General features: G+C 41.5%; 2 protein-coding genes and 1 long non-coding RNA gene across 7 annotated transcripts; 2 read left to right on the forward strand and 1 right to left on the reverse strand.

The window, feature by feature from the left end:
- Nucleotides 1–3,924: 3,924 nt before the first annotated feature.
- On the reverse strand, nucleotides 3,925–10,911 carry LOC124010058. 4 transcript variants are annotated; one of them, XR_006834354.1, is made up of 8 exons: nucleotides 10,588–10,911; nucleotides 7,074–7,205; nucleotides 6,840–6,936; nucleotides 6,581–6,636; nucleotides 6,003–6,128; nucleotides 5,872–5,926; nucleotides 5,648–5,746; nucleotides 3,925–5,188 (listed from the first exon to the last, which is right to left on the reverse strand). It is a non-coding gene; the product is annotated as an uncharacterized LOC124010058 (long non-coding RNA). The 4 variants fall into 4 exon arrangements; XR_006834353.1 differs by having other exon boundaries at nucleotides 3,925–4,662; nucleotides 4,972–5,188; nucleotides 5,872–6,128; XR_006834355.1 differs by having other exon boundaries at nucleotides 3,925–4,662; nucleotides 5,872–6,128.
- A 10,787-nt stretch (nucleotides 10,912–21,698) lies between these two features.
- dnajc1 (DnaJ (Hsp40) homolog, subfamily C, member 1) lies at nucleotides 21,699–30,643 on the forward strand. The gene is made up of 12 exons (XM_046322168.1): nucleotides 21,699–22,012; nucleotides 22,772–22,873; nucleotides 24,305–24,351; nucleotides 24,657–24,822; nucleotides 25,270–25,367; nucleotides 25,616–25,709; nucleotides 26,301–26,400; nucleotides 26,794–26,966; nucleotides 27,347–27,466; nucleotides 27,652–27,700; nucleotides 29,173–29,657; nucleotides 30,141–30,643. Exons 1-12 carry the CDS (start codon nucleotides 21,857–21,859, stop codon nucleotides 30,207–30,209), a joined length of 1,659 nt encoding a protein of 552 aa, XP_046178124.1. The 5' UTR covers nucleotides 21,699–21,856; the 3' UTR covers nucleotides 30,210–30,643.
- Nucleotides 30,644–30,786: 143 nt separating this feature from the next.
- On the forward strand, nucleotides 30,787–42,114 carry nebl (nebulette). Of its 2 annotated transcripts, XM_046322169.1 has the most exons (7): nucleotides 30,787–31,158; nucleotides 31,288–31,382; nucleotides 31,888–31,972; nucleotides 37,613–37,720; nucleotides 40,248–40,410; nucleotides 40,854–40,948; nucleotides 41,411–42,114. In XM_046322169.1, the coding sequence occupies exons 1-7, from the start codon at nucleotides 31,090–31,092 to the stop codon at nucleotides 41,585–41,587; spliced, it is 792 nt and encodes a 263-aa protein (XP_046178125.1). In that variant the 5' UTR covers nucleotides 30,787–31,089; the 3' UTR covers nucleotides 41,588–42,114. The 2 variants fall into 2 exon arrangements, with proteins under 2 accessions (XP_046178125.1, XP_046178126.1); XM_046322170.1 differs by lacking the exon at nucleotides 37,613–37,720.
- The last annotated feature ends 10,865 nt before the right edge of the window (nucleotides 42,115–52,979 follow it).

The raw sequence follows: 52,979 nt of genomic DNA on the forward strand, positions 1-52,979 counted from the left end.
AATCAGGGGACAGGAGGGACAAGGATTTAGCAGAAGGGATAGATGATAGGATGAGAGAGTAGTAGGAAAGAGAGTGCAAAGATTGCGACGGCAGTTGACAATCTGGGTAGGAACTGCGTGGTTAGGGTTGGAGGACGGGGAAACAGAAAAGGAACAGTCTCCAGTAATGATGAGGTCATGCATGAGCCTTCCTTGTGAGTGGGAGGGGACTGGGAAAGGATGAGGTCAAAGGAGGCAAGGAGGAGAAAGAGAGAGTTGGAAAGAAATTAATCGAAGACAGATGTCAGAAGGTTGAAGTCGCCAAGTACAAAGATCGGTGAGCCATCGACAGGAAATTAGCTTATCAGTGTGTCAAGCTCATTGAGGAACTCTCTAAGGCAGCGTTTCCAAAATGTGGTTTATGCCCTAACACTACACAGCTGGTTCAAATGACCAATGATGATTAGTTGATTATTTGAATCAGTTGTGTAGTACTAGGGCATAAACCAAAACGTGCACCCCTTGGGGTCCTGAGGACCGTGTTTGGTAAACCCTGCTCTAAAAGGCACCTGGTGGGCAATAGATGACAACAATGTAAAGCTTGAGTGGACAAATGAAGGTGACAGCATGGAATTCAAATAAGATGGACAGGTGAGAGGGAGAAAAGAGAAAATCTCCATTTAGGAGAAATGAGTAGCCCTTTACCACCACCGAGGCGACCAGATGCTAACAAACTATGAGAGAAAACATACTCAGATTAAGCGAGACCAGCTGGAGTAGCAGTATTCTCTGGGGTGACCCATGTCTCCGTCACGGCTAAAAAGTCAAGAGACTGAAGGGCAGCGTAGTTTAAGATGAACTCAGCTTTCTTGACCGCAGATTGGCAGTTCCAAAGGCTGACAGACCAGGAATACATGGGTTGTACATGCAGGGCACACTAAATTAGAAGGGCTGCAGCCAAGGGGTGAGAAGCGTCTGTAAAGCCTAAAGGGAGAGGAGCGAACATAGAGGAGCGAACTAGAAAATAGAAAACACAGTTGCCAAAGCAGCAAAAGAGCCAAATGAGATCATCTGAAAATAACTAGGTAAAATGTGAGAGTGAGAGAGTGGTGTGTAGCCTTCCTCTCTTCATAACAGTAACACCTTATTCATGAGACTGAGTGTTGCAGTACCATTCATTAACCTCTCATTCAAAAAATATATTCAACATCAGTGAAGAATAGTTTTCAAATGAAAATGTGTGTATAATGTGCAAATACACTATCCACAGTTTTAATGGTGCTCTAATCTGGATTGTAGCCTACCTGTTTACAAATGTATCCCTGGGATATTTGAGATGTTTTAAAAGCTCCTTGTCGGCTTTGAGGTATATTTTTAGCTTGAAATGCACTAAGGCCTAACTGAAAAAAAACCCAGGGTTGAGCGTTGGGTTGAAATCTTGATTCACATCGGCTTGTTAATGAATGAAATAAACAAGATGCCACACTATGGGACACATATCAAAGTATACAGGCTATTAGATGCATTGTTGCCTACTATGATCTATTCTATAGCCTAGTTTAACAGTCAATTTTGGGCAATTCACTTTCAAATGACTGCATGAATAGGCATCATAGCCAATGTGAACTACGCCAATCATAGCCGCAGGAAGTAGTGTGTGTGTGTGTGTGTGGGGGGGCACCCCTACTTCCTACGGCTATGATGCCTATTCATGCAGCCATTATTTCAAAGTGAAATTAGGTGTAATTGCAGGAATTAATGTGCAAAAGCTCTCAAAGCAGTCTAGTCTGGCCTTCTGTTTTTGCATTTGACAATTCATGTCACTAAATTAGTTAGAGCTTTCAAAATCCTAATCCAAATCATGATCATTATGAATTAATTTTTCTCCCATAATTCATGAATTAGCCTAATTCATTAATGCACAATAAATGTAGGCTAATCTTTGACCATTCTAATTCATTAGTCTAAAATGTTATAAGGACTTGCAGTTGCATTCATGTTTGAAGGTGTTTTTTTTGCAACAGTGAATTGTGAAACAGGCATGTTTTTCCCGAACACATGATGTCTGTAGAAAATTAAGCCTATTATTATCCATTATCTTAACTTCATTTGGTTTTGGAGAACTTTTTGTAGGCATTTCTAAACCATGTCAATTGAATTGATGTCCTATCAATAGCCTACGTCTCTCTCTACTGATATTGTAATGCCTTTCAACTTTTACATTTGCAGCAATGCCTTGTGCTAAAATAAGAATATATTCTAATAATACTGTATGTAGGCCTACGAGTGCACATTTTATGTATGTGTTTTTATACTGAAGCTATGCTACAATAAGCCACACTCCATCCCTTTTTTTGCTATTACACTGAGGGATTGGGTTGAGGAGGAATACGTAACCACTCTCGAATTCATAGATGGAGCTCCAAAAGTGCTGACAGTGAATGAGCTCAACATGATCATTTTTAGACATAGGCCTGTATAAGACACAACCTTTTGGGTTATGATGGAGCAGTTGTAGGCCTACTAAGATTAAAGGAATAGCAATTAAGCCCTTTTTCTACTTACCCAGAATTCATGGATACCATTTTTATGTCTCTGCGTAGTTTGAAGGAAGTTGCTAACTAGCGTTAGACTTCCAGTTATTGCACTAAGGCTAGTTAGGCTCGCAAACTAGCTTCAACTTCCTTCAAACTGCACGCAGAAACATAACAATGGTATCCATGAATTCATCTGACTCTGGATAAGTAGAAAAGGGCTAAATTGCCAAAATCTCACACTATCCCGTTAAATATTCAAGAATCGGGTATTGGGTAGCCTATATACACTACATGACCAAAAGTACGTAGACACCTGGTCGTTGGACATCTCATTCCAAAATCATGGGCATTAATACGGAGTTGGTCCCCTTTTGCTGCTATAACAGCCTCCAGCCTTCTGGGAAGGCTTTCCACTAGATGTAGGAACATTGCTGCAGGGACTTGCTTCCATTCAGCCACAAGAGCATTAGTTGGTTGGGCACCGATGTTGGGTGATTAGGCCTGGCTCTCAGTCGGCATTCCAATTCATCCCAAAGGTGTTCAATGGGGTTGAGGTCATGGCTCTGTGCACAGAATCGTCTAGACTGTCATTGTATGCTGTAGCGTTAAGATTTACCTTCAGAGGAACTAAGGAGCCTAGCCCGAACCATGAAAAACAGCCCCAGACCATTATTCTTCCTCCACCAAACTTTACAGGTGGCACTATGCATTGGGGAAGGTAGAGTTCTCCTGGCATCCGCCAAACCCAGATTCATCTGTCGGACTGCCAGATGGTGAAGCTTCACTAATCACTCCTGAGAACACGTTTCCATTGCTTCAGAGTCCAATGGCGGCGAGTTTTACACCACTCCAGCCGACGCTTGGGATTGAGCATGGTGATCTTAGGCTTGTGTGCGACTGCTCGGCCATTAAAACACATTTCATGAAGCTCCCAACAAACAGTTATTGTGCTGACGTTGCTTTCAGAGGCCGTTTGGAACTCGGGAGTGAGTATTGCAACCGAGAACATTCGATTTTTTACACGCTACGTGCTTCAGTGGTCCCATTCGATGACCTTGTGTGGCCTACCACTTCACAGCTGAGCCGTTGTTGCTCCTAGACATTTCCACTTCATAATAACAGCACTTACAGTTGACAGGGAAAGCACTAGCAGGGAAGAAATTTGACGAACTGACTTGTTGGAAAGGTGGCATCCTATGACGGTGCCACGTTGAATGTTACTGAGCTCTTCAGTAAGGCCATTCTATGGCCAATGTTCGTCTATGGAGATTGCATGGCTGTGTAGTCGATTTTATACAATGGGTGTGGCTGAAATAGCCGAATCCACTAATTTGAACGGGTGTCAACATAGTTTTATATAGTGTATATCGTTAATTGAAGTGACCATTTAACAGCAGTACCTACTGCAGATTGCACACTTAAAGCCAAAACAATCAGGTTGTGTTTATTAAATTCCCCATTACATGTATGCAGAGGGCAATAGTCAACTATTTTTGTCAACTATTGTTGTGTGTTGACAAATGAAGTTGACGAAGCCAAAACCACATTTCCATTTCAATCAACTACAGTATTGGCAATTCAGTTCTAGGAATCATTGGAATGTCCAGGTTTGAAGTAAACGTGATATTTTTTTTCACATTCCAAACCACATGGCACATTACTGGGCTAGCCATTTCAAATCCGATCTGCAGGTGCCATTGAGCAAATTCAATAAGTCTTTCCACAGTGTTTCTTAGACAAATGAACAAATATCTGGTCCACATAGGATTATATCAAAACGGCAAATGTTTGAAACAATAATAAAAGTATCCACAGTCTATGTTGGCGTCCGGGAAAGTTGATTTGGAACCACTTTTGTTAAGATACCGTTTGTTGAGGTGCCAATGCTGGAGAGGTGGGGGAAGTGGGGAAGCGATGATGATGATGATGATGATGAGTGGACAATTCTGTGGCTCGGACTGGGCCGAGAGGAGGATGAGGTGGAGGGAGCTTCGGGGTCATTGTTCAGATGCTTGTCACCCCCAGTCCCAGAGTCATAGCATACTCCTCCAGCATGTTGTGTGGTTTTGGCCCCGTTTCTTGGGCTGCTCATCTTCATCTTCTTGCAGCCTGTTCGTACCCGGTATTTCAATGGCAAGGGACCATTCTAAAACAAGTGAAGATTTTCTTAAGTGTATGTGTGCAGGAGACTTTTCTGTGACTTATAACCATATTCTCAGATGAGCATGTATTTTAAGAATGACATGAGCTTTAGACAAGCAATAGAGATTTTTTTAATAAATGTGTAATCTCTCCAAAATACATGTGAACATATTGCTTGGTAGAGAATCGAATTCATGAATGGATGCACCACTTCACAACCTTATAAATAAGGAAAACAACACAGCATATTATTTAAAGGTCTTATTAGAAAAGATGACATTTCATGTGTTGAAGTGCAAGGGTAAATGCTTACCCTTCTCCAGGTGTAGATGTGTGCAATGTCCATTAATGTGTATCAATCTGTCAATGGTTCATCTTCATACACAACTTCTATCTGTCAATGGTTCATCTTCATACACAACTTCTATCTGTCAATGGTTCATCTTCATACACAACTTCTATCTGTCAATGGTTCATCTTCATACACAACTTCTATCTGTCAATGGTTCATCTTCATACACAACTTCTATCTGTCAATCTTCATACACAACTTCTATCTGTCAATGGTTCATCTTCATACATTGTGTCAATGAGAAAAAGATTAGTATTAATCAAACAGTGTGAAACTAGTAAAAATCTAACCATTTTTTTTTTTTTTTTTACTAGGCAAGTCAGTTAAGAACAAATTCTTATTTTCAATGACGGCCTAGGAACAGTGGGTTTAACTGCCTGTTCAGGGGCAGAACAACAGATTTGTACCTTGTCAGCTCGGGGATTCGAACTTGCAAACTTTCAGTTACTAGTCCAACGCTCTAACCACTAGGCTACCCTGCCACCCCCAAAAAAATCATTTTTTTTAAAGAAACAAAGTCAATTCTAAGTTTAACAAATCTACACAATGTCTATACAAACGCACAACATTTCAGATCATTGTTCACTGAATTTCAAATAATTACATGAATAATCATTGATTAAATATCCGTAGTCACCTGACAGGTGCATGGAATATCCATTTTACTTCGAAGGAATTTCCTCAGATGCATTATGGTCATGGCTGCTGGACATTGCAAGTATCGCTTGTCAATCATCTTCAGACAACAAAAAAGGTAAGTTGAGTTGAGACATGATAAACACTGCGTTACTTTACAGCCATCTGGATTGACCCTGTATTTAAAAGACACCAATATGATTGTCTTAGGGTTAAAACAATCACCTCTGTCTTCATATCCTTGACTTCACCATCCTCCTTTCCCAGCCTAAGAGAAAAGCTAAATTTACAATTGGAAAAAAGAGCAAAGAAATCATTGAACAAGCATGGGGGTTGGCTGCATTTTTTAAGCATACTTTTTGCCGGTTTGAAAGCAGCTCTGATGAAAAAATTCGATGGACAGGCTTATAATCTCATCGTCGGCTATTATTCTCTTTTCTTCATCTCCACCTCCCCTCGCTCTTCATTTGATCCATTTCCAGCTACAAAATAAGAAAACAACCTGGTATTCAAGTGTGCCAATCCTCCTCTTTCTAATGATAAAGCAACATGAACATTGAACATGCAATGATATGCGTGAGGTTCTTCGCCATTGATTCAACTTGTTTACCATCAAGAGAAGGATGTGCAACATAGAAATCCCTCCTTCGTTTCATTTCATCATTTCATCTTCATCATATCAAAATAATAAATAATTTTTCATGAATTATGATGCACTTGACATTTTTACAAACCAACTTGAGGGGATGAAGGGGAAAATGTAATAATAATAATAATATATGCCATTTAGCAGACGCTTTTATCCAAAGCGACTTACAGTCATGTGTGCATACATTCTACGTATGGGTGGTCCCGGGAATCGAACCCACTACCCTGGCGTTACAAGCGCCATGCTCTACCAACTGAGCTACAGAAGGACCACCAATGTACTGACCTTTGAAAACCCCAGGTACCAACCGGTAAACAATGTCTTGAAGGGTCTTGTCAGACCTGAAATAGAATATTTTTAAAAATTATTTCAGCAAATTGTATGATTCATTTCTGAGCCAGGGTTTACTTGGAAAAAGAGATGTCAATATTGTAATGTGGTTTCGATTTATTGAGCCCCAAGTCTCCACACTCATATTCAAGTTAAAAAATATTATAGAACTTTAATTTATTGCCTTACAAAATGACATACATAGGCTACTCACCTAATATTCAAAAGGGGTTTCGTTTTGTGAATCTGGAGATCACAAATTGGACAGAATTTGCTGGTCTCCAGATAACAAACAATGCACATTTTACAGACTGAAAAGACAAAATAAATCAAAACAATTTGACAACACTGCATACTTTAAGCCAAACGAATCAGTCAAAACTGTGGGCATAGACAGCAACTTGCATTGTGTGGTATTTTGAATGAAAACCAACTGACGACAACTTACATGAGTGTAAACACTCCACAATGGTGGTTGCGTCGATAAAATATCCACCGCACAAGACACACATCAAATGTGGATTCAGCTCAGTAATCTTGATTTTTGTTGTTCTGTGCATTGTCCTAAAATTGTGAAATCCTATAAGAGAGGATAAACAAATTAATGAATGGATACAGCGTAGTTTCGCAATCTGTTCAGAACACAAACGGGCGGGGATGTGCCTTGAGAATGTAAAGCATTTATGTTACTGTTTTAATGTCTACCCTGCGAAAAACGAACCTGGAGATTATTTTGGTGAATTTAAATAGGTTAAACCAATATTTATCTCGTAGGCCTATTTATTATACAATTTTATGTAGCCCAATAACAAGTTACCCTTTTGTAATTGCTACCATGAATTTTGTTTCCAGCTTCCATTTCGATTTTCAGAAGTCTTCACTTCAAGCCAAGCGTTTGATTTATCTAGAATAGCCTAACAATTCCAGAAGCACGTCACAGAAATGTTGATTTCGATGCGAGGTTTTTTTTAAATTGCAAACTGACAGCACATGCATATAAGGCTACTTTTTCAAGTCCGGAATGTGTGCGAGTTTATTTGTTATAGGGCGATTTGGCCGATGAATGATGATCAACTTTTTCCAAAGCTCAATTCATTAAGAACATTGCTAGGTCTATAACGCAAATTGGCAATATATTTAATTGACTTAAACACAGTAAACAACCATTATTTGCCCTATTATTGGCATACATTATGCAGCCTAAATTCGGAGTATAACCTACAGCCACAGAACAATAGGTTCTGGATAGAACCCCAATTACCCACATTTTTTAAGTGTAGACTAAGCGTGCAATCCCGCGCCCGGTTTCTTGACGGATTTAGAGGACCGTTTCCAACTAAATGTTAATATCTTGTGCTCATTTTATAATGGATCAATATGTTTATTATCAATATCTTCGTAGGTAGCCTATGTAGGATACATTTCAAAGTCTGGGCCTATAGTTTACATTGCATTGATAATGACCTAATTGCCCGAGAGAAGGACTTTCGATTATTTTCAGTATTATGCGATCATGCGACGTCAATGTGGCGCGTGGTCATTATGGGCTGTATAAGATTGTAAGTAAAGTGTGTCCCGCGACTGCATGCAGAAGCAAACAGTGAAGTGTGAAGTACTGGCTATGCCTACAAACCGCAAGCTTGACCTGATACAAGACGCAATAAGCTCTTTCATCCCTCTTATGCATGGCCATTCTAAAAGAAGCACACCATAGCGTATCTGACGAGCGCACAACTTGTGTTGGAATATTGAGTTAAATGTATACATTCCTACACCTGTCGAGAAACTGGGAGCGCGCATTATGCATCTCCATATGTGCACATCATGCGTTCCAAGACAATAACTCACTGTAGGCTATTTGTCAAATTAAATGTTGGACTAACCAATCATAATTGTTAAATCATAGGCTTACATACGTATGTACGAAAAGTAGGCTATTGTAATGACCTCCTTGGCTGTAGCATCTACCATGGGCAGCTGATAATCAATCATGTTGATTTATTTAAAAAACCTAGCCTATTCATCACAAATGCCAATGGATCAATGCGGTGGATACAGCGATGAAGAATGGTTGTGCAACAGAGTAGACTCGACAGAATATGCAGCACACTCGAAAATTGTGATTATTTCAACTATTTGACCAAGCAAGAATTAAGACGCATGTGTCACACTGTGTTGGCGCAAGTTCACGCAAACATGGCAGTGTGAACTCCAGACCTACAAAAATCGCATGTTTCATTCTACTCAGCTATGTGTGTTAACTAAACAGCGCGCAATGGCTCAGCCCTCTTATCATCAACTCTAACAGAAGTTAATTCCTAAAATATTTGAACATTTAGTTGGACAAATCTCTGACCCGTCATACCTGTCAATAAACGGGGAGCTCACATTAGACACGTATAATCTCCGAATGTACCCACTGTCACGCGCCTCAAGACAATAGCTAGTTAGTTCACTGTGATGTGAAAACGTTTAAAGCAATGCTTGTCCTGTGCTGTTGAACTACGCATCCCATTGTCTGATGAGACGTATCATTGTAACAACGAAATTGTAGCCATAAACGAAAGAAATAATCCATCAAGCCCCAAATTACGCAAAAGTTAACTTTCTTTCTCGAATGTATCCATTTTCAAATATTATTATGGGTCAATCCCATTGTTAGGCATATAGACATGACTGATCGAGTGCAGAACATTTCACATAGCAGAAAATTATAGTCTGTTTTTAACGCATTTATGAAAGTTGACCAACAAGAAACGCGACTGACCTTATTGTGGGCGGGGAGAAATAGGTATAATTTAAAGATGTAATCAAATGTGAAACATTTAGTTATTTATATGTTTTTGACCTACATGTGAGTTTTTGCCTCAGCCTATTGTGTCAAACTATAATGTCATCACAAGAATAGGCCTACATTATTGATTGTGTTTACATAGTTTATATGGGCAGGCCTAATAACAGTAGCCTCGAACCGGCCTATATTCCAATGTCCACATCCGAATGAGCATAAAAACACGATCAGGTTCTAACCCAAACAAATATAATTAGCTGACTGTTATTTCAGAACTAGATGATGAGCAGCACCCCAGTAGGCTAAGGCATTTATCTTGATTTCAAATGAGATTCGAGTGGTGCTCTGAATCGTGATTGTGGTAATTGTGTTAACAGCATTGTAAATGATCCCATGAGGTCATTTCATCAAATCTATTTATCATCAAATGATCCACGGCAATGAACCATACATTTTTTTTTAACTTTTCAACACTTTTCAAGTGACTGAATAACATAACAAAACATAGTCTAGGTCTGTTCTTGCGATAAGACATCAAATCAGTGTGTGAGAAAGCCATCTCTGTTCAACATAACGGAATTAAATACATTGAATAGGCTATAGCCAGCCTATTAACTATTTACTGCCTAAACAAAGTAGTATATTCGCAAGAGCCTAAAACTTCACAACAGCGAAATCCTGTCAACGTAATTACTTATCTACAACGAAGCCCATGTATTTTCAATGAAAGACAGAATAAACGTATCTATATTGGAAACAAACGAGGCAATTTTGCTACAACGACAAAATCATATTTGATACCACTTTCATGAAAACAACAGCCTAATGAGCCTGTTGAGGACACCTGTTTGAAATCAGCTTGGTAGATAGAATACATACGAATGTGGATGCTTCTCTGCAGACCTGTTAACATTGGCTGCTATGAACAGATCTGCGACCATGTTTCAATTTTGTAAGTTACGCGCTCCAGAAAGAACACAAACATAACCATTGAAATAATATAACATTCTACAATCGTGTGTGCTTTGAGTGTCCATATGCCCGTGTGGTCCACTGCCGGTGTTCACTATTAATCCGATAGCCTGCTGTGGTCTTGCATTTGCAATGCTATAACATTTAATATAAACTTGTATTTTTGCAAGTTAAAACTAAAAGTTCTGTAAATACATACCTAACGGGTTATATCCCGTATGTGATGGACAATGAAAGTTACAAGTCGATCAGAAAAAAATGAATGCAACCCAAGCGGCCATCTTGGAACGAGCTACAAATGCTGTTCAATGGCAGTGGCGAAATTCTCAACAAATAGAAAAAGATCAACGCGCGGAGAGTCAGAAACTTTACACGGATTCTGAACCGTGCCGGTCCAAATAGGTTATCGGTTTGCTCCGTGCTCGAGCCCTATGAAGCAGTAGGCTATGCATAGAGCGGCACTTGATAGCAGTAGAAACTGACACTGTTCCCAAAATGGCTTGCAGGCTAGTTCGACCGCCCCGCTATATCACGTGGTCTCGTTCCTCAAGCGTAACTTTGATATATTGATATGTGGTCACACACATTTCATGCACTGGCTGGGTCTTTAGTCCACAACTCGTGGTCTACGTGGTTTAGATTGTTTCTCTCTCACTCAAACATATGTAGGTGATGGTTTAAGATTTGTAATCAAATCAAATCAAATATATAATAATAATAATATAACCGGCTTAGCTCATTTAGAATTCAGACGCTTTTATCCAAAGCGACTTTACATTCATGTGTGCATACATTCTACGTATGGGTGGTCCCATGATGAATTGAACCCACAAATTGTTACCCTGGCGTTAAACAAGGCCATGCTCTACCAACTGAGCTTCCTGACAGAAGGACCAGAAGGATTTATGCTGCCATCACAGTTATTTAGAATTGGACTGGGGAGTTATTATTATTGCTATTATTATCCTCCGAGAGAGAGAAAGAAAGAGAGAAGGAGATAATTTTAACCGGCTTAGGCTCACTTCATTTGAATTCTAACACAACTCTTTGGGCCTTTTCCCTACATCTCTAATTATAGAGCCATTTAACACCATAAGAGTGTAGGCTAAGGAAAAACGTTTCTCCCCGTGGCTACTGCTCTGATTTTGGGAGTCTTTCCATGATGATACAGGCGATTACACTGAAGGGCACCGGTTCAAATTGTTACCATGTTAAATGTGTATGCCGTTAAACATTCGTGAGGACCATTTAGGCATAGGAGGGCCCAAATACATTTGCTCAATACATTGAATACGCCGATTCCTGATTCTACTGAATCATTTTGGCCCACTCATGATTAGTGTTTGATGAACTTCGCCTATAGTGGAATCTGCCATCAAGCAGAACAGTTGAAACTGGAGCAGCAGCACGGTCAGGTGGACTGGGGACAGCAAGGAGTCATCATGTCAGGTAGTCCTGGGGTATGGTCCTAGGGCTCAGGTCCTCCGAGAGGCTCTGAGGCCCTAAAGAAAGAGCAGAAGGAGATAATTAGAGAAAACTGTTCGCACACTTAGATTCACACAGGACACCAATCACCAATAGGACAGGAGAAGTACCTTCCAGATATAACAAACTGACCACTAGCCATAAGGTGAATGCCCAATTTGTAAGTCGCTCTGACAAATGACTTAAATAAAAATGTAAACTACTGCAGCATAAATACTGGAGGCTGAGACAGGAGGGGTCAGGAGACACTGTGGCCCCATCCGAGGACACCCCCGGACAGGGCCAAACAGGAAGGATATAACCCCACCCACTTTCCCAAAGCACAGCCCCCACACCTCTAGAGGGATATCTTCAACCACCAACTTACCATCCTGAGACAAGGCTGAGTATAGCCCACAAAGATCTCCACCATGGCACAACCCAAGGGGGGCGCCAACCCAGACAGGATGACCACATCAGTGAATCAACCAACTCAGGTGACGCACCCCTTGTGTGTAGATTGATGAAAAAAGCAACAATTTAATCAATTTTAGAATAAGGCTGTAACGTAACAAAATGTGGAAAAAGTCTAGGGGTCTGAATAGTTTCCAAATGCACTGTAAAGGAACAAGATCATCCACATGTATTGATTACATTTTTACTAATACTGTAGATCTTTGTTCTAAAGCTGTATTCGTACCCATTAGATGGAGTGATCACAATGAAGTGGCTATATCAAACGTTCCAAAAGCTGGGCCTAAAATAGTGTATAGGTGTGCTGTGACCTTGTTTTAGTGTTGGTCAGGACGTGAGCTGGGTGGGCATTCTATGTTGTGTGTCTGGTTTGTCTATTTCTATGTTTGGCCTGATATGGCCTGATATGGTTCTAATAATAATATAATATATGCCATTTAGCAGACGCTTTTATCCAAAGGTGATTGAACCCACTACCCTGGCGTTACAAGCGCCATGCTCTACCAACTGAGCTACAGAAGGACCAATCAGAGGCAGGTATTAGTCATTGTCTCTGATTGGGAACCATATTTAGGTAGCCTGTTGTGTGTTGGGTTTTGTGGGTGATTGTTCCTGTCTTTGTGTTTGTGGCACCAGATAGGACTGTTTCGTTTTTTTCACGTTTATTGTTTTGTAGATTGTTGTACTTTCATCTTTATTAAAGATGTACAAAACTAACCACGCTGCATTTTGGTCCGCCTCTCTTTCACCAGAAGAAAACCGTTACAATATTTGTTGGTCTGATGTGATTAAAAAATCCAGACGCTGCACTGATGAATTTATAAAATTAATTCTTCACATTTTTGATAAACTTGCACCTGTTAAGAAACTGACTGTTGGAACTGTTAAGGCTCCAAGGATTGATGTGGAATTGAAAAACTATATGGTTGAAAGAGACGGGGCAAAAGTAGTGGCTAATAAGTAATAATAATACATCTGTCTGACTTACTGCAAATTGAGAAATGATGTGACTAAACAAAAACAACAAAAAGAAGAAGAAACTTTATTATGAAGATAAGATCGATGATATAAAGAACGATGGAAAAACAACTTTGGATTACTTTAAATTAAATTATGGGCAGAAAGACAAATTAAACTCACAAAGCCATTTGATGTTGCCAAATATTTGAATGATTACTTTATTGGCAAAATGGGCAAACTTACGCAGGAAATGCCAACAACTCAAAACTAATAATGAATGAAAAGCATTGCAAGTTAGTGAGGTGGAAAATGTATTGTTATTGATCAATAATGACAAACCTGGCATTGACTCCTGAGATGGAAAGATTCTGAGGACGATAGCTGACTCAAGAGCAACTCGTATCTGTCATATCTTTAATCTGAGCCTAGAGGAAAGTCCTTGTCCTTCGGCCTGGAGGGAAGCCAAAGTCATCCCGGTGCCCAAGAGTGGTAAAGCAGCATTTACTGGTTCTAACAGCAGACCTACTGCCAGCTCTCAGCAAACTGTTGGGAAAAAAATTGTGTTTGACCAAATACAATACTATTTCTTTGTGAACAAATTAACAACAGACTTTGAGCATGCTTGTTGAGAAGGGCACTCAACATGTACTGTACTGACACAAATGACTGATGATTTGTTGAAAGAAAATGATAAGAAACAGATTAGATTTCAGTGCAGCATTTTACAATATTGACCTGTTGTTTAGAAAACGAAAGTGTTATGGCCTTTCATGGCCTTTCAGAGCTATCTATCTAATATAACTTTCTTTAATGGAAGCTTCTCTAATGTCAAACATGGAAAGTGGGGTGTACCGCAGAGCTGCCCCTTACTCTTTTCTATGTTTACCAATGACCTGCCTGCCACTGGCATTAAACAAAGCACGTGTGTCCATGTATGCTGATGATTCAACCATATATGCATTAGCAACCACAGCTAATGGAGTCATTTAAACCCTTAACAAAGAGTTGCAGTCTGTTTTTGGCATTCAGGTCAAATAATTCAATATTAGTTTCATCAGACCAGAGAATCTTGTAATAAACTGGTCCTGAACATCTCTAAAACTAAGAGTATTTGGTAAAAAATAATTCCCGAAAGAATCTGGTAATGAATGGTGTGGCTGTTGAACAAGTTGAGGAGACAAAATTACTTGGTGTTACCTTAGATTGTAACCTGTCATGGTCAAAACACATAGATTCAAAGGTTGTAAATATGGGGAGAGATCTGTCCGTAATAAAGAGATGCAGGTTCCAGTTTTGTTTTATCTTGATTATTTATCCAGTCATGACTAGTTAAGCTGCTGCTGGCCCAGAACAGAGCGACACTGATTACAATGAAAAGCAAGCAAGAGGGCTAATACAAATACTACGCATGCCAGTCTCCCTTGGCTAAGAGTTGAGGAGAGAGTGAGTGCATCACTTTTTATAAGAAAAGTGTTGAAAATTCAGAATTTTTGTATAGTCAACTTACACACAGCTCTGACGCACACATTTACCCCACCAGACATGCCACCAGGGGTCTTTTCACAGTCCCCATGTCCAGCACAAATTCAAGAAAGCGTACAGTATTATATAGAGCCATTATTGCATGGAACTCCCTTCCCTCTCATATTTCTCAAATGAACAGCAAATCTGGTTTTTAAAAAAACATATAAAGCAACACCTTGCCGCACAACACCTCTCCCCTATTTGATTGAGATGTGTGCGTATTAATACGTAAGCTACGTGTGTCTTTTTTAAATGTATGTAGAGTTGTTCTGTCCTTGAGATGTTCTTGTCTATTAATGTTCTGTGCGATGTTATGTTTCATGTTATGTTTGGACCCCAGGAAGAGTAACTGCTGCTTTCGCAACAGCTAATGGGGATGCTAATACAATACCAAATAGTTAGCGTCAATTAATGGGCTACTAGTTCATTAGCTAGCTAGTTCTATTGAATCTTACAGATAGCTGCAGACAGTGTGCTAGCAGTAGGCATGTTCTGGCTGAACTATCTCTGCATGGGCATAGGGAACTGTATTCTATACTTTTTTTTAAACATTCAAATATGTCAAATATTTCTGGAGATATATTGCAATATTTCCTGTTTGTTTTCCTTTCAGACCCCCAGCAACTCACTCTCCCTGTGTCTAAAAAGGATGTTCCCTCTGAGCAGCACGGTGAGCAGGAATGTAGTCTTAGTCTGAGGCAGGAGGACCCAGAGAGCACACAGATTAAAGAGGAATATGAGGAGTTCAGGACCAGTAAGGGGAAAGAGCAGCTTCAAGGGCTGGAGCCTGATACTTGAGACTCCACATTTACTCAAAGTGACTGCAATGATCAGGACCCACCTCATCTCTCACATCCTTACCACACACATACTGTGGAGAACAGAGAGTGGGACTGTCTACCCACAAACACAACTGAAGAGGTCAAAACAGAACATGATGGACAGGGCTATAGAGTAACAGAACAAACTAATGACTCTATTTCCCTATCTGCGGTAAATCTGCGCTGTTCTGCAGCTCAATGTGGTGGAAAGTGGAGTACTATTTCCAGGATCTACACTACTTAAATCAAAGTCATGGGGGGGGGGGGATCCCATACCAGGTGTGTGGAAAGACTTGTTTGTATGGGGCATTTTGTTTCATCCATCATGTGCAAGAAGTGTGGAGAAGACTTTGAGTCCACAGAACACATGATCAATCACCTGCAATGTCACACCACAGAAATATATTCTTGTAATGTTTGTAGTAAACACTTCTCCTTTGAGTCTCATCTAAAACAACAGAGGCGATATCAATGCAAAGAATGAGGCAAATGCTTCATTCATAAGGGACACCTGAATACGCATATGATAATTCACACAGGGGAGAAATCATATCAATGCAAAGAATGAGGCAAATGCTTCATCCATATGGGACACCTGAATACACATATGAAGATTCACACAGGGGAGAAATCGTACCAGTGCAAAGAATGCGAGAAATGTTTCCCCAGTAAGCATAACCTGGACAGACATATAGCGATTCAGACATATTCTAATTTGAAAATACATAAGACTCACACAGGGGAGAAACGATATCAATGAAAAGAATTTGGGAAATGCTTCATTCATAAGGGACACCTGAATACGCATATGATGATTCACACAGGGGAGAAATCGTACCAGTGCAAAGAATGTGAGGAATGCTTCAGCTGGAAGGAAAACCTAACCTCACATATGAGGGTTCACACAGGGGTGGAATCATACACGTACCCAGTATGTATAAAATGCTATAACACTGCTCAGGTCCTAAAATTGCACACATTTCCCAGTCACCGTAAGGAATGTTCACAATAGTAAGAAGTAGGCCTACACATAAAAATTCCTTTTGAGTAAAATGCGTTAGTCCCAGAAGATGACTATCGTAAACCATCACGCTCTACAGGCCTTTTGTTTGGTGGGGCTTCTAAAATAGAATCTAAAATAGAATCTAAAATAGAATCTAAAATAGAATCTAAAATAGAATCTAAAATAGAATCTAAAATAGAATCTAAATAGAATCTAAAATAGAATCTAAAATAGAATCTAAATAGAATCTAAAATAGAATCTAAAATAGAATCTAAATAGAATCTAAAATAGAATCTAAATAGAATCTAAAATAGAATCTAAATAGAATCTAAATAGAATCTAAAATCCAAAGATGATATTACTATTGGGGTACTGCATTTATTCGTTTGTGTTTCTTTGTAGCAATTAGTGACCTGCCCAAATGTTTCAACATGGTCCATTCTTAACATCCTCCTCATGGTTTTCTCCAAAGTGGACATCTTGAGGAGATACAAATGAAAAAGCCACGAAGATCAGAATCACAGAAGTTCAAATTCCAAAAATGTGATTGTTGAAGTGTCATATGCTTTTCTCTTTCAATTTTCAAAATTCCCTGTAATTTAGCAAAGTTGCAAGGATTTTCAGAAACTGGTATTTAACACCCACTTTTGGGAACATATGTAAACTTTGGGAATTTAAACTTACTTAGTTATTTGTCAGATTATTTATATCTGTGTCAAATGTTGTCCATGAGTTTCTATTGGATAGACCATATGGTTCAGGAGAAAATAGCCTATTAATGTAAAGAATAAACACCTAATCAAGAAAATGTTCAAATCGGGGACAAGCTGTATTTGGCGCTTTTATTTTGAAGGCAACAAACCTCTAAAAACCGGTGTGATGTATATGGAAATGGGAGGAGGCGCTTGTCGATTAAGCAGTAACGCTGTCAAAACAAAGTTGTGGAATCAAAAGTGCAAACACAGGATGGGTGTGCGAACTAAGTTGACGCTCATTGACAGGCAACAGAATTGGAACGTGTAGAGTGGACGATGGGGGGGTTTCCAGAATGGATGCCTATGGAAGGTGGATGGACGCTAGGACGATGGCACCCGATGAAGACAAAGATGATTCTGATCCAATGGGAGTGACATTTTTGGAGAGAATGGATCCTTGCCTTCTGGCTGATCTATATGTGGTGTACGGCTGGGCGGAGAAGAGGTTGAGGACTGTAGAATCAGTGAAAGTAACTCGAAGTGGACTAGTGATGATTTTTTGTGTGTTTCAGCCATTCAGAAATAGAGGATGCTCCACACCACATGCCTCGGGACAAGAATTGTGATTTTCTTTGCTCTCCGGAGCAGGGCGCCATTGAAATGAGTGACAACTGGGAACATGTTGAAACAGAAAAGACATTGTGTGTCCTGCTGAGTTTTAATGCAGACTTTACCCGACAAAGTCCCGTTAGGATGTGTCAGTTATCCCATGAGAACTTTTGTCCGGATCCATTATGGTGTTTAGGTGCCAAGCTGATGGTCATGTTGCAGCGGTGTGTAGGAGGGAGATTTCTTAGATGAGAGAAGTGTGCAGGAGGACATGAGAGTATGTGTAGTATCTGTGGAAAAAGCTGTGTGTGTTAACTGTAGGGGTACCCATGGTGTTGGAGATCAGAAGTGTCCGGTGAGAGAAAGGCAGTTTGAGGTTGCGAGGGTCAGAGTAGTACAGATGGTGTTGTCTGAGGCAGTGAAGACAGAGTACTGGAAGATGGGTCCGGGGCAAGGGATCCTAAGAGGCTCCCTTGTGAGTACGCCAAGGCCAATAGAGAATGATAGGAATAACATGTGCTTCAGTAAGGGTTCGTTCAGAAGTGGAACATAAATCACAGAAAATATATGTTGTGGTGGCAGCTACAGAGAAGTACTTGGGTGTACGATATTTTACTGCAGAAGAGTTACAAGTTGTGTTGAATGATAATGTCCCGCCCTCCCTGGCTTCCGGCTTGGTGTAGGATCAGATAGGGCCAAGTAGTGGACTAGTGGTGAGGTTTTAATGGGTGTAGCGCAGTGTTTCCCAAACTCGGTCCTGGGGACCCCAAGGGACGTTTAGTTTTTTTTCCTAGCACTACATCGCTAATTCAAATCATCGAAGCATGATGATGAGTTCATTCTTTGAATCAGCTGTGTAGTGGTAAGGCAAAAAACAAAACGTTACGCAATTGGGGTCCCCAATGAGTTGGTATTGGGGACCCCAATGAGTTGGTATTGGGGACCCCAATGAGTTGGTATTGGGGTCCCCAATGAGTTGGTATTGGGGACCCCAATGAGTTGGTATTGGGGTCCCCAATGAGTTGGTATTGGGGTCCCCAATGAGTTGGTATTGGGGTCCCCAATGAGTTGGGGACCCCAATGAGTTTGGGGTCCCCAATGAGTTGGTATTGGGGTCCCCAATGAGTTGGTATTGGGGTCCCCAATGAGTTGGTATTGGGGTCCCCAATGAGTTGGTATTGGGGTCCCCAATGAGTTGGTATTGGGGCAATTTCTTTCACTTTCAACGTCCTTCTTTTATTGCTTTTTATTTTATTGAATATATAAAACATACAATCTACTTGCAGTGAAGCCGCTCAACATCTACATCACATTAGTCATCTAACAGATTCCCATCCACTCAGCATCACTCAGAAGCAACCAGGGTCATCGCAACGCTCAAGGGCATGTTGACAGATCTCCCACAAGGTCAAAAACGGGTAATCGAACCAGCGACCCATCAGCCACCAGCCCCCAACCGCCAGGCCACCAGCCCTCTAAGACCCCCCCCCCCTCCCCCACACAGTTCCCCAAGAGCTGCCCCTCAACCATCTGATAATTACATTTAATCTGTAGCCTAATAAACTGCATGCTTTCCCTAGTCATAGTGGGAGGACCACACAACATATTCTATTTAACTAGGCAAGTCAGTTAAGAACAAATTCAGATTTACAATGATGCCTACACCGGCCTAACCCGACGCTGGGCCAATTGTGCACCACCCTATGGGACTCCCGATCACGGCCGGTTGTGATAAAGCCCGGGATCAAACCAGGGTCTGTAGTGATGCCTCTAGCACTGCGATGCAGTGCCTTAGCCGGAACCCAAACCGGCTGCGCGCGTGAGCCATCATGCGCTATAGTACATACATTTATTTTGTCCCCCTTCACCAAACTTGATCACGACACGCAGGTTAAAATATCAAAACAAACTCTGAAACAATGACATTAATTTGGGGACAGGTCGAAAAGCATTAAACATGTATGGCAATTTAGCTAGTTAGCTTGCACTTGCTAGCTAATTTGTCCTATTTAGCTAGCTTGCTGTTGCTTACATTGAGTTGTTATTTTACCTGAAATGCACAAGCTCCTCTACTCCGACAAATTAATCCACACATAAAACGGCCAACCGAATCGTTTCTAGTCATCTCTCCTCCTTCCAGACTTTTTCAACTTTGAACTTATATGGTGATCGCATCTTTCATAGTATTACCACGACAACCGGCAAAACAGTTTGTCTTTCAATCACCCACGTGGGTATAACCAATGAGGAGATGGCACGTTGTAACGGTTTTGACTTGAGGTTATTATTTATAGGGGTGCCAGGTAGGTTGTGCCTACCAGAGAAAACATTAGTTTCTCCTTTTAGTTTGGGTGGGAATGAGTCCCATCTGGTCCGTCAAGTCTACACCAATACAAAGGACGTATGTAAAAGTCAGGATGGAAATAAACTTTTCATAAACCCTTAAAACATTGGAAAGAACTTCAAAAACAATTATATTCTGTTGCGTGGGTTGTATTAGCAACAACAATGATTACACACATATATAATAATATCACAATGAGTTCTGGTTCCTCCAGAAATGTCCTGTACCTCGGGCCTAAAAAGAGTCCTGCCCGGTAAAGGAGTTCAGTGAACTCAAGTGACTTTTGTCACGCGATGTTTGTCCGTTCGTTCCGTGTAGCGTAAACCCAGTATTAAACATACAATCAATATAACAATTACTTTACCACAGAACCTTAAAGCGGATCAACTCTTAATTAAGTCCTCAACTACCACTAACTACCCAAATCACAGTATACATCACATCAAAACAAATGAAATACCGTATACAAAAAGGTGGTAGTCAGTCGGTCAGTCAGACAATCCAATCCGCCAATAGATCTCCCGCGGAGAAAGGCCACGAAGAACGGAGAGGTGTAGTCCAGGGACGCAAAGAGTGGATCCGATCCTGGGTAAACTCTCTTAGGCTACAAAACACACGTTTAACGGCAACAAAACAAACGGAATAGAGAAGCTTCGGAACAGAGGGTTGAACACATCCTCAGTCACGTCTCCATCACAACCCCCTTTTGCGCAGCTGATACTGGCTATTTAATTGGGAATTAAAGGGAAAGCGCCCTATTGGAAGGAGCTGCACTGAGACGGTTCAGAAAAATTCAGGGCCGTCACAACGTGGGTACCTGCTTCTATAAACCAATGAGGAGATGGGAGAGGCAGGACTTTCAGCACGATCTGCGTCAGAAATAGGAATAACTTCTATTTTAGCCCTTGGCATCGCAGACGCTCGTTGACGCGCACCAGCAGTGTGAGTGCAATAATTAAATAACATGGATTTCTACATTTATTTTGCTATGCTCACGCATACGCGACATGTCAGGTCTGGTCAGCATGTTAGACCCTGCTCCACTTGCGTGACTCCCAAGTTTACTTCGATATGATGGTCATTACATCAATATTTGCTCATAACATGGTGAGTGAGTGGGCTGCATAATAATTTCTCGCACAATTAAATTTACCGACACAAAAAAAATCCCACAATATTGAAAGAACAAATTGTCTGTCGGCATTTATAAAGTTGTAACGTCATTTCATGTTTCCATCAACCCGGTCAGGTAATTCATCTGCATGATAAGTTTGGATGGAAACGTGGTTAGTGAAGAAACATTCACACCCCAGAAACGTAGGCGCACACAGCCCATACAGTAGACGGCGGCGTGGACCTCTAACGAACGTTTGCGGATCGCCATAATACCATAGAAGAAGGAAACCGGAAAAGGTCAAGAACAGAGGATTGTGGGAAATGTAGCAAATTGTTAGCATATGCAGCAGCCAGTTGTAAGGGTAGTGAGCTAGACACGTTAGCTGTATCACAGAATCATTTATTTATATATATTTTCGCGGTGCAATATTACCGGCAACATTGTCAAAGCCTCATAATGACCCCAGCTTCATTGGGCCTCTCGTTTATTCTTGCCGTCAGTATTTTTATTGCAAACCCAAGTCCCTCTCATGCCTGGGATTCAGACCTTGAGCTGTTCGACCTGGTGGAGGAAATTCAACAAAACTTTTACGAATTCCTGTCTGTTGAACAGGTAACGTTAAGTCATCGTTAAGTTAGTTATTTTGTAACCTGGCTAGCTAGTTAATGTTTGTCTAACCTGAAGGGCTAAGTAGGTAGCTTTGCCGGCTCGCCATTTGTGCCGCATTCAGGGATCTGTTTCGATATCGGGGCCTTTTTTTTTAGCGAACTAACTAACGTTTACTAGTTCCGTGTACCGACCGGGAGAGGAGCAAACCATGAGGTTGCTTGTTTCTTTTCACATGTTCAGTTGTCCATTCCTCCCTCCACTCGAGGTACTTACTAGTTAGTTCTTCATCTTACAAGGAACACTTGCAGGGTCTCTGTTGCTTCACCGGCCAAAGTGTGCAGCACTGGAGCATGTTTTTGGTCCAGCCCTACTATAACATATCCAATTCAACTACTCCGTTTCAGCTGCGCATCAGCACCTTGATTAGCTGAAAGAGGTGTGTTGTAGCAGGGCTGGAACAACAGTCTGCATGCCCAGCATCTCGAGGCAGAGGGTTGGCCACCGTATGGACATCCTTCAATGCTCCAGTCAGACCCATCAGAAAGCCATGTCCTTGTGGGAAGTGTTAGCCCCGGGGGTGGTTATTGTCCACTGGATAGGATTGGGAAGCTTAGACCCTGGTGCCGTGTGGGTTGTCAGTCACCACATTGGAGGCAGAATGAGAGCATACATACTGATTTATTGCCATAAACCGGTGATCGTGTGATATCTCACCAGGTGTCATGAACGTGTAGTTTTACTGTTCATCTCTCCTGACTCCAGGATGCCTCGTCAGTGGACATCAGAAAGGCCTATCGCAGGCTGTCGCTCACGTTGCATCCCGACAAGAACAAAGACGAGAATGCTGAAACCCAATTCAGACAGGTCAGCCTACTCCCCCCACCATCTTCACACTCTCTACTCCCCCCACCATCTTCACACTCCCCACTCCCCCACCATCTTCACACTCCCTACTCCCCCACCATCTTCACACTCCCTACTCCCCACCATCTTCACACTCTCTACTCCCCCACCATCTTCACACTCCCCACTCCCCCACCATCTTCACACTCCCCACTCCCCCACCATCTTCACACTCCCTACTCCCCCATCATCTTCACACTCCCCACTCCCCCACCATCTTCACACTCCCCACTCCCCCACCATCTTCACACTCCCCACTCCCCCACCATCTTCACACTCCCTACTCCCCCACCATCTTCACACTCCCTACTCCCCCACCATCTTCACACTCTCTACTCCCCCACCATCTTCACACTCTCTACTCCCCCACCATCTTCACACTCTCTACTCCCCCACCATCTTCACACTCCCTACTCCCCCACCATCTTCACACTCCCTACTCCCCCACCATCTTCACACTCCCTACTCCCCCACCATCTTCACACTCCCTACTCCCCCACCATCTTCACACTCCCCCCACCATCTTCACACTCCCCCACCATCTTCACACTCCCCCACCATCTTCACACCATCTTCCCCCCCCACCATCTTCACACTCCCCCACCATCTTCACACTCCCCCACCATCTTCACACTCCCCCACCATCTTCACACTCCCCCACCATCTTCACACTCCCCCACCATCTTCACACTCCCTACTCCCTCATGGAGTGAAGCAGAGACGAGGCTTTGTGGAATCTAGGACAATACTTTAAAAAAAATGAAATGATGAAACGCCTATTGTGTACCTATGTTTGTCCTCTGTAGTTGCATGCCTTTGTTTGTTAATCTATACTTCAATAAATTTAATCAAATACTACCACCGACTGTTTACTCATTGCTGTTGCTCTAAGATGGCAACTCTGTGCCAGTTAAATCTCAACAGTGACACTTGGTGGTTGTATTTGATTAACGTTTATTGAAGTGTGGATTACAGCAAACAAAGGCACGTAACTACAGAGGAAGAACATGGTTACAAGGTAGGCGTTTCATCATTTGCATCTTTTGAAGTATTGACCTCGGGAGAATCAATGTAGTCGGAGCTAGTTTCCACAAAGCCTGTGCTCCACTCCACTGGTGTAGTCATCAGAAACACCCTAAACCATGGAGTACGGTTTCATCTGTTATTTAAGCCCAACTTTAACCTGTTTGATCTACATCTTGCAAGTAAACTATGGACAGCTTAGTTTCTGCCATTAGAAAAGGTATTTAAGTGAAACACTTATATGCAGTGTTTCATGGTAGTAAAATTAGTTGTTGAGGTATAGTCCTTTTCATACACTGCAATCTTAAACTAATTGATTCGTTGATTGTAATTTGTCTATTGTCTTACTGATCATATTTTCTCCCATAGTTGGTGGCCATCTATGAAGTACTGAAAGATGAAGAGAGGAGAGAGAGGTCTGTTTTACAACTTCTTCCTGCTTTGGGTTGTCCCTGCCGTTGACCTTGCACTTATTTCTTATGAAAGTGGGAGGAGTCTGTCAAATTCATATTATCATGCACAATTTTGTTGAACATTAGTATTCTGTTTTTATTATGTATACTATATTCTCACCATGTTATTCCCCATAGTCCACTTTGTATGTATTTCCTATGTATGGTTTGGGTCGGCACGGTAGTGTCCACCACCCCTAAAATGTACTATCAGGGAAATCCTCAAACCACTCATCACCACCTATTGCTTTGGGTCCTCCCAACCACAGGTACAATGATGTCCTGGTCAACGGGCTACCGGACTGGAGGCAGCCAGTGTTTTACTACAGGCGGGTGAGGAAGATGAGCAATGGGGAGCTGGGCTTCCTGCTCTTCCTCATCCTCACTGTGTGCCACTACGCAGTGATCTGGTCCATCTACCTGGAGAAGCAGCTGGTGAGGGGACCGTGCATGACCCTTGACCCTTCTCTTAGTTCTTTACTGAATAGCTGTTATTAAAAGTGGTTGTTATCCATTCCACAGCTTTCATTCAAGTCATTTAACTTATTTTTCCCCCATGGGGCAGTTATTGCTGGGAATAAAAGCCTTTTTCTGTGTAGGAAAGCAGAAATGTACAGGTGCAATTTAGGACAGGGTTTCTTAGCTTTGGCCACTGCATTAACTAGTTTGTCCTATTCATAATGCTCATTTAAATAGTCCAAAATGCAACGGATTGAATTATTCCATATTTCTCTTTATCTGCCGTAGAATAAATGTAAGTTATTTGCAGTAAAATGGTTTCCTTCAATCAAGTACACTGCAAACAAAACTGAGTGTTTGAGTGAGCAAAGTAGGCTACTAATAACCTGACCTCTTTATCCCATATGGTGCTTCTCTTACTAGGATGAACTTCTGAGCAAGAAGAAAAAGGAGAAGAAAAAAAAGATGAGTAGCAAGAGTGCTGAAGAATCACGGTTTGTTGGACAGGATAAAATTGAGAAGTGAGTTGAGCTTTTGTCACTACACACTTCTAATTTCACAAGTAAATAGAAAATAGATGAATAATTTGCTGTTCCAATGAAGGCCTGACTTTTGAAACGGCGGAACTGAATATTGTAGAAATCCAGTGCTATTTACATGTGAAAATATCATGGAAAACACATTGGAATGTTGGTCATTTATCCTGTTCATGTGTTTGTATGTAATAATAGACATGGTCACAGTTCCTAATATGTCCATTTCCTGTCAGGTCACATGACAAACCTCATTGGCAGGATATCCTGCCACTCAAGCTGAGCATCTGGCTGTATCTCTCTGTCAAGTCCCTGCCTCATGTCATCCAGGTAATCCTCCAACTCATTCACCCAAACTACTTAACATTTTTGGATTTTTTAAATGTTTTAATTGCACCTTTATTTAACCAGGCAAGCTAGTTGAACAAGTTCTCATTTGCAACTGCGACCTGGCCAAGATAGCAGTTCGACACATACAACACCAAAGTTACACATGGAAGAAACAAAACCATAGTCAATAATACAGTAGAAAAAAAGTCTATATACAGTGAGTGCAAATAAGGGAGTTAAGGCAATAAATAGGCCATGGTGGCGAAGTAATTACAATATAGCAATTAACACTGGAATGGTAGATCGGCAGAGGATGGATGTGCAGGTAGAGATACTGGGGTGCAAAAGGAGCAAAATAAATCAATACAGTATGGGGATGAGGTAGATAGATGGGCTGTATACAGATGGGCTATGAACAGGTGCAGTGATCTGTGAGCTGCTCTGACAGCTGGTTCTTAAAGCTAGTGAGGGAGATGGGAATCTCCAGCTGGATGTTGATTTTGACCTTAATGTAAAATAAATGATGCGATTTCATAAGATCTTATCCATATCCCCAGTGACAATTGTCATCCATTTTTGTCTGTGTTACAGGATGCCAAACAGTATTACGAAGATTATAAGGAGATGAAAATCAGAGAGAAAGAGGAAGCGGAAGCCATGGCACTGGAAGAACAGGAAGCTACAACAATAAGTAAGGACTTGTAGTATTTTATTGATTATAATAAGGAGATGAAAATCAGAGAGAAAGAGGAAGTGGAAGCCATGGCACTGGAAGAACAGGAAGCTACAACAATAAGTAAGGACTTGTAGTATTTTATTGCGTCCAGTAGACCATTTCTGCTGAATTGTGACTTTAATTGTTCACTTTTGCCTGGTCTTTATTGAAAAAAATGTTGTTTTTTACATTTATTAACCTGCCTGGTAAAATAAAGGTTAGAAATAGAAATTAAAATGTCATTATTTCCTATAGCGAAATAATTTTCCTGTAATCATTCAGGAACTACAATACATCAGTTGCATTTCCTAGCCATGTTTCGCAGATTGTTTGTTTGTCTTATCCCATTCCTCACTTGTCATCCCACAGAAGAGAAACGACCCAAAGTGAAGAAGCCGAAGTTTGAGTTCCCCGTTTATGAGCCTTCGCTCAAGGTCGCAGACAGTGCATACTCACCAGTATACGACCAGGGAACGTCCATCGAGGAGATCGAAGACCAGATGGACGACTGGCTCGAGGATAAGAAGTCTCAGAAGAAAAAGGTGGGTCCGCAATATTTTCCTGCTGCGAAAGGATTTGTTCCACGACATTACTGAAGCTCTGCACTTTTAATTCAGGGAAAATGGATTATAGAGTTCAAGTTTTATTTTCCATTTATGGGTGTAACTGGGAAGTTACCATAGTTTGATATGTCAAATAGATTCTAGTTCTACGTAAGGCGAATTTCAATAAGGCAACATGTCAAATGGAATAGATTTTAGATGGTCATTGTTGCAGAATGTTCAACAAAAATGTTTTTTTCTCCAACAAGGATTTATGAAAAATCTGAAATTTGGTCAAGTTTCTGGAGTTTTTCAGCCCGTAAGCCACAATGGTCTTATTTGGCATTTATATGATCTAGTCTTGTTTGTTGTTCCCTCAGGCACCTGAGTGGTCAGAAGAGGACATCACTCTTCTGACAAGGAGTATGGCCAAGTTCCCTGGGGGTACACCTGGTCGCTGGGAGAAGATCGCACACGAACTAGGAAGATCGGTGACAGATGTCAGTCTACATTGGGAATGGGTGGTGCATGGAAAACTCTGAACTCAGATGGATGTGAATGTTTTGTCAGTCCTGGGCAAATGTATGGCAAAATTAACATTTGTGTTTGGAAATTTAGGAGATGACTAGCTTGCGCTCATCATAGAGTATCAATGAAATATGCTAAATATTGTGATCCTTTGCAGGTTACTGCAAAAGTCAAACAAGTTAAAGACGGTCAAGCCAACACATCAGGTAAATAAGCTTATTTTTACTTGGTTTTTCACAGTATAAACGGTGCATTCAGAAAGTGTTCAGACCTCTCGACTTTTTTCCACATTTTGTTAACTTTACAGCCTTATTCTAAAATGGATTAAATCATATTTTTTTCCTCAAGCTACACACAATAAATAGCCCATAATGACAAAGCAAAAACAGGTTTTTTGATTTTTCTAAACTGAAATAACACATTTACATAAGTATTCAGACCTTTTACTCAGTACTTTGTTGAAGCACCTTTTGGCAGCAATTACAGCCTTGAGTCTTCTTGGTTCTGACGCTACTAGCTTGGCACACCTGTATTTGGGGAGTTTCTCCCATTCTTCTCTGCAGATCCTCTCAAGCTCTGTCAGGTTGGATGGGGAGCGACGCTGTTTTCAAATCAAATCCCCCTTTTGAATTGAATAACATTTTCAGGTCTCTCTAGAGATGTTCAATTGGATTCAAGTCCGGGCCACTCAAGGACATTCTTCTCAATATGCATCAAATGAATCACCTGATCGGATTGTCATGGAAAGAGCAGGGACTATCCAAATACCATTTGCTCACATGAATCTGTTGGAGTGAAAGTGAAAGCCACTCCTGCGTTGTCTTGACTGTGTGCTTATGGGTCGTTGACCTGTTGGAAGTTGAACCCCAGTCTGAGGTCCTGAGTGCTCTGGAGCAGATTTGCATCAAGGATCTCTCTGTAATTTGCTCTGTCCATTCCCTCGATCCTGACTAGTCTCCAGGTCCATGCCGCTGAAACGCATCCCCACAGCACAATGCTGTCACAACCATGCTTCACCGTAGAGATGGTGCCAGGTTTCCTCCAGACGTGATGCTTTGCAAACCTTAATTCTAAACCTAATCATTCCAAGCAGTTGCTTATCAACAGATAGTTTGTTGTTAGTATGATCATCTACACATGTATAAAACATTAACATTAAGAACAACTTCCTAATATTAAGTTCCCCTTTTGCCCTCTGAACAGCCTTAATTCGTCAGGGCGTTCCTCAGGGATGCTGGCCGATGTTGACTCTAATGCTTTCTACAGTTTCGCCATGTTGACTGGATGGCCTTTGGGTGGTGGACCATTCTTGATACACACAGGAAACAGTTGAGCATGAAAAACCCAGCAGCGTTGCAATTCTTGACACATTCCGGTGCGCCTGGCACCTACTACCATATACCCTGTTCAAAGGCACTTAAATATTTTGTCTTGCCCATTCACTGTTTAAAGGAACAAACAATCCATGTCTCCAGGCTTAAAAATCCTTCTTTACCCTACCACCTCCCTTTCATCTACACTGATTGAAGTGGATTTAACAAGTGACATCAATAAGGATTAAAGCTTTCACCTGATCGGATTGTCATGGAAAGAGCAGGTGTATATGGGACTATCCAAATACTGTAACCAACTTTATCTCCAGAGGGGCAGCATTTTAACTTCTACCTCTCTGATGCAGGGCTGGTGAAGCTCTCGGAGCTCAAGGCTCAGGGCAGCGCAGCACTCTCAGGAAAGGGATCCAAAGCTGGGGCCGGAGCTGTACCCGACAGCGTCATGACCCAGCGAGAACAACCCCAGCCTCTGGCAGCAGCCACAGCAGAGTGGATGGAGCCCAGTGGAGGAGGGGATGAAGGAGAGGGCATCCAAGCAGGCGGTGTCAGGAGGAGAGGCAGAAAGACTGGGGGTGGAGGGGTGGGCGAGGAGAAAGCCAAGGGGCGCAGACAGAGGGACTTCGACCCCGCAGTTGCCACCGAGGACAGCGAGGAGGAGCAGAGTCCGCCCACCTCCTCGGTCCCACAACCCTCCAAGGAGAAGGCCGCGGCGGCTGACGACGTCTGGACCCAGAACCAGCAGAAGCTTCTGGAGCTGGCCCTGCAGCAGTACCCGCGAGGCACCACGGAACGCTGGGACAGGATTGCCAAGGTGGTGCCCGGGAAGAGCAAGGTGAGAGCTGGTCCCCCACAATGCAATACTGCAGGGTGTGTCAAAACATTTGGTCGACCCCATTTTTTGTCGTGTGTGTGTACAGTTTATTTATCAATATAATAGGGCGGCAGGGTAGCCTGGTGGTTAGAGCGTTGGACTAGTAACCGAAAGGTTGCAAGTTCGAATCCCCGTGCTGACAAGGTACAAATATGTCGTTCTGCCCCTGAACAGGCAGTTAACCCACTGTTCCTAGACAGTCATTGAAAATAAGAATTTGTTCTTAACTGACTTGCCTGGTTAAATAAAGGTTAATAAATAAAATAAAAAATAATAATCTATATTGTCTGTGGTGTCTAATTTCAAGACTAATTTTGATGAGATAATTTGTTAGGTAGGTAGAATTAACATGGAAAGAACCAAACTTAAATTGTCATGAATAGTTGAGATGGTAAACATGCTATAATTTTGGATGGTGACCTATAACCTTTTCTTCTGTTTCAGGAGGAGTGTACGATACGGTACAAACTGTTGGCTGAACTGGTGCTGAAAAGGAAGCAGGCCAAGAGCTGACTCCGCCAAGGACGGCCATCTTGGAATCACTTTCTGGCTCCTAGTCTCTTTTCCTAGCTACTATCCACTTCAATGTGATCTGAAAAGCCTGGATAGATGAAGGCAATATAGTGAAAAAAATCCACATTGCATATTGTTGGGCCATATTGCTTTTACCTGTCCAGTTCCTTCAGATCTGTGAACAGGACGGGGAGAGGAGCAGGGGGAAGGGCCATCCTCTCATGTCTGTCATGTGCCTTAGCTCCACCCAAAGCATGCCATCCAGCCTCTGAACTGCTATGTGAGGATTCAAAGCACCAACAAAAAAACGTCTATACTTTTTTTTGTACTTCAATATGTTGACTTCTGCTTTGCGCTGTCATTTGAAATCACACATGTACTGAATATAACTTCTTTGAGATGAGGAAATAAACTGTTTTATTTATTTACATGGATGACATGTCTTTGAGACCCGTTTTAGTGTAATGCGTCTATGTACTATGTTTGAACGAAAAGGAAGATGTGAAAATGTAGACATTTTTCGAAGGCAAATATGAATATGGGGTTGAGTACCTAATGAAGGAGGCGAAAGTACAGAATAGGCCATTTTTATTGGGGTATTTACATTTTTACAGTATACTATTTATATATTTTTTATTTTAATGTATAGGCATGTAGTCTGACCTGAATCATTGTACATCATGAATTTGGGCAGGTTTCGAGTGTGATTCAGAGGTAGTCTAGGCAGGGGGGAAATGTTATTATGTCCACCTCCCTCCCTACCGAGACAGTGCTTTGATAATCCTCCAAGAGTCAACACCCACACTGCTACACAGCCTGTGTTTTACTGTGTTCGTACTCATTATCTTTTGAGTTTTGAAGTCAGACTAATTTGGTGAATATGAATCCTCATTGTGCGCGTTGTGGGAAAATTGTTTATGCCACAGAGAAAGTCAACTGCCTGGATAAGGTGAGACCTACTGAACTGTCTGTGTTGTTGATTGTCATTTTAGGACTACCTCTGATGAACGTACTAATGGGTGTCTTATTCTTTTGAGATATCTGATGGTTTTGCCTTTGTATTGACACTCTTATGCAGTATTGGCACAAAGGATGTTTCCACTGTGAGGTCTGCAGGATGACTCTCAACATGAAGAACTACAAAGGCTATGAAAAGAAGCCCTACTGTAATTCGTGAGTTGTGTTGTTCCCTTAGCCTCCAAGTGGTATTTCCCTACTGAATTTTCACCAACCGCTGTCTGTGAGAAACCCTCTACGTACTTCTGTGCTGTATTGTAGTTTGAATAGGTGTGTTCTATTCAGCTAATTTGAATAATGTTGTTGGTAAATATTACAGGTGTAATTGATTTACCCTAAAGTCTGTTTCCCAGACCCAGATTAAGGAACTAGTGTTGTCCGCAAACGGTTTGTTGCTCCCACAAGTGAAACTTTTACAGAGCTTTTTAATGATAAATGGCAAACGATGTTTCAACCAACATGTTCTTCCTCTGTCGCTTTGTTAGGCTAAAAATCACTTGTGTGGGAGCCGAAAACAGTGCACGGATTCACTCATTCCCGCTGTCCTTATAGAATAAAATTACAATCAAATCACTTTAATTTTGAAGTAAATTCAGTTGTGCAACTCGGATAAGATTTAAAGATATAGTAAACATATAACATATTTATAACATCCTTGCAGGCACTATCCAAAGCAGTCATTCACCATTGTTGCAGATACTCCTGAGAACCTTCGACTGAGACAGCAAAGTGAGCTTCAGAGTCAGGTATACAGGATACACACCGTTGCCTTTTGAACCATCATTATTCCCTTTTTACATTTCAAATCTGTTTGCCAAGAAATGTGACGATCAAAAACAATTATGACCATAAAGTTGTTTTTCAATCAATATATTAATTCAATATAGTCGGATTGAATGGAGGGGAGTGAAACTACGCAGTTTAATTTGCCTGCACATGTAACAAGGTGTGACGTTATGGGGGTGTATTCATTGGTGCACACTGTAGCTTAATGGGTTGCAACAAAAGGTAAACAAGCATTTCTTATTGGAAAAATGCAGGTAGGTCCTGTTCCGTTTGCTTCCGATTTGAAAACAGCCCAGGATGAGGGGGAATGAGCTAGCGCTCAACTCTGCTGGCTGCTGAAGGATCCCCCTGGCTTCTCCACCTGCCCATGCACTTTGTGCTGCCATCTCACTCTTGAGGGTTCCTGGCACTATTCCCTACTCAAGACACACTTCCACTATGCTTGACAAAAGCTGACCTCTAAATATTTATATGGAAGGTTTCCTGTTCCTTCTATGGAGACGGCGCTTTATGTAACGGTGTCAAGAAGCATATTTAGAGCACCGGGTGCTGGATTCTGACTAACAGAGCATTTAATCAATAAGGTTGACTTGTGTATCTATTAAATCTGTCTAGGGGACAATGCCCTTTGCACCTTTAACCTGAGGGTATTTAATCTGCCACTCTTTTGGTAAACAGCTGAGAGATACGCCTGGAGCAATGTAACCACTCTCAAATGTATAGACAGCTATGGATGCTCAAACTGACCATCCATGACATCAACATTATAGTTTTAACAATGTGTTGAGGCTATACAGTATTTGTTTACAAATACATTGTTTTCAAAGAATGGCTTAAAACAAGCTTATATTTGGGGGTTTTGATGGGGTATGATAATTCAACTAAGCTCATGAAGCATTTTTAAGTTATTCTTCCAGAATGAATTGGTATATACAGTACATTGGGAAAGTGTTCAGACCCCTTGTATTTTTCCACATTTTGTTACGTTACAGCCTTATTCTAAAATTGATTAAAACTACACATAATAGCCCATAATGACAATGTGAAAACCAGGTTTTTAGAAAAATAAAAAAACGTAATACTGTATTTACATAAGTATTCAGACCCTTTGCTATAAGACTGGAAATTGAGTTCAGGTGCATCCTGTTTCCATTGATCAAGATGTTTCTACAAGTTGGAGTCCACCTGTGGTAAATTCAATTGATTGGATATCATTTGGAAAGGAACACACCTGTCTATATAAGGTCCCACAGTTGACAGTGCATGTCAGAGCAAAAACCAAGCCATGAGGTCAGAGCATTGAAGGTCTCCAAGAACACAGTGACCTCCATCATTAAATGGAAGAAGTTTTGAACCACCAAGACTCTTCCTAGAGCTGGCCGCCTGGCCAAATTGAGTAATCGGGGGAGAAGGGCCTTGGTCCTTCTCCCCCGAGGTGACCAAGAACCCAATGGTCACAGGGAGGTGACCAAGAACCCGATGGTCACTCTGCCAGAGCTCTAGAGTTCTGCTGTGGACATGGGAGAACCTTACAGAAGGACAACCATCTCTGCAGCACTCCACCAATCAGGACGTTATGGTAGAGTGGCCAGACGGAAACCACTCCTCAGTAAAAGACACATGACAGTTTACCAAAAGGCACCTAAACTAAAGACTCTCAGACCATGAGAAACAAGATTCTCTGGTCTGATGAAACCAAAATTGAACTCTTTGGTCTGAATGCCAAGCGTCACATCTGGAGGAAACCTGGCACCATCCCTAACGTGAAGCAAGGTGATGGCACATCATGCTGTGGGGATGTTTTTCAGCAGCAGGGAATGGGAGACAGAGAAAGATGAACAGAGCAAATTACAGAGAGACATCCTTGATGAAAACCTGCTCCAGAGCGCTCAGGACCTCAGACTAGGGAAAAGGTTCCCCTTTCAACAGGACAATGACCCTAAGCACACAGCCAAGACAACGCAGGAGTGGCTTCGGGACAAGTCTCCGAATGTCCTTAAGTGGCCCAGCCAGAGCCCGGACTTGAACCCGATCAAACGTCTCTGGAGGTACCTGAAAATAGCTGTGCCATGACGCTCTCCATCCGACCTTACTTACTTACCTACTTTATTGTCCCGATGGGGAAATTACGTTGCAGGTTTTAAAGTGCTGCTTAAATACCGCAGAAAACAAATTGACAATACATTTCATAAGTTACAATAGAAAGAGTCTGCTGTTATTATTAGGTCGATAGGAACATTAGCCTGAGCTGTTAAGGAGGGATATCACACCTGACGCAAATTATTGTCTAGTCTGGTTTTTCCTGCCGGGGGTGCCCTACACCTGCACTCAGAGGGGTGTAGTTCAAAGTCCTGGTACAGGGGGTGGCTTGGGTCTAAAATAATATGGTGAGCCTTGTTGAGGGCCCTGACCTTAAAGATCCCATCCAAGCCTGTCTGTTTGACTCCAAGTACCTTGCTTGCTGTGGTGATAATCCTTCTCAGCATATTTTACTGGCTGACAGAGTTTGAGAGGATCTGTAGAGAAGAATAGTAGAAACTCCCCAAATACTGGTGTGCCAAGCTTGTTGCGTCAACATAATCACTGCCAAAGGTGCTTCAACAAAATACTGAGTAAAGGGTTTGAATACATATGTGTGATGTTTCAGTTTTATAAATGTTTAAAAACAGGTTTTTACTTTGTCATTATGGGTTATTGTGTGTAGATTGATGAGGGAAAAAAACAATTTAATCAATTTGAGTACGGCTGTAATGTAGAGAAGGTCAAGGGGTCTGAATACTTTCCGAATGCACTGTATACTGAACAGAAATATAAACAAATGTCAACGATTTTACTGAGTTACAGTTCATATAAGGAAATCAATCAATTGAAATACATTCATTAGGCCCTAATCTATGGATTTCACATTGCTGGGCAGGGCCGCAGCCATGGTTGGGCCTGGGAGGGCATAGGCCCATCCACTGGGGAGCCAGCCAATCAGAATGAGTTTTTCCCCCCAAAGGGGTTTTATTACAGACAAAGTTCATCAGCTGTCTGGGTGGCTGGTCTCAGACATCCCACAGGTGAAGAAGCTGGATGTGGAGGTCCGGGGTTGGCGTGGTTACACGGTCTGCGGTAAACGTACTGCCAAATGTTTTAAAACGACTTGAGGCTGCTTATGGTAGAGAGTTTAACATTAGATTGACTGGATGCAGCGGTGGTGGACATTCCTGCAGTTACTGCCAATTACATGCTCCTTCAAACCTTCAGGCAATATGTTGTGTGACAAAACTGCACATTTTAGAGTGGGCTTTTATTGTCTCCAGCACAAGGTGCACCTGTGTAATGATCATTCTGTTTAATCAGCTTCGTGCCACACTTGTTAAGTGGATAGATTATCTTGGCAAAGAAGTAACGCTCACAAACATGGATGTGCATTTGTGCATTAATATTTTTTGAGAAATAAGCTTTCTGTGCATATGGAACATTTCTGGGATGTTTTATTTCAGCTCCTGGAACATGGGACCAACACTCTACATGTTGCGTTTTATATTTTTGTTCAGTATATAATTAATTTAAAAGTCCAAAAATGCCCATTTCCGTTTTGACATTTTGTTTCCATGTACTGGGGGGCATGGTGCGCTGTGTAGGGAGAAGGCGTGCTCTGATGGAGCACTTTCTCTGGAGATGTACTTTGATATAATTCCCATTCAACCCTTTACCCTTGTGGGAATTGGCCTAGGGCTGAATTAAAATGTTTGTTTACAGAAGAAATATGAAACGGGTGAAAGGGAACACTTTGGAGATGGTTGAGGACACAACAGTTCACCTGACACAAGACTGAATCCAAAAATTGCAATGTTGATTTGATGTGCATTTGACATTTACTGTACTTTTTGACAACAAAATCTGAAAACTCTTGTTTACATTCTGTAACATGATAAGAATATGGGTGCAACATAAGAGAAAATGACAAGGGTTTGGGTGAGAGGACTAACTGGTATCTCAGTGGCCACACACCTCTCCAAAATGACAAGGGTTTGGGTGAGAGGACTAACTGGTATCTCAAAGTGGCCACACACCTCTCCAAAATGACAAGGGTTTGGGTGAGAGGACTAACTGGTATCTCAAAGTGGCCACACACCTCTCCAAAATGTGCACAGTTCCTAAGCCATTTCAATGCACAAGAGTCTTCTACTAAACTCTTTAAAAAAGAAACGTCCTCTCATTTCCCTCCGATCACTGGTCCGTCCTGTCTCCCCGATCACTGGTCCGTCCTGTCTCCCCGATCACTGGTCCGTCCTGTCTCCCCGATCACTGGTCCGTCCTGTCTCCCCGATCACTGGTCCGTCCCGTCTCCCTGTAGCGCTGTCTTAGGCATCTCTCATTACGGACATTGCAATTTATTGCCCTGGCCACATCTGCAGTCCTCATGCCTCCTTGCAGCATGCCTAAAGCACGTTCACGCAGATGAGCAGGGACCCTGGGCATCTTTCTCTTGGTGTTTTTTAGAGTCAGTATAAAGGCCTCTTTAGTGTCCTAAGTTTTCATAACCGTGACCTTAATTGCCTACCGTCTGTCAGCTGGTAGTGTCTTAACGACCGTTCCACCGGTGCATGTTCATTAATTGTTTATGGTTCATTGAACAAGCATGGGAAAGTGTTTAAACCCTTTACAATGAAGATCTGTGAAGTTATTTGGATTTTTACGAATTATCTTTGAAAGACAGGGTCCTGAAAAAGGGACGTTTCGTTTTTTGCTGAGTTTATAAGGTGCTTTTTGTAGCTCTCCTAGCTGTGCCATTGAGGAACTACAGGAACAAACTTTTAGCCTAGTTGTTTAGTTTGAAAAACAACCCTGCCAATCACAGGATCATTATTGTTGTTTACAGCTGTCAGTCAAAACCCATACAGCGCTGTGAAGGGCAGAGCCTGAGCTCTGGGGTAATTTGTAGGGTGTTACTTAGGACAGCCACTGCGTTCCAATTTAGGCACTTATCAGTGCCCAAATCTGCCATTTTCAACCTGTATACCTTTATTTATCCAGGCAAGTCAGTTAAGAAAAAAATATTATTTACAATGACTGCCTAGGAACAGTGGGTTAACTGCCTGTTCAGGGGCAGAACGACAGATTTGTACCTTGTCAGCTCGGGGATTTGAACTTGCAACCTTTCGGTTACTAGTCCAACGCTCTAACCACTAGGCTACCCTGCCGCCACGAGTGTAAAGGACTACGGAAATGTACATAAATTACAGTAAATGAACAGCATGTATTCGTGCTTTTCTAGATTTAGGACAGCAAAGCGTGTTCGGGTTGAATTACGGCCATAGTCTCTCTTGGCATTGATTGGAGACTGCTTGGTTGAATAATAGTATAATTAATGGCCTTTGCCTAGGCTTGTTACAATCTACTGAAGTGCGTTAACCCAGAGATTTTGGAAAATACTTGTTACCAAGTGTGCCTATGGACTGGGATACTGGAGTTAGAGACAAGGGGTGTTGCACTGTCATTGTTTGATAGAATACCTTATTATTGACTTTCCATCCAAGAGTATAGTAACTGTTTACTGCTTGGTTGCATACATTTTACAGCTAACCGCTCAAGCTCTCCCCAATCCGCAGGTGAAGTACAAGAAAGACTTTGAGGAGAGCAAAGGACGAGGCTTCAAATTTGTGCTGGACACTCCTGAGCTGCAGAGACTACGACGAGCCCAGGATCAGATCAGTAATGTAGGTTCAAGTGTCTCTTTGCCCATCCACCGGAGGGAGGAAATTAGTTGGGAGCGTACAGTGCCTTTCCCTTGCGCAAAACAGCACTGAACCATGTAAAAAATGTAATATATCCATGCCTTCTATACCTTTCGACATTCATAATGACCTTCAGAGAGAGAAACTCAGGGCCCATATTGATAAAACATCTCATATTAGGAGTGCTGATCTACGATCACCCTTGTCCATATAAACGTATTCATTATGATCTAAAAGGCAAAGCCGACCGTTTGAAGCCGTAATATCTAGCTCTATCAACAGGAAATGTGTGAGTTATTTTGTCTAATAAAGATTGTATTAGGCAAAGAGATAATTGGACTTAGCAATAACACGACCGCAGCTTTGAAAGAGACCTTTCACTCAATCATTTAACATTACATTTACATTTAAGTCATTTAGCAGACGCTCTTATCCAGAGCGACTTACAAATTGGTGCATTCACCTTATGACATCCAGTGGAACAGTCACTTTACAATAGTGCATCTAAATCTTAAAGGGGGGGTGAGAGGGATTACTTATCCTATCCTAGGTACTCCTTAAAGACCAGCACAAGGCTATCCTAGTGTACAGTGCCTTCAGAAAGTATTCATACCCCTTGACATATGCCACATTTTGTTGTGTTACAGCCAGATTTCAAAAGGGCTTACATTTATACATTTTTCCCTCCCATCTACACACAATACCCCATAATGACTAAGTGAAAACATGTATTTAGGCATTTTTGCAAAAAATAAATAAATACAGAAATATCTCATTTACGTAAGAACTCGCACCTCTTGAGTCAATACGTTAGAATCACCTTTGGCAATGATTAAAGCTTTGAGTCTTTCTGGGTAAGTCAGAGCTTTGCACGCCTGGAAATCTTAAAATTATTCAAGATCTGTCAAGATGGTTGTTGGTCATTGCTAGACAGCCATTTCCAAGTCTTGCCTTACAATTACAATTTTGGCTTGAAAATCTACAGTAACATTCAGTGTTGTCTTGGTAAGCAACTCCAGTGTATATTTGGCCTTGTGTTTTAGGTTATTGGGCTTCTGAGTGGCACAGCGGTCTAAGGCACTGCATCTCAATGCTAGTGGCATCACTACAGACCCTTGTTCAATTCCAGGCTGTATCACAACCGGCTGTGATTGGGAGTCCCATAGGGCGGTGCACAATTGGCCTAGCGTCGTCCGGGTTAGACCGTCGTTGTAAATAAGAATTTGTTCTTAACTGATTTGCCTAGTTAAATAAATAACAAATATATTGTCCTGCTGAAAGGTGAATTTGTCTCCCAGTGTCTGATGGAAAGCTGACTGAACCAAGTTTTACTCTAGGATTTTGCCTTTGCCTAGCTCTATTCAGTTTCTTTTTATTATGCCGATGACAAGCATACCCATAACATGATTCAGCCACCACCATGCTTGAAAATATGAAGAGTGGTACTCAGTGATATGTTATGTTGGATTTGCCCCAAACGCAACACTTTGTATTCAGGACGTGAAGTTACTTTCTTTGCCACATATTTTTTGCAGTTTTACATTAGTGCCTTATTAAAAACAGAATATATGTTTTATTCTGTACAGGTTTCCTTCTTTTCACTCTGTCATTTAGGTTAGTATTGTGGAGTAACTACAATGTTTTTCATTCATCCTCCATTTTCTCCGATCACACAGCCATTAAACTCTGTAACTGTTTCCTTGCTCTCCTGCAACTGAGTTAGGAAGAACACGCGTATCTTTGTAGTGATTGTGTCTTGATACACCATCCAACGTGCAATTAATAACCTCAACATGCTCAAAGGGATATTTGGTCTCTTTTTTTTTTACCCATCTCCCAATAGGTTCCCTTCTTTGCAAGGCAAAGGAAACCTTGCCTTTGGTTGAATCTGTTTGAAATGCACTGCTTAACTGAGGGACCTTACAATTATCTGTATGTGTGGGGTACAGAGATGAGGTAGTCATTAAAAAATCATGGTAAAAACTATTATTGCACACAGAGCGAGTCCCATGCTACTTTTGACTTGTTAAGCAAATTTTTCATCCTGAATTTATTTACGCTTTTCATAAAAGGGTTTGAATACTTCTTGACTCAAGACATTTCAGCTTTTCATTTTTAATTAATTTATGAAAATGTCAAACACAATTCCACTTTGTTATGTATTGTGTGTAGGCCAGTGACAAAAGAAATCACCAGAAACACAACAAAATGTGGAAAAGGTCCAGGGGTATGAATGCTTTCTGGAGGCGATGTAGTAGGCTGGGGTGGGGTTTTTGAAACCACATGCACAAAAGTAGTTAGAAACAGTTTACTTAGGAAATATGTTGTCTGGATCCACACATTTGTCTGTTTCCTAAAAACAAAACGTGCATATTTAGCTGATGCATAATCTGACTGTGTTTCACATAGTTTCCTATTATATCATTTAAAAAAATAAGATTAACCTGTTTAATTTAATGTATCCTCAGAATACACTGATAGCATGTAAACTTGTCTGTGTCTCTTGCAGGTGAAATACCACAAGGACTTTGAGCCGATGGGCCCACAAGGAATCACACATGGTGTTCATGCACCTTACCTTGTGCGTGGCCAGCTGCGGCAAAACGTCCGAACAGAAAATACAGGGCACCAGTACATAGCGGAGATGGCCCGGAGGCCTGGTGTCATCGTAGGTGGGTTTTAATCTTGTATAGACATTTTATTTTTGATGTCTGGGTCTTGAGGTTTGGTCTGGGTTTCTTTTTTTCTGTAAGCAGGAAGTTGGCCTGCTATTTATGATGAGGTCATAATCCTGAGTCTAACTTTTATATTTCATCTTTATTCATGCAGGGTGGAATCCCATTGAGTCCAAGGTCTCTTTTACAAGGGAGCCCTTCAACCATACCACATTTTTAAGTTGTCTTACTTGGGTTCAAATTGTTCATGATGAATCACAGTAACAAACAAAATATTCAAGTTTCCTTGATATTTGCAGCAGCAGCCAACAGTTAGATAGCCATCCATATTGGGTTAGTCTTAGCATGCTGCTGGATAATGGAGTCAGCCCCGTGTTTAGGCAACAACTGAACCAGCAGTGTCTGTACTGTAACAGACTGTCTGCGGTGTGTCTTTGCAGCTCCTGTGCTGCCAGGCGCGTACTGCCCCAGTGGACACGTCCAGGGGCACAGCTACATGCACCAGACCAGTATGCACTCCTTACGGTCTCTGCAGGTGAATTCATCTATATATTCATATAGTAGCCATTTATCTAGCAATCAATCAAGTCTGACAGGCATCAGGGATACAAATATTGTTTGCTCTTGACAATAGAAATCAGCATCATGCATCCTAATAAATATCCTTTCACACTTGATGAGCCAGACCAAACTGTACTGGGCAAGCATGGTTACGCATAAACAATAGTTGCTGGAACCATTCTGGAAAGGTTCATATGAAAATAAAATTTCCAAGCCAGCCCAGTACAGGTTGTGTTGGCCCCAATAGTGTGAGTCTGGTCAAACATAGCCTACTGTTTCAGTTGATGTGTTTTTGCACCCCGACTGGGTAGAGTCCCCAATTGGCACCCTTTTCCCTATTTAGTGCACTACTTTGGTCAAAAGTAGTGCAATATTAGGGAATAAAGTGCCATTTGGGATGTAGCTGTTGTCTCACCTTGGTGCTGTCTTGCCACAGAGTGTGTACAGAGCCCTCTACGATTACGTGAGCCAAGACACGGATGAGGTGTCGTTTCGAGACGGTGACATCATCCACAGCGTGCAGCCCATTGATGGAGGTTGGGTGTACGGCACGGTGCAAAGAACTGGCAGGTCTGGGATGCTCCCTGGTAACTACATAGAGGGTCTCCACTAAGGCTTACCAAACTAACTCAAGGCCCGGAACACATTCAAGTTGTACAACTGTTTGTCTGCACAAAAATAATTAAAGGCCTCAATTCAATCAGATCGAGCGTAAACCCTCATTGGCCAACATCCGCATAGTGTATAACTGCGGTATAAGATGACAAATCGGTGAGCGGCTGCTTTTGTGTCACCAACCACTCTTTTTCTTATTATCCCTACCGAAGTAGAAAATGTAGGCTATCAATTATAGAAATATTGACAGGGGCTAATGCATGTTTTCATGTTCATTTTGATGGGGCGATTTATAGTCAAGGTGTAGATAGAACATCACACATTCAAGTGTTTGAACTTGTAACATGATATAAAGTTGGGTTTCATTGCATCAAATGTCAGTGTCCAGCGCCTCACGACCGGCGCAGTGGTCTAAGGCACTGCATCACAGTGCTAGCTGTGCCACTACAGATTCTGGGTTAGATTCCGGGAGACCCATGGGGCGGTGCACAATTGGCCCAGCGTCGTCCGGATTAGGGGAGGGTTTAGCCAGCAGGGATGCCCTTGTCCCATCGCACACTAGCGACTCCTGTGGTTGGCTGGGCACGCTGACACAGTCGCCAGGTGTATGGTGTTTCCTCTGACATGTTGGTGCGGCTGGCTTCCGGGTTAAGTGGGCATTGTGTCAAGAAGCAGTGCGGCTTGGTTGGGTTGTGTTTCGCAGGACACATGGCTCTCGACCTTCGCCTCTCCCTCATCCGTACGGGAGTTGCAGCGATGAGACAAGACTAACTACCAATTGGATACCATGAAATTGGGGAGAAAACAGGGTAAGAACATGTCAGCGTCCGCGATGAGGTAACACAAGGAGCCGCTTGTGGGTTTGACAGCTCTAACGCCACACCACCACAAGGAGCCGCATGTGGGTTCGACAGCTCTAACGCCACACCACCACTATGAGGTAACAAGGAGCCGCATGTGGGTTTGACAGCTCTAACGCCACACCACCACAAGGAGCCGCTTGTGGGTTCGACAGCTCTAACGCCACACCACCGAGGTAACAAGAAGCCGCATGTGGGTTCGACAGCTCTAACGCCACACCACCACTATGAGGTAACAAGGAGCCGCATGTGGGTTTGACAGCTAACGCCACACCACCACTATGAGGTAACAAGGAGCCGCTTGTGGGTTTGACAGCTCTAACGCCACACCACCACTATGAGGTAACAAGGAGCCGCTTGTGGGTTTGACAGCTCTAACGCCACACCACCACTATGAGGTAACAAGGAGCCGCTTGTGGGTTCGACAGCTCTAACGCCACACCACCACAAGGAGCCGCATGTGGGTTCGACAGCTCTAACGCCACACCACCACTATGAGGTAACAAGGAGCCGCATGTGGGTTTGACAGCTAACGCCACATCACCACTATGAGGTAACAAGGAGCCGCATGTGGGTTTGACAGCTAACGCCACACCACCACTATGAGGTAACAAGGAGCCGCTTGTGGGTTTGACAGCTCTAACGCCACACCACCACTATGAGGTAACAAGGAGCCGCTTGTGGGTTTGACAGCTCTAACGCCACACCACCACTATGAGGTAACAAGGAGCCGCTTGTGGGTTCGACAGCTCTAACGCCACACCACCACCAAAATGACCGCTATGCGGATGTTGGTTTCGCTAATGATAGAATCCAACAGTAGTTGTACAACCTGAGTGTATACCGAGTCTGACTGAGAGCATTATGTAGATAAGATGCACCATCGAAGCCTCTGTATGGTGAGGATTTCCATCAGGATATACAAGTGGTAATAGCAATTGAAATAATGTTTTTGGAGATATATGAACAAGTAAAGAATTTGAATCTTTACATGTTTTAAAAATGAATGTAACTGTCATTTGTGTGCTTATAGTATATAACATGTTCTATTCACAGCAGTGTGTGCACTACAAAGTATGTTAACAATTTCAGTGTTCCATCTTCAAATCTAAAGTTGTAAACATGACAATTCCAGTACGTAATGTCAAGCTACTGTATGCAACCTGTCACTTGCACGTCTTCAATTCAAATGCAGGCAAAAGGTTTGCAGATAAATGTTTTTTTTTAAAGTTAAATAAATGTATTAACATGAAGTATTTTCTTGTTTAATAGTTTCCATACCTTAAAATAAATGAAAGATGACTGGCTGCAATGCACAATTTCCATGTGGTTATTTTGGTGTACATACGGCTAATTTTAGCACAGGACATCAGGAGCACCTGCCAGCAAGCTGTTGCAGTAACTGTACATAGAAGAGCCCTTAACCTCTTTACACTCGTGGGAATGGGCCTATTTGGATTGGGCTACATGAAAATGCATAAGTAGCAATTGAAAGGGAACAGTTTTGAGATTATGGGGAAATTATTGGACCAAAAATGCGGACAACAGTTCACATTCGACACATTTGTTGATAACGAAATCAGAAAATACTCTAGATACATTCAGTAACATAAGAATATTCCTGTAAAATGTAGGGTAGGTGAAACATAAGAAAATAAGGGTTTGAGTGAGAGTACTAACTGGTGTCTCCCAAGTGGCCACACACCTCAAGTGTGCACAATTCCTAAGTAATTTCAATCCACTTTTATGACTTGAGTCTTCAACTGTTGTGCTTTTTTGAACTCTCCTAGCTGTGCGGTTGAAATAGAGCAAGCACACATGCAATTGTTTTGTTTGGGCAACAACCCTGCATCCCCGTCATCACACAATTACTGTTATTTTCGCAATCTAAAAACGGTGCATTATAAATCCAGTCTGGGACAGGTGGGCATCATGAAAGCTTGTTCTATTGCCAACATTACCAATAAATGTATAAAATACAATATTACAGTGTTACATGCCGACTAGACTGGACACGTTGCGCGCGCGAGTGTCGCAAAATACATTTAGGAATCCATGTTATTTAATTTTTGCACCCACTACTCGCGCGCCAACAAGCATCTGCGATGCCAAGGGCTAAAATAGAAGTCATTCCTATTTGACGCAGAACGCGCTGCAAGTGCTGCCTCTCCCATCTCCTCATTGGTTTATAGAAGCGGGTACCCACGTGCCATCTCATTGGTTATACCCACGTGGGGTGATTGAAAGACTAAATGTTTTGCCTGTTGTCATGGTTATACTATGAAAGTGTAGATGCCAATCACCATAGGTTCAAATATGAAAAAGCCTGGGAGGAGAGATGGCTGTTTTATGTGTAGATCAATTGTCGGAGTAGCGGACTTGTACATTTCAGGTAAATTAACAACTCAATGTTTATATCCCAGGACAAATGAGCTAGCAACAGCAAGCTAGCTAAATAGGACAAATTAGCCGGCAAGTGCAAGTTAACTAGCTAAATTGCCATACATGATTAGATGCTTTTCGACCTGTCCCCAAATTAATGTCATTGGTTCAGAGTTTGTTTTGATATTTTAACCTGCGTGTCGTGATCATGTTTGGTGTGGGGGGACATAATAAATGTATGCACAGGAGTCGTGAGCCGTGTTCAGAACAACCCAGGGCCATAATATAATAATATATGCCATTTAGCAGAGGCTTTTATCCAAAGCGACTTACAGTCATGTGTGCATACTGTCCATCCGTTCAGAGTTACTGGGTTAAAGTTCATGTTTAGGGATAGTATCCCTGATTTCTGGATCCACTCATTTGCCTTTCACCTTTGAAACCCTCTCCTTTCGCTTCTTCACGTGTTTTGGGACTGGTTTGCCATTTTGTTATTTTCCTAAAATGCCTAAACAAGTTTGAATATAGCTAGAATATTAGATTAAAGATGTGTGATTTAAGGTAACCCAAGTTCAGCCTGGAAGAAATCCAAATATTTTTGGACATTTGCATGATAAATACTTAACATTTTTCAAATTAGTTTAATTTCGTATAGACCATGTTATAACCTAAGAAAGTAGAGGCCAGTCCTATTAAAATGTATTCAGATTACAGTCACAATATCCACTGGAGGTCAATTTTGTATTTTCATTTCATCCAAAGTGATACTCATCCCTCCAATGCAATAACATAAAAGGTTTGTTAAATAGCAGTTAAATATTGCAAGATTAATTGACAAACGCATGCTTGTCGTTAACAGTCACAACCCTAATGGAAACGTACCTTCTTGGCGATCTGCTCGTTCCTTGCATCAGATTGGCTCTGGACTTGAGGGCAGCATGCAGCCTGGGAGACGGGGTTGCCTGTCAGGCGTTGTTCATGGCTTAAATGTCCCACGAGCACTGCAGGCCAGGTTCTTCTGTGCATGCTCAGGCGCACAAGCTCCCTCAACATTAACTTCTTATGGCTGCAGGGGCAGTTGAGGAGCTTGGATGAATAAGGTGCCAAGAGTAAACGGCCTGCTCCTCAGTCCCAGTTGCTAATATATGCATATTATTAGTACATCTGGATAGAAAACACTGAAGTTTCTAAAACTGTTTGAATGATGTCAGTGAGTATAACAGAACTCATATGGCAGGCAAAAACCAAACAGGAAGTGGGAAATCTGAGGTTTGTAGTTTTTGAACTCAGCACCATCGAATACACAGTGGGATATTGGTTGTTGCACTTCCTAGGCCTTCTACTAGATGTCAACCGTCTTTTAGAAAATTGAATGAGGCTTCTACTGTGATGTGGGGCCAGATGAGAGCTCTTTGAGTCAGTGGTCAGGCAGAGAGCCAGGTCCTGGTCACGCGCATTTCACATGAGACCGACCTGCATTCCATGGCTTTTCTACAGACAATGGAATTCTCCTGTTGGAACATTATTGAAGATTAATGATAAAAACATCCTAAAGATTGATTCTATACTTAGTTTGAAATGTTTGTACGACCTGTAATATAACTTTTTGAACTATTTGTCCGACTGGACCTGCACGAGCCTTTGGATTATTGTACTAAATGCCCTAACAAAAGTAGCTACTTGGACATAAATAATGGACATTATCGAACAAATCAAACATTTGTGGAATTAGGATTCCTGGGAGTGCATTCTGATGAAGATCAAAGGTAAGGGAATATTTATAATGTTCTGATTTATGTTGAATCCAACATGGCGGATAATTATTTTTCTTTTCTTAGGGCCATTCTCAGATTGCATGGTTTGCTTTTTCCGAAATCTGACACAGAGGTTGCATTGAGAGGTATATCTATAATTCCATGTGTAACACTTGTATTTATCAATATTTATGAGTATTTCTGTAAAATTGATGTGGCTATTCAAAATCACTGGATGTTTTTGGAACTAGTGAACGTAACACGCCAATGTAAACTCAGATTTTTTTAACATAAATATGAACTTTATCAAACAAAACATACATCTATTGTGTAACATGAAGTCCTATGAGTGTCATCTGATGAAGATCAAAGGTTAGTGATTCATTTCTCTATTTGTGCTTTTTGTGACTCTTCTTTGGCTGGAAAAATGAGTTTTTTTTGTGGCTTGGTGGTGACCTAACATAATCATTTGTGGTGCTTTCGCTGTAAAGCCTATTTGAAATTGGACACTGGTGGGATTAACAACAATATTACCTTTAAAACAGTATAAGATACATGTATATTTGAGGAATTTTAATTATGAGATTTCTGTTTTAAATTTGGCGACCTGCACTTTCACTGGCTGTTGTCATATCGATCCTGTTAACGAGATTGCAGCCCCAAGTTTTAACAAGACCGAGAAACCCGACATGCTCGAAGGTTTCCGTTTTGGAGGTCTCTCGGTTGGCCGGGCACGGTGGCGTGTGCCCTGTAATCCAAGTCACTGGCAGGCTGAGGTTGGTTTTAGTCTATTCAGATGTGGGTCGAAGTTCCAGAGTTTAGAATGTTGAGATGTGGGTAGAGGTTATGTTAGAATTTAGACGAGTATCGTATCAAATAATGTAATGCAGATCGGCTGTGAATGGCCTCACACACCAGTACGATAGGTGGTGGTGTATGCACCTAAAAATTGGATGCGCTCAGACAACCAAATCCCAAAGAAGAACTCACTCATTGCTCACATGGAGCACTCCAAACATAAGACTATGAAAAAAATGCCATAACTCAAATGGTTATGAAATAAACCAAAACTTGTTTTTCAAGTTGTGAATTCTGCAAAAAAACATTTCCACCCCGAAACAGAACAGTAATAGAGTTGAGTCTAAAGAGTCTACCGTGCCGGAAACAACTTCAGCATACATTTTCAGGTCCCAGGTTCACTCAAACATCTTTATTTTTTACTCTTGACAGTTGCAGCTGATTTCGGGATTGTATATTGATTCATGAAATAGTTCTCATCTTATGTATTCGATTGCCTCCGAATTGTTTGATCGAACTTTTTGCCACAAGCTCCTGATATCAGAGCATAAAAACTACAGTTCGTCGTGAATTAGTCCAGGGTGCATGAGCGCCCAGCTATATCCTGTCGCTGGCTAAAGGGCAAGCTCATTGCCAAACTACTTAAATACTGCACCCTCAACTTCAAAACTCCTTTGCTCTTTATACAATCATGTAACTAAGAAATTCACTGTAAATAAACTTGAAAATTAGTTATTGTTTTGTTGAAGTCATGACTAGTTCCAGCAATATGTAGTGGCATAAAACAACGGTGGCGAAGGATATAGTTGCTACTTAACGCGGATCCATGTTCAGTTTTGAGATCTCCTACTGGCGTAGGGTTAGCTGGACGTTTCTAACTGGTTTTGGAACCGTGAAAACGGGCCGCCTCTCCCCGCTTGGCTGGATGGGATATGTAGTGATTTTGCCAACACAGCCAGAAGCAGTAACTTCTCCCTTGTTTAATGTTTCTCTCATGCAGAAAGCTGTTGATGTTGGTTGTTCAGTCAGCAGCCAGCTTCCTTTCAACATGTCTATCCAGAGCCCCAAACACCAGTGAGCCAAGCCCTGCTGCTGCCCAAAGACATCTACTCACTACTGAAGGAACTGAGGTAAGTTCACATTCTGTAAAGGCAGTATTTATAATTCAATTTTGGTGAGACAAAAAAGTTGTCCGAAAAGGGAGAACAGTACCGATAGTACAATGAGTGCAAATTTATACAGTTGACCCCTAAAACACCATCTTAATTATCTGATTTAGTTAAGACATTTAGCAAAGTCCCAGGTCATCATTGACAGCGTCCTACAGAGTTCGAAACCTGCAAAGCCGCAGTCTAGGGACAGCAGTCTACGACTTGATAACATTTGTGGTCTCTGAATAAAGCTAGTCTCTGAATTAAGCTTGTCAACTGTATTGCACCAAAAATTGCTCTCCTTTGGTTTTGTTCAGTGTTTGGAAATTCACTTATATGAAATATATTTTTCAAAAACAAAGTCTTAAATATATACTCATTTACTCTGGTCTTCTTAGGCGGTACTTTGACGAGTCCAAATTCACATGCTGGCCGTCTCTGATTGCGCACAGCTTTAGGGACAGTCTCGTTTCCTGGAGACACAGAACGCAGGTTCCACAAGGGAGGCAAGAACTTTTATAATCTGATACTCTTCAAACACCTGCTGCACATGGGAACAGGCTCCCACGATGACTTGTTTTCAGATTTGTTTTATACGTTTGGAGAAGGTATTGTACAAAACAGTTCACAAAATGGAGTCCTCCATTTTTTTTTACATTTAAAAAGACTTACTTAATCTTTTTCCTCTCATCTTGAATAAAACAATTGAGTCCCACTGAAATACTCATAGTATAATATACATTTTAGGAAACAAGACCACTGCAGACACCAACACTAGAGTAAATTAAATTAAGGGATTAAATTGAATTTCAATTGAGTAGAGAATTGCTTGGTATGTTTATGGTAGATATGTCCTGAAAAGACTGACCCCAACTCAAGACTACCACACAATAAAAGGGATTAACAAGTTCTAACAGTTTATTTTCATAGCGAGTATAGATTTCAGCATCTATATAAAAACAACTGTACAGATAGTAATTATACTTACTGTACAACAAAATAGGTCCCTTGTACTGTATGCAAAAATACTGTACCAGGATTTCAGTCTAAAGGCAGTTCACACAGTACATACTGTAGTTCTTCAGCCTGAAAAATTGGAAGGGTGAGGGTTATACAATTCAGACTTAAGTCAAATATTTTGCTGCTGTACCAAAATAGGGTCAATTTCAACAGAGTGAATTCTGTGTGACTAGACAAGCCTCTTGGCATCATGCTGTGTTAACATAAGACACATTGTTTAAATAATCTCTTGCACTTTTTGTCAACAAGAAAAATGCTTAAAACATTGGGTTGAGGAGGTGCAGTATGGGTGATCTTATGTATACATTAACTAAGCTACTCTGGTCCAAGTGTTAAATGGCTGCTAATATTTCTAATCAGCCTTCAGTGATACAAATGTTTAATAAAACAAGGAGATATGACATGCTTATCAGGCACAATATTTGGGGGCAGATTGCATCTTTCCTGGAGAGGGTATAGGTCAAAAACAAAAAAACAAGTCTCTTTAAACGTTATCCAGCCCTTAATCTGTAATGTGAATGAAATGTGCAGTGGTAACAATCGGATACCTCTACAGTGCATTCGGAAAGTATTCAGACCCCTTGACTTTCTCCACATTTTGTTACTTTACAGCCTTATTCTCAAATTGATGAAATACATTGTTTTTCCTCAATCTACACACAATACCCCATAATGAGACAAAGCAAAAACTGGTTTTTAGAAATGTTTGCAAAGGACAAATATTCAGACCCTTTGCTATGAGACTCAAAATTGAGCACAGGTGCATCCTGTTTCCATTGATCATCCTTGAGAAGTTTCTACAACTTGATTGGTGCCCACCTGTAGTAAATTCAATTGATTCGACATGATTTGGAAAGGCACACACCTCTCTATATAAGGTCCCACAGTTGACAGTGCATGTCAGCGCAAAAACCAAGCCATGAGGTCAAAGGAATGGTCCGTAGAGGCCAGAGACGGGAAGGATTGTGTCAAGGAAAAGATCTGTGGAAGGGTACCAAAAAATGTTTGCAGCATTGAATGTCCACAAGAACACAGTGGCCTCAATAATTCTTAAATGAAGTTTGTAACCACCAAGACTCTTCCTAAAGCTGAAAAACATTCCCACAGCATGATGCTGCCACCACTATGCTTCACCGTAGGGATGGTGCATTCAGGCCAAAGTATTCATTCTTGGTTTCATCAGACCACAGAATCTGATATTTATCACGATCAGAGTCCTTTAAGTGCCTTTTGGCAAACTCCAAGTGGGCTGTTGTGCCTTTTACTGAGTGGTTCTGTCGGGCCACTATCATAAAGGCCTGATTGGTGGAGTGCTGCTGAGATGGTTGTCGTTCTGGAAGATCTTCCCATCTCCACAGAGGAACTCTGGAGCTCTGTCAGTGACCAGAAGGTTCACCTTCTAACAGGACAAACACCTTAAGCACCCAGCCAAGACAACGCAGGAGTGGCTTCATGACAAGTCTCAATGTCCTGGAGTGGCCCGGACTTGAACATCTCTAGAGAGACCTGAAAATGGTTGTGCATCAACACTCCCCATCCAACCTGACAGAGCTTGAGGATCTGCAGAGAAGAATGGGAGAAACTCCCCAAATACAGGTGTGCCTGTATTTGGGAGGTGACCAAGCTAGTAGCGTCAGAACCAAGAAGACTCAAGGTTGTAAACGCTGCCAAAGGTGCTTCAACACTCTGAATACTTATGTAAATGTGAATTGTTTATTTGTAATAAATTAAGAAATTCTAAACCTGTTTTTGCTTTTTCATTATGAGGTGTGTAGATTGGGGGTGGGGACTATTATATACATTTTAGAACAAGGCTGTAATGTAACACATGTGGAGAAAGTCCAGGTCTGATTACTTTCAGAGTGCACAGTATGTATGAATGCCAAAACTGAATTCTGATGTGGATAGTGAGACTGACCCAAGAAGATATATTTTTTTTAAATGTGAAGTAACAGCAATTACAAACCATGAGCAATGACTCAAAAACAAAACTACTTCGTCCAAACCAGCTGCACTTTAAATATTTAAATACTTCATATACTTTCAGACAATATAAATAATTACATTTTCCACCATTTTAAAATCAGTACCATGAATATTAACTGTCCAAAAGGCTCACATGCCAAGACATGTTTAACGAATACATCAGGGTAAGCATGTGCCTGATGTATTTATGGTACTATATTCATGGTACTGAGAAATGACATGTTTTCCCTGATGTATTTATTAAACATGTCTTGGCATGTGCCTTTTTTTGGGATAGTTTCCATAAACTATCACATCACACTGCATTGGCCCGATTTCACTGCAATAACATTACAGGCTATTCTCACTGATAATCGCGTCAGATCAGAACCCACAATTTGTGAAGTCATGGCAAAAATAAGTAAAGGACAAGGCACTGCTTTGGAGTTTAGCTAGAGCCTTAATGTGTACCCTAGCCTCATCACAACTGCATACAAATATTGCATTAGAATCTTGTAATTGTCTCTCCCTTGCGGGCATGTTTCATGGGAAGGAATCATTCAGAAGCTGCAGAATATTTAATTATAATATTCTAATAAGTCTTAACTTAAAAACAAAATAATTTACCATAGAAACTGTTTGGTAGCACATACCGTCCCCAAAGCCAAATAAGATAAATAAAAAGACTACCTGCGTGAAATATCCAGAGACTATATAGACAAACCTAAATACAGTCGAGAGCTTCGTCTGAGACAGACTTTGGACCGGATTCAATTAAAAGGCGCGTTGTTAAGGCACTACACTGTTGACAAACTTCCCTGACATTCCAAGATCTCACGTGTAAATTACCTTCAAAAGTGAAGTGATCTATGCTTATCAACAACGGGCCTTTGATTGAATCCTAGGAGCTATTCAACTTAATAGCAATAAGTCCTGTTTTGTATGGAAAGTCTTACAGGTGTTGTACAGAAAAAGTTAATGTAGAGAATCCAATAAGCCACCAATCCACTGGGCTACACTGTTTTCCCAAGAGTTAGTTCCAACACAGCTTAAATCGAGTTCAGAGCATCACATCTTAGTGCAAAGCTCCACAATGGAAGTCGCTTGGGTTTTTGTTGAATGTTTACATTTGCTCTTTCGTTACGTCATAAATGCTGATCCATGTTGATACAACATCCAACCCAAATCAATCCCGAGCTGAGTAGGACAGAAACCCTGCTATGTAAGACACCTTGTGTATTCAATGCCTTCTCCTCCTCCAATCCCTTCTCAGGATGCTAGGAAGGCGGGATTTAAAGGTCTAGCAGGAACGTCTACAAATATTATTTTTAGCTGGTCCCCTTCAATGTGTGCACATACAGTTCATTACATACAGTTCCTTCTGAAAATATTCAGACCCCTTGACTTTCCACATTTTGTTACAGCCTTCTAAAAATGGATTAAATAAAATGTTTCTCAGC

The sequence above is a fragment of the Oncorhynchus gorbuscha genome, linkage group LG22 (assembly GCF_021184085.1).
Source record: "Oncorhynchus gorbuscha isolate QuinsamMale2020 ecotype Even-year linkage group LG22, OgorEven_v1.0, whole genome shotgun sequence".
In the NCBI taxonomy this organism is placed as follows: domain Eukaryota; kingdom Metazoa; phylum Chordata; class Actinopteri; order Salmoniformes; family Salmonidae; genus Oncorhynchus; species Oncorhynchus gorbuscha.

What these genes read in the sequence shown, in the direction of transcription:
- dnajc1 (XM_046322168.1), top strand. Translation starts at nt 21,857, where the DNA reads ATGACCCCAGCTTCATTGGGCCTCTCGTTTATTCTTGCCGTCAGTATT. An exon ending in TAGGAAGATCGGTGACAGAT is followed by an intron (nt 27,467 to 27,651) that starts GTCAGTCTACAT and finishes GATCCTTTGCAG; the next exon opens with GTTACTGCAAAAGTCAAACA. An exon ending in CGGTCAAGCCAACACATCAG is followed by an intron (nt 27,701 to 29,172) that starts GTAAATAAGCTT and finishes TCTCTGATGCAG; the next exon opens with GGCTGGTGAAGCTCTCGGAG.
- nebl (XM_046322169.1), top strand. Translation starts at nt 31,090, where the DNA reads ATGAATCCTCATTGTGCGCGTTGTGGGAAAATTGTTTATGCCACAGAG. An exon ending in AAGTCAACTGCCTGGATAAG is followed by an intron (nt 31,159 to 31,287) that starts GTGAGACCTACT and finishes ACTCTTATGCAG; the next exon opens with TATTGGCACAAAGGATGTTT. An exon ending in CCCAGGATCAGATCAGTAAT is followed by an intron (nt 37,721 to 40,247) that starts GTAGGTTCAAGT and finishes TGTCTCTTGCAG; the next exon opens with GTGAAATACCACAAGGACTT.